Here is a 72,089-nt window from a genome sequence, read left to right on the forward strand (position 1 = left end):
ATAAGGAAACCATAATAGGTGAATAGCTTTTCTCCAGAGGTCAGACAAAAAAACATAAGGCAACCGTGTAGAGAAATAAGGAGTAGATGAATGGATTCCTGACTGTGTCACGGGTATCTTTTGCAACTTGATATATTCTAAACTTTGCAATATGGATCAGTGTTGTGTTAATGGGAGAATTACAATTCTCTTACTTTCCATAACAGGTCTCATTAAATCTAAGCAAACATTTGGTACTGACGAGCTCTGCATTACAAATCTAATTAAGACTCCATAAAATGAAATAATTCAAGTCTGCATTCAACCATTCCATTATCTCACACGGTATATGATTGCTGCTTTATTAAACAACAACAAAGAAAAACAAGTTCCAAATGGATCTGTCCGTTTGTTGGGGAGTTGGCAAAACAATAAAAAACTCAATCACTCACAACAATGCCTGTGTCTTCAGAAGAGGTTCAGCTGCAGCATGCACAACGCTAGCCAAACGGCTTCTAATTGTGGGTGAATGGGGCCTCAGAAACAGAAAAAGCAAAGAAGGGTCCTATCCAGTGACTCTTCGACTGTTCCCTCCTTTTGGTCTGGGGTTCTAGAGGTCGGAGCTGGGCTGGGTGGGGTTATGGGGTGAGGTCATTCCAGGGCTAAAACGTCTCAACAAGTGGTTGGAGTAGGGACCCCTCTGCTCAGGTGGAGGGACTGTGGAGGCTTGAGAACAGTTTGGGAGGATAATCCAAGTGTATCAGAAATGAAATGACTTCATCAAATCATGACCTTGAAAAATAAGCTTAGGGGAAGGAAGGCATGGAGTTCTGGGCCTCTGGGAAGAAAGAGAAAGATGCCCCACCTTAGGTCAAGGTACCAGTTCATTTCCCTTCGCAGAGATGCTGCAATTGCTCCCTGGTGAAGCCCCACCCTCTCGGGTGTCCAGGGGTGTGTCTTATTTATTCTCCTTTGTATTCCCAGCACCAGACAGGCAGACAGAGTTGCTAGAAATTAATGGATACTCACTATGTTTATAAAACAAAGTATTTGAAACCTCAAATTAAGTTTACAAAAAGTCTTCACCACATAAAATTTACCCACCCACTGGCTCCCTCCAAAACCTGGACAGAAGTGATCTCCCGTGCTCTCTGTGCAGCTTCATGGAGTAGTGTGATCTCAATACCACTTTTCAGAGTTGTGTTTCCTTGCATAGACAGAAGTATACCAGTAGTCTGAGCTCGTCAGAGTCATAAGCTCATCTCTGTGTCAAGCATCTGACCCTTCTTCTCTCAAGGCAATAAATGACTTGCAAACTAGATTTCTCCCCCTTGGTGAGGCTCTATTCTATCCAAGTGTAGATAGTTACAAAAGTCCTCTTCATGAAGAAATTTCATGGATTTTCTTTTAGTATAAATACATAAAAACGGAAATGCCAATTCCTTTCCAAGTTTAACTTGGAGCAAAGAGAAAACATAGTAAATGTTGGTGCCTTCAAAATGTGTGCCTCCAGAGCTGAAGCATCTATACCTGTCTTCATTGCCTCCCTAAGGAAGATGGAGGAACTATCAATTAGAACATTTTGTACAAATGAAATTTTGCATTCGGGAGTGTCATGGATCAAATTGTGTACCTCCCTCCCCCGTACCTGTGAATGTGACCTCGTTTGGAAATAGTTATTGCAGATGTTATCAGTGAACATGAGGTTATCCTGGAGCAGGGTGGGTCCTAATCCCATCCAAGGGGTGTCTTATGAAAGAGGAGGAGACACCGAGAGAGACAGAGGGAAGATGGCCATGTGACAATGGGGGCAGACACAGCTGCAAACCAAGAAATGTCAGGGATCACCGGAAGCAACCAGAAGCTAGGAAGAGGCTTGTAACAATTTCTTTCTGAGTCTTCAGAAGGAATTGACATGGCCAATACCCTGATTTAGACTTCTAGCCCCCAGAATTGTGAGACAATAAATTTTTGTTCTTTAAAGTCACCCGCTTTGCTCATGAGGAGCATTGGCTGGGAATCAAACCTGGGTCTCCTGCATGGAAGACAGGAATTCTACCACCAATGCCCTGTCTCCAGAAAAGAGGGCAAGCTAAACGGGGAAACTATGCAGAGCAAAGGAAAACTTTTTTTTTTTTTAATTTTTAAGTGAAGCAAGTGTTATATTAAAAAAAAATAATGTTACCTGGAGCAAAGGAGAATGAAGAACACCAAAGACACAAGGTAATTATGAGCCCAAGAGACAGAAAGGGCCACATAAACCAGAGACTACATCAGCCTGAGACCAGAAGAACTAGATGGTGCCCGGCTACAACCAATGACTGCCCTGACAGGGAACACAACAGAGAACCCCTTAGGGAGCAGGAGAGCAGTGGGGTGCAGACTCCAAATTCTTGTAAAAAGACCAGACTTAATTGTCTGACTGAGACTAGAAGGACCCAAGAGGTCATGGTCCCCAGACCTTCTGTTAGCCCAAGACAGGAACCATTCCCGAAGTTAACTCTTTAGACACGGATTGGACTGTACTATGGGATAGAAAATGATACTAGTGAGGAGTGAGCTTCTTGGATCAAGTAGACATATGAGACTATGTGGGCAGCTCCTGTCTGGAGGGGAGATGAGAGGGCAGAGGGGGACAGAAGCTGGCTGAATGGACACGAAAATAGAGAGTGGAGAGGAGGAGTGTCCTGTCTCATTAGGGGTGAGCAACTAGGAGTACATAGCAAGGTGTGTATAAATTTTTGTATGAGAGACTGACATGATTTGTAAACTTTCACTTAAAGCACAATAAAAATTTTTAAAAATGTTATGTCTGCTTTCAACTTTATTGTTGGAACTCAACTTGATTGCGAATAAATTTTCTCAGCAGTGTTTTTAGGTGTCAGCATTACTGGTTACTAGCTTACTAAATGCTGAGTGTCTTGAATTCACCGAGTCTAACTTCTTCTTGGTTCATGGGCCCGCCTGCTTCAGTTTTTCAGTTTTGCTTCCTAAGAGTGGCATCTCTTTTCTGGACTTTCTGGAGCATCTCCTTCTTGAGCCACCTGAAGTAAACTTCTTTTCCGTTTTTCTATCAGTATTTTATGGTGGCAGCATATGATGTCTCTCTCTCTCCTCTCTCTGTCTCTGTCTTTGCTTCACTCTCTGTCTCTCTCTCTCTCTCTCAGCTGTTTTCAATTAGCCTCCCCTCAGGCCACACCAAAGGAAAAGATGAAGCAGGATTCAATGTGAAGAAACTCTGTAAAACTGTGTGTGTGTGTTTTTTTTTTAAACTGTTCTGTTGTTTTTTAAATGTGTTAAAATGTTCATGAGAGAAAAGGGGTAGAGCCCTTTTAAGAAGCCAAGTTTGAAAAAAAAAATAGTGAAGCTGCAAAGATGTGTGATGAGTCATCCTCACTGTGATCCATGGAGCAGCGTTCACACACAGGCGATGTTCAGAGGAGTGGAGCATGGTCACCCACGGAAACTTGCCTAGTTGGAGGTTGGAGGAGACATGTGCACTGGGAAAAAGAAGCAGCAGAGTGTTTTTTCCCTGCATCTGCTCTGTTCCGACCTAAGAGTAGAAATGGCCTTGCTGCAAAGAAACTTGGCTAGGAGACAGAGCCGTGTGCACACTCAAGTAGAGCTACCCTGTGGCTTGCAGACTTACGGATGCCATGGTGACATGCTGGGGTCATCCAGGGAACTCACACACTGGAGGGCTCCTGACACTGGGGTCATCCAGGGAACTCACACACTGGAGGGCTCCTGACACTTCTAGCATAATTTTCTGGGTTAGTTGAAGACTGTTTCCTCATAATTTGGGAAGTAAATTGAAGAGGTAATGTAAGAGAAACAACTCAGTAATTTTAAAAATCACTTTTCTGTGTACCAAGCAATGTACATGAGTTATAAGTAACCCATATACATGTGTGTGTATATATATATATAGTTATTATTGTCATTGTTGGCTGTTTAGTTCTGTGGTACACAGAGTCACTATGAGTCAGAACTGACTCCACAGCACCTAACAACAACAACAGTAACGTTGTTAGTTGCCGTTGAGTAAGCTTCGAGTCTCGGCGAACTTGGGTATAACAGAATGAAGCACTGCCCCGTCCTGTACGATTCTCCTGATCGTTGTTATGTTTGAGTCCATTGCTACAGCCACTGTCAACCCATGTCATTGAGGGTTTCCCTCATTCTTGATGACCCTCTACTTTACCAAACATGATGCCCTTTTCTAGCCATTGGTCCTTCCTGATGACATGTCCAAAGTAAGTGAGCCAAAGCCTCGCCATCCTCATTACTAAGGAGCATTCCGGTTGTATATTATTTAGTCTTCAAAATAATTCTTGAATTCCAAATGAATCCCCATTTTGAAGATGAGAAAAATAAAATTGGTTTAACTACCTGGCAAAGCCATAGGGCCAGTGTGCGGTAGAGCCAGGACTCAAAGCCATACTGCCTCCTTGAAGGCACTTACAATGAGATAGAGGCCGGGTTGGTACCATGGTATTGTTTTCTTTAAAACTTGCTTCAGGTTTTGTTGCTGTTGTTGTTCTTAGTATATAAATAGATTACTTTGTGTTTGCTCTTTATTTAATAAAAGAATTTGCTGTTCAACCCCCAAATAAATATTAGCCACCTGTGTATCTTAGGCTGGGTTCTCTTCAGAAGAAAACCAGTGACTTGTGTATACATGTATATATAGAGAGAGGGAGAAAGATTCATCTCAAGAAAAGGGCTCAGGTGGTTATAGAGGCTGACAAGTCCCAAGTCTGTGGGTCAGGCATCAGACATCAAACCCATTGCCCTCGAGTCAATTCCAACTCATAGCAACCCTATAGAACAGAGTAGAACTGCCTCATAGGGCTTCCACAGAGTGGCTGGTGGAGCTAAACTTTTGCCCTTTTGGTTAGCAGCCAAGCTTTTAACCGAAGTGCCACCACGGCAGCTCTGGGAAATGAAGACAACGGGTTTTGAGGGGTACCAGGCTCTGAGCTAAGCACAGCACCCCTTTCCCTTATTTTGGACTCTTCTCACTCAATCTTTGAAGCCCCAGCTAAGTAGGGGACCTGTGGCCCCAATCCTCCCATCTCATCCATGCACAAAGGCAGCAGGACTTCTACCTGAGAAACCAACCCGTCCCACCAGCCCTAGAGCAGTTTCTACTCTGAAAATTTATTAAACACTTACATTACTCATTAGAAATCTCCACCCAGGTTCTATTGATTTGTGTTGTGTCTGGAAACCAGGACAGAGCTGTTATTACAAAGAACATGATTTATGCCAATACCTTGCTCTGAGAGCTTCCTGCCCACATCCATGAACTCCTGGTTTTAGACAAGATTGGAGTTAGAAGGCACAGTGTATACAGAGGCACCACGCTGTGCTTCGTTGAACACCAAGGAAGGAAGGCAAGCTGCCCTGCTGCCAGCAGCCTGAGGCCCCTGGAAAGGAATTAGGACACAGTGACAGGGAAGCCTGGGTCCTACTCTGTGCTCTGTTTTACACATTACAACTGTGTGCGGCACTGTTGTGGTCACAGTGAAAAGATACGGCTGTCCACAATAGGGACTCATGCCCAGGTGAATTGTGGGACTGTTTATCTAAGCAGAGGTGGAGGTGGGTGTTCTCTCTTTAAGCTGAAATACATCTTGACGCCTTTGAATTATGTTGTCAGCAAAGAATATTGAATATACCGTGGACTGCCAAAAGACCAAATAAATCTGTCTTGGAAGAAGTACAACCAGACTGCTCCTTAGAAGCAAGGATGGCGAGACTTCGTCTCACACACTTTGGACAGGTTGTCAGAAGGAACCAATCCCTGGAGAACGACATCATGCTTGGTAAAGTAGAGGGTCAGCGAAAAAGAGGAAGACCCTCAAGGGGATGGATTGACACAGTGGCTGCAACAATGGGCTCAAGCATGGCAACAATTGTGAGGATGGTGAAGGACCGGGCAGTGTTTCGTTCTGTTGTACGTAGGGTCACTGTAAGTCGGAACTGATTTGATGTCACCTAACAACAACAGAACAACGATAACAACAACAGAACAACAATAATCAGGTGAGCCAAAGCCAAAGTTCCTGCACTGAGACTGGCCACGCCCAGAGCTGCCATCTCCCTCAGGCCCCTCTTTAGTATCCCCTCTCAGCACCTTATCTTTCCCTCTGATCCAACCAGTCCGTCCTTCCTTCCTTCTTTCCATCAGGCTACTCATCACTCTCCCACTAAGCGCCAGTGCTCCGCTAACCAACCAGTTGCCATTGAATCCACTCCAACTCATGGCAACCTCAAGCGTGTCAGTGGGGAACTGTGCTCCCCGGGGTTTCCATTGGCTGGTCTTTCGGAAGTAGACTGCCAGGCCTTTCTTCTAGGATGCCGCTGGGTGGGCTCAGACTGCCAACCTGTCACTTAGCAGAGAGGAAGTTAACTGTTTGCACCACCCAGGGACTCCAGCACTCTGCTAGACCCTAGGAGTGAAGCCTGGGGCAGACGTTCCCTGCCCTCGAGAGATATAGCCATCTCTAAAGGTCAATTTCTTGTCCTTTTTCCCCTCTCATGTTCCCCATTTGACTCATTATCAGCCCTAACTCCTGGATGATAGCATAAATTATTAATAACCAGCTCTGTATTTTATGTCCCAGCAACATCTCAAGGGTTATTAATAAAATATGAGCAGGTTTGACTTAAGTGGCAGGTATTAGAAAGCAGTATAGACAATTCCGAGGCAGGGACCGAGCAAGCGCCCACTGGTGACACCCTTGCTGAGAGATACACAACTGTGCCCTTGGCGTGGACTCCTGGCCTTGCAAGAGAACCTCTCATGGAGACAGCCTCCCATGGAGGAGCCAGGCACACAGCTCCACCGTGCAGGCGCTTCCTCTGTCTCCCCACCCCAGGACCCTGACTCTGAGCACGACAGTTACTCTGATAATCTGTGCCCTGTTTCCCCATCTCAGATGCAGCCTGCTGACACAGCATCCCTCTGTGTGTCCGGTCCTGAGGAGTCTCACAGCTTGTGCAGTCCCAAACATGCTCTTCTTTCTCCTTGGCTTTTGTCTCAGGGTGGTAGGGCTTCATCTTCCTTTCCTGGTCGCTTTCTCATTGTCCCTCGTGTGTTATTGACATTTCTCAGGTGCTTTCTCAGAGCTCTCAGCCACAGCCCAGATGTTTCCACACTTCTAGACACTTTCAGAAGTTTTATTAAATATAAATAAGTAAACAGATGCTCAGAACGTATGAAAGTTTAGGCAGTGCGTATTTTATCGAATTCAAAATAAATGACGAGTGTAAATTTTGCTCATGAGAATTCTATGGACAATTTCAAAGAGATTAAGTAAATTCTCTAAAACATTTTTCATAAATAACCATTCTATCTTCATTATCCCTCGGTATTAATAGTTACAAATTAGCCTGTGTCGTTTTTATTAGCTGAATCGTTATTCATTTATTGCCAGGATTGATCATATAAAAAAAAAAACACCTTCTGTTGAACTTTGGAGAGAAGGAGAGGAGATGGAGAAACAGAAGGAGGAAAGAAGGAAGGAAGGGAAGGAGGGAGAGGGAGGGAGGAGGGAGAGAAGAAGGGAGTGAGGGAGAGGGGAAAGAAGAAAGGAAGAGGGAAGGAAGCAGTGAAAGAGGAAGGCGGAGGAAGGCAGGCCGGGGAATATTCACACCTACATAACTACACATAAACATTCACAGACTTGTGGGTTATAAGGCCTTTCTTTGGCCCTCATAGCACCCCCACAAGGCAGGGAAGGTTATCATCTCCTTGACCCTAGAATCTGTCGTCACCAGGAAACGCAGCACCACCCCCCCGCCCCACCCCCAGAACTGCACTGCAGATTCCCTCGCTCACTTCCAGCCTCTACTCACCTCTCCCAGTGCTCCAGTTCTGGCACATCCCTGGCCTCACTAGGTGACAAATTAACCCAGAAATTATTGGCTTACGACAACAAAGAGTTATTATCCTCCAACTTCTGTAGACCAGGAATCTGGGTGCAGTTGGGTGCCCCCACCCACAAGTCTCTCACAGGCTGCAAAGTGTTGGCCATGCTCAAGGTTCCATCTGAAGGCTCAGCTGTGGGCACACTCGCCTCCAAGCTCACTAGTGCGGCTGCTGGCAGGATTCAGCCCAATGGCCTCAGTTTCCCACTGGCTCTTGGCTGGAAGCCTCCCTCAGTTCCTGGCCAGATGAGACCCTCCAGAGGGCAGCTCACACCGTGCAGCTGGCTTCCATGACAGTGAGGAAGCAAGGGAGCCTGAAGGCAAGAGGGGCTGCGCAAGACGAGGGCCAGAGTCTTTTTGCAACCGAATCTCGGACTCTGCAGAGGTGGTGGCTCACAACGCTGTGGATGCACTAAAAGGCACCAAACTGAACATTTTAAAATGGTTAATTTTATGTTACGTGAATTTTACCTCAATTAAAAAAAAATTAATCCGCCAGCGTCACTGTAACGTTAACCTATTCTAAATGACCTAACCCAGCCCAGCCCGTTGCTGTTGAGTATATTCCAACCCATAGCGACCCTACAGGACAGACTAGAACTACCCCATAGGGTTCCCAAGGAGCATCTGGTGGGTTCAAACTGCCAATCTTTTGGTCAGTAGCTGAACCCTTAACCACTGCACCACCAGAGCGCCATTCAAAATAAAAGATAGAATTTTTTAAAAATTTCCCTGACATTCCTATAGGAGTAGACACTCAACAAATTTTAATAATTTTACTACCAAGGAAAAAAGTTAATATCCCTTTATTAGAAATAAGTGGTCTTACATGAAATGTGTGGAAGGCCAAGCTAGGACTAGGTAGCACCCTGTGCTGAGTCACCAAGCCCCCGAGAGGCCACGGAGTTCATTGCCAAGGGTGTCAGGTTCTCCTCTCCTGATTAGCACAAGACCCTCCATCTCTCTGTATTTCCGGAGCTGTTTATTGTCTACAGATCTCTTAAAAGCAGCTTTTACAGGGCTCTACAGGGCTAGAGTGTTTAATAGATTCTCTGTGATGTTCATGGTTTTGAGCATTGACATTTTAGTAAAAAGGTTTACATTTTTTGAGTTTTACTTTGGATAAACTAACTTTTATTTTAACTTTGATGCTTTTCTAAGAAATAAAGAAGAGTAACTAAAACTCCAGAAAGAAAAAAAAAGCTCATCACTGACTTGCACTGAGGTGCAGGTCAGCTGGCACAAGGACATCACCTGGAAGATGATGGATGTGGACAGACCCTCAGTGTTCAGTCAACAACAGCCACCCTTCAGCCACTGGTCTTGCTGGCTCCCAAGCCAAGGTGTGTGTGCGTGTGTGTGCAAGAGTGTATGCGTGTGTGTGCCTGAGTGCCTGTGTTTGTGTGCATGAGTGTGTGTGTGTGTAAAATATACCTTTATATATAAACTAAGAGGACTGGCCATCAAAAGCAAATGGCAGAATAAGCACAGCCATTCAGGAAGCAATTCGGGAAGGGTCCAGATACTGGGCTTTGGAGACTGATGGAGCCAGCAAGGAGGAAGTATGTGTTATCATTGAATTGGCACCGCATGCAGGCGCCGGGCAGGGAGCTGTCTGTCCATATTCTGGTCTTCACCTTTCATCACCCTGGTATGATGTCCTCATCACCACATTGTCACAGCTCAGGAAATTGAAGCCCAGGGCATCAGACATCCACCCCAAGTTCATAGGTATGAGACGAGCAGGATGAAGCTGGAACAGAAGGTGCGGGGGACAGAGAGTGGGCTCAGGGAAGGGGCAGAGAGGCGTAGAAGAGGGGTGGGGTCCACTCCAGCAGAACTTGCCTGTGACCATCCACTGGAGAGCACTGACAAGCCCCCAGGGATTAGGAAAAGCTGGCGTCTGTCTAGCACATTCCTGAGGAGAGCCACACCAGATGAAGAAGGAGAGTCAGGGGAAGTAGGGGAAGTGGAGCATATGTCCAATCCCTCCTTCAACAACTGCCTCCTTTGCTATGAACCCAGAAGAACGGGATGGTGCCTGGTTACCATTACTAAACGTTTAGATCAAGAATTCTAAAGAAGAATCCTGATCAAGAGGGAAAAAATGAGGAATGGAATTTCAAAATCTCCTGGAATCCAGATTTTCTGGAGCCATGGAAGCCAGATAAATACCCAAAACTATTACCTTGAGGGAATCTTTAAACCTCACGCTGAAACCAGCCCCTGAAGTCATCTGTGAACCAAGTAACACTCCAGCCTGATTAGAGAAGTATGACTGCCTTGAGCATCATGTGCTTTTAAAGAATGATTGATACGTGATCACATTGACAACAGCAGCTCGAAAGGAGAGCTGAGTAGCTTAGGGGGCAGTGAGTTTGTGTGAATGATGGGGACACAGTTTGGAAAACATTGAGAAAGGTGGCACTACTTGAAGAATGTAAGCGGTGTCACCACTGCACGAGAAGTTGTTGAAGTGGTGTGTTTTCATGAATTGTACATGAAGAAGTTGTTTTGTTCTGTATATGTTCATCAAAAAAAGTACCACACTGTTGTCTTCTTGTCTGAACACTTTGCCTGAATACCAGAGGCACAGTGATATTAGGAAGCCCGACGAGCCAGCTGTGTCGCTGAAGTCTCAGACCCGTATGTACCTGGACCTTCTCCTAAAGGAATACAGGCTCTGCGGAGCTACATCCTTGCTGGTCCCCACCACTGGGGAACTCAGGCCCAGGGATGTGCACAGCCGGAGGACCCATCCCCGTTGAGCTCCCTGCTGAGTGCACAGTAAGGCAGACCCATGAAAATACAAGGTCAACAGTAAGATAAGCAGGGTAATGACAGGCTGTAGAGGACAGCTCTGCACCTTACAAGAGGGGTTGTGGGAGGGAAGGCCGGCGCTGCAGTGGGTTCTTCAGGGTGGGCAGCCAGCTGGTTCCTCTGAGCCTAGGGAGAAAGGAAAGCTTGGGTCCCACAGGTGCAGGCACCACCAGGAACGGCGGACACCAAGGTGCGGGTGTCTGGACGGCAGAACACACACCTGAGCCCTGTGTCTTGGAAATGGGGTGCACGACAGGCTCTGCAAACACCAGACGGATGCTTGGACGCTCGGTCCTGCATGGCCTGAGTGTGCAGGTCGGAGGGAGGAGGGTAGGGCAGCGAGGTGGGGTTGGGCTTTGCGGGGGTCCTGGGAGTCAGCATGCAGGCCCCCCAGGAGTCAGCCTGCACCCAGAGCTTTGATAAAGCTTCCCTACCTGAATCTCTGAATTGATGAATTCTTGTGATCCTGTCCTCAGCACCTCCATGTTGCAGGTGAGGAAACCGAGGCTGGAATGGGGAGAGGTCCACCTGCCAGTGCTCTGGAGCCACCTGAGACCTGTCAGTGTGGGCAGCCCAGAAGCCAGAGGACAAAGGCCAAGGTACCTGGGGCTTGGATGCCCTGGAGTGTCAACTTTACTTGGAAGTTGAAATTTTAAAATATGTATTTAGTATTAGAACAAATAGATAAATTACAGTGAATATGTGTGCACCTTTCAAAGGAGGCACCTCTGAGGCTCAGAGTTGTGCTCTGCAGGTCCCACCCTGAGGTACTCACTCCACAGCAGTCCTCAGGCACGGCTGCAGCCTGGCTGGACCCCAGCCCCTGCTCCTCCTCACAGAGGACACCAGGTGGTGGGAGGCTTGGGCTCTAACGGGGTCTCACAGCCTCTGTACAGCAGAGAAGACCGCCCCCTCCAATTGCCTGGTGTCCTCACTGGGCCTAGGGCAGTCAGGGGGCTTCACATGGATGGCAGAGTGGGGAAACGGACTCTCAGTCCACGTTCCCTCACTCCTTCAGGCCCATGGTGGGAGTCTGGTGTCACTGCTCCCAGGGCAAACCTTGTCACTCCTGAGCCTCCAGACACCTGGATTTCAGATTTCTAGCTTCCATAACTGTGAGAACACACTTCTGTTCTAAGTCCCCCCCACATTGTGTGGTTGCCTGTCACAGCAGCCTCAGACCCTCCTGGTGGGGGGAGAAGAGACAGCTCTGCTCGGTGCAGTGTGGGGGCCCCTGTGGACTTCATGTCACTGTCTCATTTAGACAAGTGACACCACACACCAGGACCCCACCGGGCATGGAAGTGTCCTCAGGCCTTACACTTGTAGAACATTCTACCTAGTCACAGGTCCCTGTGTGTGTTACTGGTTCACATAGTGTTTGTCACAGGTTCCTGTGTGTGTCATAGATTCCCATGTGTGCCACAGGTCCCTGTGTGTGTCATAGATTCCTGTGTGTGTCACAGGTCCCTGTGTGTGCCATAGATTCCTGTGTGTGTCACAGGTCCCTGTGTGTTTCACAGATTCCTGTGTGTGTCACAGGTCCCTGTGTGTCTCACAGATTCCTGTGTGTGTCACAGGTCCTGGGGTGTGTCACAGGTCTCTGTGTGCATCACAGGTCCCCGTGTGTCTCACAGATTCCTGTGTGTGTCACAGGTCCCTCTGTGTGCCACAGATTCCTGTGTTTGCCACAGGTACCTGTGTGTCACAGGTCCCTGTAGTTGTCATAGATTCCTGTGTGTGTCACAAGTCCCTGTGTGTCACAGATTCCCTGTGTGTATCACAGGTTCCTGTCTGTGTCATAGGTTCCCTGTGTGTGTCACAGGTCCCTGAGTGAGTCACAGGTCCATATTGTGTGTGTCACAGGTTACTTGTGTGTGTCACAGGTTCCCTATGTGGTAGGTACATTTTCAAATGCCACAGAATGGCCGCATGAGATGAAGAAAGTGGACAGTCCTTGGGGCTTGGCAGACGAGGTCTATGGAGACCTGCGAGGGAGCCGCTGCTGAGCAGGGAGTAGGGTGGCAGCCAGCCTATCTGGGCAGGTGTGAAGGTGAGGTGAGGATGAGGACAGCTCCCACGTGTCCTTGCGATGAGCTCATCCCCAGTGGAGGGCAGTGTCTGGGTGGCAGCCACGGGAATGAGCAGGAGGCTTGAATTTTGTAATCTTCTATTTTGAATCTGTGACAGACTGGAGCATGTTTACAAGCTGAGGAGGAGGAGCTGGGAGGGAAAGAGAAGTTGAAATCCAGGCGAGGGAGGAAGAATCTAGAAGTGAGATCCTGGAGAAGGCTGGGAACCCCAAAGAGAGGACGGGCCTCAAACGGAAGGAACAACACAGCCCTGGACTGTTGAGGAACTGTGAGGTGACAGATGGCAGTGACTAGACTTTCTCAAAAGCTATAGCTGTAAGACCCTTTGAGTTCAACCCTCTCATTTCCCATGGGATGACCCTGAGCACCAGAGAGGATGTGGGCCATCCAAGTGTACTCTGCAGGGCCAAGTCCTAGCCCAAGTGCCTGCCCACCTTGCCTCTCCCCACAACCCATGACTGCTCCCTGGAAGAGTGTAGCATCAGCAGCGGAGGAGACACCTAGTGCCTGCAGAGCCAACATGCTCCTTGTTCGAGCATGACCTGGACTCCTGGAGGGGTTCCGTTGATCCTGAGCAGCTCCCGTGTGGCTCCTGGGCTCCTGCAGACCAGGTTGTCTAGGCCTGAGGATGGACACTCACAGAGCAGAAGGGTGGGATTAATGAGAACAGGGCTGGAGACCCTGGCCTCATCCTCAGGCACATCCACCTTCCCCCCCACCGTACAATAAAGAGTATGGGGTGTTGGAAATACCCCGAACATGGAGTCAGACCAACTGAATCCAAATTCCAGCCGTTCTCCTGTGTTTTGGGGCCAATTGCCTAATCTCCCTTAGTCTCAGTCTCCTTACCTTCATCACAAGGCCACTGTGATATCCATGTGAAACAACGTATGTGCAAGTGCTTTGAATGAATCAAGGTATGGGGCAGACACCTTCATTCCACCTTCATCCTTGTCAATAGAACCTGAATGTGTTTCGGGCAGCAAAGTGTTCAGCTAAATATTCATTTCCAAGCCACCGCTGCCCCAGAGCTAGGGCTGGCATTGTGACAAAGTTCTGGCCAATGAGACGAAAGTGGGAGTTTGCTGCGGGATTCCAGATCTGCTTTTGCTCTCTTAATAAAAGGGACACATCCTGTGAGTGCTGCCCCTTCCTTCTCCTTCTTGTTTAAAACATTCAGCCACACCAGCAGCCGCCCCCTCAGGATAAGTCTCCACTTGTTACAGCCCCTGAAGCCGGGTTTTCTGTTACTCATAGCTGAATGCACTCCTAACTGATTTGGGGGAGGATCAGAGTGGGATTTCTGCAGGTTCTCCTCTGCTCCCAGCCTCTCCTGGAGAAAGTATAAGGAGAGGCTGATCTTCCAAAACTATGAGATCCCTGTTAATGATCCCAGAACTGGCCTTGTGTGGCTTGAACGAACCTGAAGTGTCAAACTGCCTTACCCCAGAGCCGAACAGAGCCTCCAGCACAGACTTTCAGGTGCTCAGGGCCAAACCAGAAAAAGCAAGGCATGTCCAGTCTCCCTTTAAGGCAGGTAGAAGGAGTGATGTCCCATTTGTCCCCACTCAGCACCACAACTTCACCAACCAGAGGCTGAAGGGTCCAGGGCCAGGGGCTGCCCCCCAGGAGACTGGCTTTGAAGACACCAAAGCACCAGAAAGGCACCATTTTGGAAAGACACCAGCTGCATGGAGACCCATGAGCTGCTGGGAAATGGCTCAGCCCCCAGAAGAGAGGGTTTTGTAGTTGGCAAGGAGGCCAAAACCAGGGTCTCCAGGGCCGTAGGCAGGAGAGGGGCCAAGTCCTGCCCCAGCCCGTGAATGCCCTGGCTCAAGGCCAGGGCAGGAAGGCAGTGACGATTGTTAGGAGCACTGTATGCGTTCTGATGACTTGGGGTACCCAGTGCTAAGGGCTCCAGGGGCTCACAGAGAGGCAATCATTCAGATCCTGCAGGTGGAGGCTTGGCCAGGTGGGCGTGGAGGTCTGACCAGGGCCCCGTGGCCTTCCCAGCACCCAGCACAGGGCCTGTAGTCACAGCCACATGAACCTTGACCAAAAAGCAGTGAGTGGATGGAAAAAAAAGCAGACGAAGTGAGGTGGGGGTGAACGCAGGGGCACCGGGTGGGCAGACAGCTGCCGGGGGCCTCTACTGGGAGAGGCCGCTGTACCTGTGAATGAGACCCTGTTTGGAAATAAGGATTTTCTCTGAAGATGTTATCAGTTAAGCTAAGGAGGTCACACCAAGCAGAACCCAAAAAACTAAACCTGTTGCCGTCTAGCAGATTCGGATTTAGAGGGACCCTATAGTAAGGTGGGCCTTAATCTCTTCTGAGTGGTGTCCTTATAAAAGGGGAGAACAGAGAGGGGACGTGGTCACAGGAGGGGAGGACACCATGTGAAGAGGCAAGTACAAGCCAGGAACTCCAAGAATCACCAGGAGCCACCAGAGGCTGGGAGGGAATCCTAGAACGGTTTCCCTCTGGGATCCTCAGAAAGAATCAACATGGCCAAGACCCTGATTTGGACTTTTAGCCTCCAGAACTGTGATTAAAAAAAAAAAATGTCTGTTCTTTAAAGCTCCCCGCCACCCCCACCCCGCCCTTTGTGGTATTGTATTATGGCAATTCTAGGGAGCTCACGCCTATGGGCATCAGAAACTCACATGGACCAGGGGGCGGAGACGTAACCTTTCCTCTTCCTGGACTCTGATTGCCAGGTGTACCCACTACATTTATGATAATATGTAATTAAAAACATAAATAAGAGCACGCTTCTTTCCTACTCAGAATTCCCCCAAGATTCCCTTGGGCAGCAGGGAAAAGTGAAGCTACTGAACATGCCACACAGGATCCCTCGCTCTGAGCACCTGCCCCCCGGGGGCTCGTCTGCCGGCGCCCTGTAGGACTACGCTTTGTCGGCACCCACACTACGCTCTGTCGGCACCCACAGGGTTGGCCTTGGCCAGGTTTCCGAAGTAGACCATCAGGACTTAGTCCTAATCTGCCTTAGTCTGGAAGTGCCGCTGAAACCTGCCCACCTGCTCGTATGTGAAATACCGACGGCATAGACGCCAGCATCACGGCAGCATGCAAGCCCGCTCAGTGTGACACCCTGACACATGGGCAGTGGACCTGTTCGACGGGACTCTCTTTTCATGCAGTATACCCATCCTTAGGGATTGTCCCTGACACTCTTGGAAAGTTACTTCACCCTCTAATTTACCTTGAAGGTGGAAGGACTTTTTTCAGCCTGACATCTGTCTCCCCAGCCACCACGACGATTCATGCAGAAAGGCACACGGTGTCCGCTGAAGAGTAACAGGGACCAGGACGTGGGGAAAGCCCCTCTATCAAATGCAGGCCAGGGGCCTGAGTGGCTGGTGCCCAAGGAAGGCACTGAATAACTCGGCTCAGGGTTTCTCTTTGACAGGCAGAGAAGGGTCCGAGTTGAAGACCTTTGTGGGGCAATTCAGCAGGCCAGCAGCAGGGCCAGAAGATAGTCCAGGGTAGGAATCAGAGCACACTGCTACTCACATCACGTGGGGGACCACAGAATGTGGTGGGGATTCCACAGTGGGTTGGAGTGCTACCGGGCTTCGGAAGCAGACTGACAAAGTCTGGGCAAAGGGCCAGTTCTTCTGTTCCAGAGCAATTGGAAAAGAGAGCGTCCTAGTAGCGCTCCCCAGGAAGCCTCACCCCCCGAAACGCAGAAACAGCAAACAAGAATGAGGCTGCAGCTGTATGTTCTGAACAAAAGAGCAGAGCCTGCTGGCTGGCAATCACATGTATTTGGAGGCAATGCTGCCTGTTGTGGATCGAATTATGCCCCCCAAAATATGTGCCAATTTGGCTAGGCCACGATTCCCAGTATTGTGTGATTGTTCACCGTTTTGTCATCTGATGTGATTTTCCTGTGTGTTGGAAATCCTGCCTCTAAGATGTTAACCAGGCTGGATTAGAAGCAGTTATGTTAATGAGGCAGGACTCAATCTACAAATTAGGTTGTATCTTAAGTCAATATCTCTTAAGATATAAAAAGTGAGAAGCAAGCAGAGAGACAGGGAAACCTCATACCACCAAGAAAGCAGTGCTGGGAGCACAGGGCATCCTCTGGAGCTGGGGTCCCTGTGCTAAGAAGCTCCTAGACCAGGCAAAGATTGATGAGAAGGACCTTTCTCCAGAGCTGAGAGAGAGAGTCTTCCCCTAGACCTGGCACCCTGAATTTGGACTTCTAGCCTCCTAAACCATGAGAGAACAAATTTCTTTTTGTGAAAGCCATCTACTTATTTTGTTGCTGTTGTTAGGTGCCATCAAGTCAGTTCCAACTCATAGCAACCCTATGTACCACAGAACGAAACACTGCCAAGTCCTGCACCATCCTTACAATCAATGCTATGCTGGAGCCCATTGTTGCAGCCACTGTGTCAATCCATCTCATTGAGGGTCTTCCTCTTTTCCCCTGACCCTGTACTTTGCCAAACATGATGTTCTTCTCCAGGGATTGATCCTTCCTGACAACATGTCCAAAGTACTTAAGAAGCAGTCTCACCATCCTTGCTTCTAAGGAGCATTCTGGTTGTACTTCTTTCAAGACAGATTTGTTCGTTCTTTTGGCAGTCCATGGTATATTCAATATCCTTCACCAACACCACAATTCAAAGGCGTCAATTCTTAGGCCATCCTTATTCATTGCCCACCTTTCACACACATATGATGCAATTGAAAATACCATGGCTTGGGTCAGGCTCACCTTAGTCTTAAAGGTGAGATCTTTGCAGCAGATTTGCCCAGTGCAATGCATGTTTTGATTTCCTGGCTGCTGCTTCCATGGCTGTTGATTGTGGATCAAAGTAAAATGAAATCCTAGACAACTTCGATCTTTTCTCCATTTATCATGATGTTGCTCATTGGTCCAGTTGTAAGCATTTTTGTTTTCTTTATGTTGAGGTGCAATCCATACTGAAGGCTGTGGTCTTTGATCTTCATTAGTAAGTGCTTCAAGTCCTCTTCACTTTCAGCAAGCAAGGTTGTGTCATCTGCATAATTCAGGTTGTTAATAAATCTTCCTCCAGTCCTGATGCCCTGTTCTTCTTCATATAGTCCAGCTTCTCGGATTATTTGCTCAGCATACAGATTGAATAGGTATGGTGAAAGGATACAACCTTGACACACACTTTCCTGACTTTAAACCACTCAGTATCCTCTTGATCTCCAAACAACTGCCTCTTGATCTAATTATAGATTCTTCACAAGCACAACTAAGTGTTCTGGAATTCCCATTCTTTGCAATGTTATACATAATTTGTTATGATCCACACAGTCGAATGAATTTGTATGATCAATAAAACACAGGTCAACATCCTTCTGGTATTCTCTGCTTTCAATCAGGATCCATCTGACATCACCAATAATATCCCTGGTTCATTTTTCTGACAGTTCCCTTTTGATATACTGCTGCAGCCACTTTTGAATGATCTTCAGCAAAATTTTGCATGCATGTGATATTAATGATATTGTTCTATAATTTCCACATTCGCTTGGATTACCTTTCTTAGAAATAGGCATAAATATGGATCTCTTACAGTCGGTTGACCAGGAAGCTGTCTTCCATATTTGTTGGCATAGACAAGTGAGCACTTCCAGTGCTGCATCTGTTTGTTGAAACATCTCAATTGGTATTCCGTCAGTTCCTGGAGCCTTGTTTTTCGCCGATGCCTTCAGTGCAGCTTGGACTTTTTCCTTCAATACCATCAGTTCCTGATCATATGCCACGTCTTGAATTGGTTGAACATCGACTAATTCTTTTTGGTATGACTCTGTGTATTCCTTCCAACTTCTTTTGATGCTTCCTGCATCATTTAATATTTTACCCACGGAATCCTTCACTATTGCAACTTGAGGCTTGAATTTTTTCTTTAGTTCTTTCAGATTGAAAAACACCAAGCACGTTCTTCCCTTTTGGTTTTCCATCTCCAGCTCTTTGCACATGGCATTAAAATACTTTACTTTGTCTTCCTGAGCTGCCCTCTGAAATCTTCTGTTCAGTTCTTTCACTTCATAATTTCTTCCTTTCGCTTTACCTGCTCAGTGTTCGAGAATAACTTTCAGGGTCTTCTCTGACATCCATCTTGGTATTTTCTTTCTTTCCTGTCTTTTCAATGACCTCTTGCTGTCTTCATGTATGATGTCCTTGATGTCATTCCACAACTTGTCTGGTCTTCAGTCATTAGTGTTCAACACGTCAAATCTATACTTTAGATGGTCTCTAAATTCAAGTGGGATATACTCCAACGTCATATTTTGACTCTCTTGGACTTGCTCTGATTTTCTACAGTTTCAGCTTGAAATTGCATTTGGGCAATTGATGGTCTATTCCACAGTCGACCCCTGGCCTTGTTCTGACTGATGATATCAAGCGTTTTCATCATCTCTTTCCATAGATGTAGTCGATTTGATTCCTGTGTGTTCCATCTGGTGAGGTCCATGTGTATAGTCGCTGTTTATTTTGGTGAAAAAATGTATTTGCAATGAAAAAGTTCTTGGTCTTGCAAAATTCTATCATTCGATCTCTGGCATTGTTTCTATCACCAAGGTCATATTTTCCAACCACCAATCCTTCCTCTTTGTCTCCAACTTTTGCATTTTAATTACCAGTAATACTCAATGCATCCTGATGCATGTTAGATCAATTTCAGACTGCAGAAGCTGGTAAAAATTTTCAATTTCTTCATCTTTGGCCTTAGTGTTTGGTGCATAAATTTGAATAATAGTCATATTAACTGGTCTTCCTTATAGGCTTATAGATGCTATACTATTACTATAGAGTCGTACTTCAGGATAGATCTCGAAATGTTCTTTTCGATAATGAATGTAAAACCATTCCTCTCCAAGTTGTCATTCCCGGCATAGGAGACTATATGATTTTCCAATTAAAAATGCCAACGCCAGTCCATTTCAGCTCAGTAATGCCTAGGATATCGATGCTTATGCATTCTATTTCATTTTTGACGATTCCCAGTTTTCCTAGATTCATACTTCATGCATTCCAGGTTCTGATTATTAATGGATGTTTACAGCTGTTTCTTCTCCTTTTGAGTCGTGCCGCATCAGCAAATGAAGGTCCCAAAAGCTTTACTCCATCCCACATCATTAAGGTCAACTGTACTTTGAGGAGGCAGATCTTCACCAGTCATCTTTTGAGGGTTCGTCTTCCAATGCTATATCAGGCAACGTTCTGCTGCTATTCATAAGGTTTTCACTGCTTCATTCTTTTTAGAAGTAGGCTGTCTGGTCCTTTTTCTTAGTCTGCCTTAGTCTGGAAGCCCACATATCTCTGTTTGTCATACTATGGGGGCTTGCATGTTTCTGCGATGCTGGGAGCTATGCTGTCGGTATTGAGATACAAGAAGATTATCTACTTATAGAGAACAGAAAAACAATTCAGAGTTAACAAGATCAAAAGCTGGTTCTGTGAAAAGATCAACAAAATCAACAACCATTGGCAAAACTGACCAAAAACAAACACACAAACAAACAAAAACAGGACAGAAAGCAAATAACCCAAATAAGAAATGAGATGGGTGATAGCAAAACAGACCAAACTGAAATTAAAAGAATCATAACAGAACACTATGGAAAACTGTGCTCTAACAAATTTGAAAACCTAAAGGAAATGGACAAATTTCTAGAAATACACTATCTACCTAAACTAACACAAACAGAGGTATTATTGTTGTTGTTAGGTGCCGTCGAGTCGGTTCCGACTCATAGCGACCCTATGCACAACAGAATGAAACACTGCCTGGTCCTGCACCATCCTTACAATCTTTGTTATGCTTGAGCTCATTGTGGCAGCCACTGTGTCAATCTACCTCTTTGAGGGTCTTCCTCATTTCTGCTGTCCCTGTACTCTGCCAAGCATGATGTCCTTCTACAGGGACTCATCCCTCCTGACAACATGTCCAAAGTATGTAAGACGCAGTCTCACCATCCTTGCCTCTAAGGAGCATTCTGGCTGCACTTCTTCCAAGACAGACTTGTTCGTTCTTTTGGCAGTCCATGGTATATTCAATATTCTTCGCCAACACCACAATTCAAAGGTGTCAACTCCTCTTTGGTCTTCTTTATTCATTGTCCAGCTTTCACATGCATATGATGTGATTGAAAATACCATGGCCTGGGTCAGGCGCACCTTAGTCTTCAGGGTGACATCTTTGCTCTTCAACACTTTGAAGAGGTCCTTTGCAGCAGATTTGCCCAATGCAATGCGTCTTTTGATTTCTTGGCTGCTGCTTCCATGGCTGTTGATTGTGGATCAAAGTAAAATGAAATCTTTGAGAACTTCAATCTTTTCTCCATTTATCATGATGTTGCTCATTAGTCCAGTTGTAAGGATTTTTGTTTTCTTTGTGTTGAGGTGTAATCCATACTGAAGGCTGTGGTCTTTGATCTTCATTAGTAAGTGCTTCAAGTCCTCTTCACTTTCAGCAAGCAAGGTTGTGTCATCTGCATAACGCAGGTTGTTAATGAGTCTTCCTCCAATCCTGATGCCCCATTCTTCTTCATATAGTCCAGGTTCTCGGATTATTTGTTTAGCATACAGATTAAATAGGTATTGTGAAAGAATACAACCCTGACACACACTTTTCCTGACTTTAAACCAATCAGTATCCCCTTGTTCTGTCCAAACAACTGCCTCTTGATCTATGTAGAGGTTCTTTGTGAGCACAATTAAGTGTTCTGGAATTCCCATTCTTCACAGTGTCATTCATAGTTTGTTATGATCCACACAGTTGAATGCCTTTGCATAACCAATAAAACACAGGTAAACATCTTCTGGTATCCTCTGCTTTTAGCCAGGATCCATCTGACATGAGCAATGATATCCCTGGTTCCACGTCGTGTTCTGAAACCAGCCTGAATTTCTGGCAGTTCCCTGTCAATATACTGCTGCAGCCATTTTTGAATGATCTTCTGCAAAATTTTGCTCGGGTGTGATATTAACAAACAAAGGTAGAACAACTATATAAACCTATAACAAAAGAAGAGGTTGAAAAGGTAATTTAAAAACTCCCAACAACAAAAAAGCCCTGGCCCAGATGGCTTCACTGGAGAATTCTACCAAACTTTCAGAGAAGAGTTAACACTAGTACTACTAAAGGTAATTCACAGCATAGAAAAGGATGGAATACTCCCAAACTCATTCTATGAAGCCAGCTTAACCCTCATACCAAAACCAGGTAAAGACACCACAAGAAAAGGAAATTTCAGGCCAATATCCCTCATGAACTTAGACACAAAAATCCTCAACAATTAAAGCACAATAAAAACTATCACACAAAAAAAATCCTGAACAAAATTCTAGCCAATAGAATTCAACCACATATCAAAAAAATAAGTCCCCATGACCAAGTGGGCTTCATACAAGGTATGCAGGGATGGTTCAACATTTGAAAAACAATTAATGTAATCTATCACATAACTAAAACAAAAGACAAGAACCACATGATCTTATCAATTGATGCAGAAAAGGCACTTGACAATGTCCAACACCCATTCATGATAAAAAAAAAACTCTCAGCAAAATAGGAATAGAAGGAAAACTCCTCTACATAATAAAGGGCATTTATACAAAGCTAATAGCCAGCATCATCCTAAATGGAGAGAGCCTGAAAACTTTCCCCTTGAGATCGGGAATGAGACTCTGATTCAACATTGTGCTGGAGGTCCTAGCCAGAGCAATTAGGCTATAAAAAGAAATAAAGGGCATCCAAATTGGTATGGAAGAAGTAAAAGCATCTCTATTTGCAGACGATATCATCTCATACACAGAAAACCCTAAAGAATCCTCAAGAAAACTGCTGGAACTAATAGTTCAGCAGAGTATCAGGATACAAGATAAACACACAAAAAATCAGTTGATTCCCTACACCAACAAAAGAGAACATTGAAGAAGAAATCACCAATCAGTACCATCTACAATAGCCCCCAAGAAGATAAAATACTTAGGAATAAATCTAACCACACGTATACAAAGAAAACTATAAGACACTACTGCAAGAAACCAAAAAAAGACCTACATAAGTAGAGAAACATACCTTGCTCACAGACAAGAAGACTCAACATTGTGAAAATATCTATTCTACCCAAAGCAATCTATAGATACACAATGCAATCCCAATCCAAATTCCAATGGCATTTTTTAAGGAAATGGAGGAACAAATCTCCAAAATCATACGGAAAGGGAAGAGGACCCAGATAAGTAAAGCATTACTGAAAAAGAAGAACAAAGTAGGAGGCCTTACTTTACCTGATTTTAGAACTTATTATACTGCCACAGTAGTCAAAACAGCCTGGTACTGGTACAACAACAGATACATAGACCAATGGAACAGAATTGAGAACCCAGACATAAATGCATCCACCTATGAGCAGCTGATATTTGACAAAGGCCCAAAGTCAATTAAATGGGGGAAAGACAGTCTCTTTAACAAATGGTGCTGGCATTACTGGATATCCATATGCAAAAAAAAAAAAAATGAAACAAGACCCACACCTCACACCATGTACAAAAACTAACTCGAAATGGATCAAAGACCTAAATATAAAATCTAAAACAATAAAGATCATGGAAGAAAAAATAGGGACAATGTTAGGAGCCCTAATACATGGCATAAACAGTGTACAAAACATTACTAACAATGCACAAATGCCAGAAGAGAAACTAGATAAATTGGGAGCTCCTAAAAATCAAACACTTATGCTCATCCAAAGACTTCACCAAAAGAGTAAAACGACAACCTACAGACTGGGAAAAAAAATTTGGCTACGACAAATTCAATCAGCATCTAATCTCTAAAATCTACCAGCTACTGCAAAGCCTCAAAAACAAAAAAGATAAATAGCCCAATTAAAAATGGGCAAAGGATATGAACAGGTACTTCATCAAAGAAGACATTCAGGTGGCTAACAGATACATAAGAAAATGCTTACAATCATTAGCCATTAGAGAAACACAAATCAAAACTACAATGAGATACCATCTCACCCCAGCAAGGCTAGCGTTACTCCAAAAAACACAAAATAATAAATGTTGGAGAGGTTGTAGAGAGACTGGAACACTTATACACTGCTGGTGGGAATGTAAAATGGTACAACCACTTTGGAAATCGATTGGCATTTCCTCAAAAAATTAGAAATACAACTACCACATAATCCAGCAATCCCACTCCTTGGAATATATCCTAGAGAAATAAGAGCCCTCACACAAATAGATATATGCACACCCATGTTCACTGCAGCACTGTTTACAATAGCAAAAAGATAGAAACAACCAAGGTGCCCATCAATGGACGAATGGATAAACAAATTATGGTATATTCACACAATGAAATACTATGCAACGATAAAGAACAAAGATGAATCTGTGAAACACCTCTTAACATGGATGAATCTGGAAGGCATTATGCTGAGTGAAATTAGTCGGTTGCAGAAGGACAAATATTGTACGAGACCACTATTATAAGAACCTAAGAAAAGATTTAAACACAGAAGAAAACATTCTTTGATGGTTATGAGGGTAGGTAGGGAGAGGGAGGGCATATTCACTAATTAGATAGTAAAAAAAAGATAGTACGCAAGAATTATTTTAAGCGAAGGGAAGAACAGCACACAATACAGGGGAAGTCAGCACAACTGGACTAAATTAAAAGCTAAGAAGCTTCCTGAATACAACCAAACATTTCAAGGGACAGAGTAGCAGGGGCAGGGTTCTGGGGGCCATGATTTCAGGGGACATCTAGGTCAGCTGGCATAACAAAGTGTATTAAGAAAACATTCTGTGTACCACTTTGGTGAGTGGTGTCTGGGGTCTTAAATGCTAACAAACGGCCATCTAAGATGCATCAATTAGTCTCAACACACCTGGAGCAAAAGAAAATGAAGAACACCAAAGACACAAGGAAAATATGAATCCAAGAGACAAAAAGGGCCTTGTAAACCAGAAACTCCATCAGCCTGAGACCAGAAAAACTAAATGGTGCCTGACTACCACCAATGACTGCCCTGACAGGGAACGTAACAGAGAATCCCTGATGGAGCAGGAGAAAAGTGGGATGCAGAGCTCAAATTCTAGTGAAAAGACCAGACTTAATGGTCTGACTGAGACTGAAGGGATCGCAATGGATACGGCCCCCAGACTGTCTGTTAGCCCAGAACTAAAACCATCCCCAAAGCCAACTCTTTGAACAAAGATTAGAATGGACTATGAGACATAAAATGATACTGGCAAGGAGTGATCTTCTTAGCTCAAGTAGACGCATGAGCCTATGTGGGCAGCTTCTGTCTGGAGGCAAGATGAGAAGGCAGAGGGGGACAGGAACTCAACGAATGGACGCTGGAAATACAGGGTGGTCAAGAAGAGTGTGCTGTCACATTGCAGGGAGAGCAACTAGGGTCACATAAAAATGTATGTAAGTTTTTGTATGAGAAACTGACATGAATTGTAAACTTTCACTTAAAACATAATAAAAAAAGAAAAAAAAAACATCCTCTTGTGGCATTTCTGTTATAGCAGCACTAGATAACTAAGACACTGCCCAATGCAGGGGCCATAAGGGCCTTAAAACCTGGAATGGGGTCTCTGAAAAAATGCCCCAGAGGAAGGGGAGAATGTTCACAAAGACAAGTGTGAATCAAAGAACAGCCAGTTGTTCCATCTCCGTGAGCCTGAGCTCTTGTGGCTCTGTCAGCTGCGGGTTTGCGATCGTCAGTTTCAATCTGAACCATCAGTATTAGCACAGAGACCATAAAGCTCTTCTTCGGGAGATTTGCAGGGCCTTAATCAAGTTAACTTGATTACTCCTCCACCTGGCAGGGATAGCCACAGAGAGGCCCAGTTCTAGTCAGCATCTGTAGAAATAAGGCCCCTCAGGAGAGGGTTTCACCCAGATACGCAGGGTTCTGGTTTCCCCAAACGTTCATGTCAAAGCTTCATTCCCAGATGTTCACACATGCATGTAGCACACACACACCACATTCATACCATACCATTATACTCCCCTTACACACCCCACAACACAATAACACCCCTTCACACACACACACACGCATATTCCCTCAAACACACACCACATTCATAATCTCCTCACACACACATGCATACCATATCACCTTACTCCCCTCACACATACCCCACAACACAATTATAGCCCTCTCTCTCTCTCACATGCATGCACACACACACACTCAGACTCCCCTCACATACCCACATACATACCACACCACACACAATCATACCCCCACACAATCATACCCCCTTACACACACGGTCAAGTCTCCCTCAAGCACATACACTGCACAGTCATAACCCTACTCTTTCACACACACACACACACACACACACTGATACCCCTATACTCACACATCATACACACACACACACACACACTTATAAACCTTCTCTCTCTCACATGTACACAATCATACTCCCTCACACACACACACACAATCATAATCTCCGTCAAACACACACACATACAATCACACACACACACCCAGGCTCTGTGATGATTACAAGTGGGCCAGGACCGAGCCCTGACCAGCGCCAGCAGGCCCTCTGAGGAACCTGCCTCGGCTTCAGGTTGATTCTGCTGTAACTCCCCAGACAGTCTCATCAAAGAGAGTGTCACAGAGCGGTAGATGTACACAAGGCTCCTCAGTCATTGCTGTGTTTCCTCAGGCTAGCTGTTTGACACTTTGATAATTTCGTGGGGTCTGCTGCTCTCTGAAATGTGCTTATCGAATCTGCCCAGGGTACCAGCAGCCCTACAGGAGTCGCCCCACCCATCACTACGCAGCTAACTCTGCAAGACTTAGCACGTGCCACTGGGTGCCGGCACCTCCAGACATCTGCTGATGTCAGACTTGTCTCCACCACATGCCCTGTCTTGCCTGCAGACTACGCTTCCCGGATGCTCCCAGTCTGGCTGCCTCTTTCCCAATGCGCCATCGCACAACTCCATGAGCCCAAGAAACTGGAAGGGCCGTGAGGGTCCCCATCCCATGAGCTTGGTACATTTCACATGCTCTGGGAAAGGGCTCGCAATAAGACATTGTGGCAGCCAAGATGAAGTTCGGTTGATATGTCAGGATGGAATCTTTGGGATGCCCAAGTCAATTCTAGGAGTTATGCTGGTTTTATTGGAAAGATCTAGAATGAACCCAACTGTCAACTTACAATAACCAAAATTGCCGCTAAAAATCCTAAACCCTCAATGCCCAAGAGGGAGACTGAGAGGGCACCTCGTGGCACGTACAGCTGGTGAGAGATAAGTTAGCACGGCACTTCTAGAAGTCAGTTTGATAATGAGAATTAAGAGCCTTCAGCACGTCCAAAGTATATTCACATATTTATATTGTTGAAATGCTGAAAAGAACTTTGCGATGTACTTCGCAATGGAAATCACAAGCCCATTTTAAACAAGATTAAAAGAGAGTTTTTACTGATATGTGGGTGGAGGAGAACTTATACTGTGAAAACAAAAAAGCCTTATGTTATTGGTACTTCCTGCTAGGTCAGGGGACTGTGATATATTTTGGCTTCTTTTAAATTATCCATACTTTACAAATTTTCTACAAAAAGGATGCATTATTTTTACAATCATCAAAAATAGAATTAGGACTTCACTAAAGAAGATATTCAGCCAGCTAACAGATACATGAGAAAATGCTCTCGATCATTAGCCATTAGAGAAATGCAAATTAAAACTACTATGAGACCCCATTTCACTTCAACAAGGCTGCCGTTAATCCAAAAAACACAAAATAATAAATGTTGGAGAGGCTGCGGAGAGATTGGAACTCTTATACACTGCTGGTGGGAATGTCAAATGGTACAACCACTTTGGAAATCTATCTGGCGTTATCTTAAAAAGTGAGAAATAGAACTACCATACAACCCAGAAATCCCACTCCTCGGAATATACCCTAGAGAAATAAGAGCCTTCACACAAACAGATATATGCACACCCATGTTTATTGCAGCTCTGTTTACAATAGCAAAAAGCTGGAAGCAACCAAGGTGTCCATCAACGGATGAATGGGTCAACAAATTGTGGTATATTCACACAATGGAATACTACGCATCGATAAAGAACAGTGACGAAACTGTGAAAAATTTCATAACATGGAGGAACCTGGAAGGCATTATGCTGAACAAAATTAGTCAGAGACAAAAGGACAAATATTGTATAAGACCACTATTATAAGATCTTGAGACATGGTATAAATTGAGAAGAACACATACTTTTGTGGTTACGAGGGGGGAAGGAGGGAGGGTGGGAGAGGGTTTTTCACTGATTAGTTAGTAAATAAGAACTGCTTTCGGTGAAGGCAAGGACAATACTCAATACATGGAAGGTCAGCTCAACTGGACTGGACCAAAAGCAAAGAAGTTTCTGGGATAAACTGAATGCTTCAAAGGTCAGCGGAGCAAGGGCGGGGGTTTGGGGACCATGGTTTAAGGGGACTTCTAAGTCAATTAAAAAAAAAAATTTTTTTTTTTAAGTCAATTGCCAAAATAATTCTATTCTGAAAACATTCTGCATCCAGCTTTGAAATGTGGCGTCTGGGGTCTTAAATGCTAACAAGCGGCCATCTAAGATGCATCAATTGGTCTCAACCCACCTGGAGCAAAGGAGAAAGAACACCAAGGTCACACGATAACTATGAGCCCAAGAGACAGAAAGGGCCACATGAACCAGTGACTTACATCATCCTGAGACCAGAAGAACTAGTTGGTGCCTGGCCACAACCGATGACTGCCCTGACAGGGAGCACAACAGAGAACCCCTGAGGGAGCAGGAGATCAGTGGGATGTAGACCCCAAATTCTCACAAAAAGACCGTACTTAATGGTCTGACTGAGACTAGAGGAATCCTGGCAGTCATGGTCCCCAAACCTTCTGTTGGCCCAGGACAGGAACCATTCCCGAAGATAATTCATCAGACATGGAAGGGACTGGACAGTGGGTAGGAGAGAGACGCTGATGAAGAGTGAGCTAATTATATCAGGTGGACACTTGAGACTGTGTTGGTATCTCCTGTTTGGAGAGGGGATGGGAGGATAGAGAGAGTTGGAAGCTGGCAAAATTGTCACGAAAGGAGAGACTGGAAGGGCTGACTCATTAGGGGGAGAGCAAGTGGGAGTATGGAGTAAGGTGTATATAAACTTACATGTGACAGTCTGACTTGATTTGTAAATGTTCACTTGAAGCTCAATAAAAGTTAAAAAAAATGCAGCTAAACTGTGGGAAAGAGCTAACAAATTTATTTTCATTTGAGGAAATAGCAGGGGAGAGCAAACTTCTAAAACCTCAGAGTGTTTTATGCTAAATTTTCTGATTTTCATGTTTAAAAAAGAAATAAGATAAAAATGTGCTTGTTTTTGAAAAAATAAATAAAATAAAATTAGGGGGGTAGGGCCAAGATGGCAAACTTCGGCTGAACCTTCTTGCAACAAAGACCCAAAAAAACAAGTGAATTGATTACATATGTGACTATCTACGAACTCTGAGCATCAAACGCAGAATTAATGAATCAGTCTAACTGACGGGGGAGGACGAAACAGTGCAGAAGCAGCGATGAGTTGCTGAGCCCGCACAGCACCTCAGCTCCAATTCCTTGGTACCATTCTTTGGCGCAACGGTGGTGGGGCAGATTGTAGTTTCCTGAGATATGGCAGCATCAGTGAAAGAAGGCAAGCAAAGTGGCACACCCCTGACCCTGTGGCATGTCTACAGCAGGGCTGGCCGTGGCATTTAGGAAGTGGCTGCTTCAGTGAAAGAAGGCAAACAAGGTGTCAGCACCCTGATCCACTGGTGTGACAGCTGCAGGATGTGCTGTGGGGTTTAGGACAAAGCTGCTTCAGTGAAAGAAGGCAAGCATGGGACACAGCCCTAACCCCCGGGGCAATCTCAGCGGGGACCCAACCAGCTTACACAGGCTACACATGCCTCTGGAATTTGAGGTAAAACAGCGTTCTCGACACAAAATAAATGATTTTGTCTAATTTACTGCTGCAAGGATCAAATAGTTCCTTCTTCTGAAAGTACTCTCTATCTATCTGATCCCTCTCCCCTCTGCCCCAGGCAGCTTCATTAACAGTTCGTTTCCCTTGGCCTGAGATAGAACCTGCTGCACTATCTCTGAGCCATTCTCCTGGCCTGGGGGGAGGAACAAATTAACAAAAGGGAAAAATACATTCCCAACTCCCCTAATCTGGAAGCTCAGAGCAGAAGTGACTCCAGTGCAGGCATAAACGATCCACAGACTTTGGCTTTCACCCCTACATGGATACTGGTGACCATTATTTTGCAAGAGCAAATCTGTTAGAGGGTCTGACTGTAATTGTTTCAGCTGTGCAGTGGAGAGGTTGGTTTTGGAGGTCTGATACCACTTTGCCTATTAAACAGGGCCTTCACCTACCAACAGTAGGGCACTGAGGGCTGAGGCTCCATCCATGCCACCTAGCCACCAGCTAAAGAGGTCTGAGGATAGTTGTGCCTACCAGTCTTTACACATATAAGCATTGGCTGCCCGAGGTACAGCTGCGGAGCCCATCCATCAGAGCGCTCTAGAGAACAGAGGCACTCCCTCCTCACTGACACCTAGGGGAAGGCTGTCAGCACCCTGCCCTCCTCAGAGTGTGATCCCCTGCTGCTACCAGAAACCAGTGCATACAACCATCACCACTACTCCTCTAAGGTAGTAGGTGAGAGCCTACACCACACACTAGGTGACCAACCATCAGAACACCTGAGCTGATTCTATTCAAGAATACTGAATGGACTCATAGGCTTATGTATCTGGTAACAGCTCTAACCATCTGATAACAGGACATAGGTGCTTCAAAGACTCCAAGAATCAAGTTAGCACACTGTAGTAGCCCATCTGGGTATACTGAAACAAAACAAATTGAGAAGATAAGACTCAGTGAGCAAATAAAAAATAAATTATTACAATAACTTATAGAAGGCTCAGAGACAGCAGTCAATGTCAAACCACATAAAGAAGCAGACCATGATTGCTTCTACAAACTCCCAAAACAGAGAGTCAAGGACTCTCCCAGATGAAGATGTATTCCTGGAATTGCCAGATGTAGAATACAAAAGATTAATATACAGAACGCTTCAAGACATCAGAAAAGACATTGGGAACGAGATCAGGCAATATACAGAAAAAGCCAAGGAACACACAGTTAAAGCAGTTGAAGAAATTAAAAAGATTATTCAAGAACATAATGAAAAATTTAATAAGCTGCAAGAATGCATAAAGTCAGAGCATTCAGAAATTCAGAAGATTAACAAGAAAATTACAGAATTAGACAACTCAATAGGAAGTCAGAGGAGCAGAATTGAGGAACTGGAATGCAGAATTTGGGAGATGGAGAATAAAGCACTTGGCACCAATACACTTAAAGAAAAATCAGATAAAAGAATTAAAATAAATGAAGAAACCCTAAGAATCATGTGGGACTCTATCAAGAAGAACTTGTGAGTGATTGGACTCCCAGAACAGGGAGGGATAACAGAAAATACAGAGAGAATTGTTGAAGATTTGTTGGCAGAAAATTTCCCTGACATCATGAAAGATGAAAGGATATCTATCCAAGATGCTCAATGAACCCCATACAAGGTAGATCACAAAAGAGAGTCACCAAGACATATTATCATCAAAGTTGCCAAACCCAAATATACAGAGAAAATTTTAGGAGCAGCCAGGCATAAGCAAAAAGTCACCTACAAAGGAGAATCAATAAGTTCGGAGTACTTGGCAGAAACCATGCAGGCAAGAAGGCAACGGAATGACATATATAGAGCACTGAAGGAGAAAAATTGCCAACCAAGAATCATATATCCAGGAAAACTGTCTCTCAAATATGAAAGCAAAATTAAGATTTTACAGATAAACACAATCTTAGGGAATTTGCAAAAACCAAACCAAAACTACAAGAAATACTACAGGGAATTCCCTGGTTATAAAACCAATAATACCATATATCAACACAATACCAGAACACAGAACAAAGAAACCAGATAACAACTCAGATAGGGAAATCAAAATAAATAAATAAATAAAATGCTCAAAACAGGGAAGCAGTGATATCATTATGTAAAAGATGACAATAATCAATAAAGAGGGACTAAATACAGGAGGCATAGATCTTCCATACAGAGAGGAAATCAAGGCCATACAGGGAGATACGAGTTGGGTTTAAACTTATAAAAATAGGGGCGAATATTAAGGTAACTGTAAAGAAGACTAACAATCCCACACTTCAAAATGAAAAACATAAAGACTCAGCAAAAACAAATTCAGCTACAGTGAAAAAGAGGAGCACACAATTTACAAAGAAAAACTTCTCAGCGCAAAAAAGTAAGTGGAAAAATAAAACTGTCAACAACACACAAAAAAGGCATCAAAATAACAGCACTAAACTCATACCTATCTATAATCATGCTGAATGTAAATGGATTAAATGCACCAATAAAGAGATGGAGAGTTGCAGAATGCATTAAAAAAACATGATCTGTCTATATATATGCTGCCCACAAGAGACAAACCTTAGACTTAGAGACACAAACAAACTAAAACTCAAAGAATGGAAAAAAATATATCAAGCAAACAATAATCAAAAAAGAGCAGGAGTGGCAATATTAATTTCTGACAAGATAGACTCGTTTTTTTTTAGACTTTAAAGGTAAACCCACCAAAAAGGATAAGGAAGGACACTATATAATGGTTAAAGGGACAATATACCAGGAGTATATAGCCATATTAAATATTTATGCACCCAATGACAGAGCTGCAAGATACATAAAACAAACTCTAACAGCATTGAAAAGTTAGATACACAGCTCCACAATTTTCGTAGGCAACTTCAACACAACACTTTCAGTGAAGGACAGGACATCCAGAAAGAAGCTCAATAAAAACACAGAAGATCTAAAAGCCACAATCAACCAGCTTGACCTCATAGACATATACAGAACACTCCACCCAAAAGCAGCCAAGTGTACTTTCCTTTCTAGTGCACATGGAACATTCTCTAGAATAGACCACATCTTAGGTCATAAAGCAAGCCTTAGCAGAATCCAAAGCATTGAAATATTACAAAGCATCTTCTCTGACCATAAGCCATAAAAGTAGAAATCAATAACAGAAAAACCAGGCAAAAGAAATCAAATACTTGGAAACTGAACAATACCCTGCTCAAAAAAGACTGGGTTATAGAAGACATTAAGGAAGGAATAAAGAAATTCATAGAATCCAATGAGCATGAAAACACTTCCTATCAGAACTTTTGGGACACAGCAAAGGCAATGCTCAGAAGTCAATTTATATCAATAAATGCACGCATACAAAAAGAAGAAAGGGCCAAAACCAAAGAACTATCCCTACAACTTGAACAAATAGAAAGAGAGTAACAAAAGAAACCCTCAGGCAAGAGAAGAAAGCAAATAATAAAAATTAGAGCAGAAGTAAATGAAATAGAGAACAGAAAAACAATTGAAAGAGTTAACAAGACCAAAAGCTGGTTCTTTGAAAAACTTAATAAAATTGATAAACCATTAGCCAGAATGACAAAAGAAAAACAGAAGAGGAAGCAAATTACCCAAATGAGAAATGAGATGAGCGATATCACTACAGACCCAACTGATATTAAAAGAATAATATCAGATTACTACAAAAAATTCTACTCTAACAAATTTGAAAACCTAGAAGAAAAGGGTGAATTCCTAGAAACACACTACCTACCTAAACTAACACAAAGAAAGGTAGAAAAACTAAATAGACCCATAACAAAAGAAGAGATTGAAAAGGTAATCAATAAATTCCCAACAACGAAACAGCCTTGGCCCTGACTGCTTCACTGCAGAGCTCTACCAAACTTTCCGAGAAGAGTTAACACCACTACTACTAAAGGTATTTCAGAGCATAGAAAAGTATGGAATACTCCCACACTCATTCTATGAAGCCAGCGTATCCCTGGTACCAGAACCAGGTAAAGACACAACAAAAAAAGAAAATTACAGACCTATATCCCTCAGGAACTTAGAAGCAAAAATCCTCAACAAAATTCTAGCCAGTAGAGTTCAACAACATAACAAAAAAATAATTCACCATGACCAAGTGGAATTCATACCAGGTATGCAGGGATGGTTTAACATTAGAAAAACAATTAATGTAATCCATCATACAAATAAAACAAAAGACAAGAACCACATGATTTTATCAATTGATGCAGAAAAGGCATTTGACAAAAATCAACACCAATTCATGATAAAAACTCTCAGCAAAATAGGAATAGAAGGAAAATTCCTCAACATAATAAAGGACATATATACAAAGCCAACAGACAACATCATTCTAAATGGAGAGACCCTGAAAGTATTCCCCTTGAGAACAGACACAAGACAAGGATGCCCTTTATCACCACTCTTATTCGACATTGTGCTGGAGGTCCTAGCCAGAGCAATTAGGCTAGATAAAGAAATAAAGGGCATCCAGATTGGTAACGAAGAACTAAAAGTATCTCTATTTGCAGATTACATGATCTTATATATAGAAAAACCCTAAAGAATCCTTAAGGAAGCTACTGAAACTAATAGAAGAGTTCGGCAGAGTATCGGGATACAAAAATCAGTTGGATTCATCTGCACCAACAAAAAAGAACATTGAGGAGGAAATCACCAAATCAATACCATTTACAGTAGTCCCCAAGAAGATAAAATATTTAGGAATAAATCTTAGCAGTGATTTAAAAGACCTATACAAAGAAAACTACAAGACAATGCTGCAAGAAACCAAAAGAGACCTATATACGTGGAAAAACATACCTTACTCGTGGACAGGAAGATTTAACATTGTAAAAATGTCCATTCCATCAAAAGCCATCTATAGATACAATGGAATTCCAATCCAAATTCCAATGACATTTTTTAATGAGATGGAGAAACAAATCACCAACTTCATATGGAAAGGAAAGAGGCCCTGGATAAGTAAAACATTACTGAAAAAGAAGAACAAAATGGGAGGCTTCACTCTACTTGACTTTAGAACCTATTATACTGCCACAGTAGTCAAAACAGCCTGGTACTTGTACAACAACAAATACATAGACCAATGGAACAGAATTGAGAATCCAGAGATAAATCCATCCACATATGAGCAGCTGATATTTGACAAAGGCCCAAAGTCTGTTAAATGGGGAAAAGACAGTCTTTTTAACAAATGGTCCTGGCATAACTGGATACCTAGCTGCAAATAAATCAGACAAGGCCCATACCTCACACCATGCACAAAGACCAACTCGAAATGGATCAAAGACCTAAATATAAAATCTAAAACAATAAAGATCATGGAAGAAAAAATTGGGACAATGTTAGAAGCCCTAATACATGGCATAAATGTATACAACATATTACTAACATTGCAGAAGAGAAACCAGATAACTGGGAGCTCCTAAAAATCAAACACCTATGCTCATCCAAAGACTTAACCAAAAGAGTAAAAAGATTACCTACAGACTGGGAAAAAGTTTTTAGCTACAACATTTCTGATCAGTGTCTGATCTCTAAAACCTACATGATACTGCAAAAACTCAACTACAAAAAGACAAATAACCCAATTAAAAAATGGGCAAAAGATATGAACAGGCACTTCACTAAAGAAGATATTCAGGTAGCTAACAGATACATGAGGAAATGCCCATGATCATTAGCCACTAAAAAAAAAAAAAGAGAGAAATACAAATGAAAACTACAGTGAGATTCCATCTCACTCCAACAAGGATGGCATTAGTCCAAAAAACACAAAATAATAAATGTTGGAGAGGTTGTGGAGAGACTGGAACACTTATACACTGCTGGTGGAAATGTAAAATGGTACAACCATTTTGGAAATCGATTTGGTGCTTCCTTAAAAAGCTAGAAATAGAACTACCATAACTGATCCAGCAATCCCACTCCTTGGAATATATCCTAAAGAAATAAGAGCCTTTACACAAACAGATATATGCACATCCATGTTCATTTCAGCACTGTTTACAATAGCAAAAAGATGGAAGCAACCAAGGTGTCCATCAACAGATTAATGGATAAAGAAATTACGGTACATTCACACAATGGAATACTATGCATCAATAAACAACAATGATGAACCCATGAAACATTTCATAACACAGAGGAATCTGGAAGGCATTGTGCTGAGTGAAATTAGTCAGTTGCAAAAGAACAAATATTGCATAAGACCACCATTATAAGAATTGGAAAAATAGTTTAGACAGAGAAGAAAATATTCCTTGATGGTTACAAAAGGAGGGGGGGGGGCAGGGAAGGAGGGAAAGGAGTTTTCACTAATTAGTAGATAAGTTTTATTTTAGGTGAAGGGAAAGACAACACACAATACAGGAGAGGTCATCACAACTAGACTAAACCAAAAGCAAAGAAGTTTCCTGAATAAACTGAACGCTTCGAAGGTCAGCGTAACAGGGGCAGGAGTTTGGGGAAAATGGTCTCAGGGGACATTTAAGTCAATTGGCATAATAAAATATATTAAGAAAACATTCTGCATCCCACTTTGGAGAGTGGTGTCTGGGGTCTTAAGTGCTAACTAGTGGCCATCTAAGATGCACCAACTGGTCTCAACCCACCTGGATCAAAGGAGAATGAAAAACACCAAAGACACAAGGTAATTATGAGCCCAAGAGACAGAAAGGGCCACATAACCCAGAGACTACACCAGCCTGAGACCAGAAGAACTAGATGGTGCTCAGCTACAACCTATGACTGCCCTGACAGTCAACATGACAGAGAACCGCTGAGGGAGCAGGAGAGCAGTGGTATACAGACCCCAAATTCTTGTAAAAAGACCAGGCTTAATGATGTGACTGAGACTAGAAGGACCCCGGAGGTCATGGTCCCCAGACCTTCTGTTGGCCCAATACAGGAACCTTTCCCAAAGCCAACTCTTCAGACAGGGATTGGACTGGACTATGGGATAGAAGATGATACTGGTGAAGAATGAGCTTCATGGATCAAGTAGACACATAAGATTATGTTGGCTTCTCCTGTCTGGAGGGGAGATGAGAGGGCAGGGGGGCCAGAAGCTGAACAAATGGACTTGCAAATGGAGAGTGGAGGGAAGGAGTGTGCTGTCTCATGGCGGGGGTGGGGGAGCGATTAGGAGTATATAGCAAGGGGTATATAACGGATTGAACACTAGTGACGAAAGACCAAATGAGTTGTGCAACGACATCAAGGACATCATACATGAAGAAAGCAAGAGGCCATTGAAAAGACAGGAAGGAAAGAAAAGACCAAGATAGATGTCAGAGGAGTCTCTGAAACTTGCTCTTGAATGTCCAGCAGCTAAAGCAAAAGGAAGAATTGATGAAGTAAAAGAACTGAATGGAAGATTTCAAAGGGCAGCTCGAGAAGACAAAGTATTATAATGACATGTGCAAAGAGCTAGAAATGGAAAACCAAAAGTGAAGAATACACTCAGCGTTTCTCAAGCTGAAAGAACTGAAGAAAAAATCCAAGCCTCAAGTTGCAATAGTGAAGGATTCTATGGGGATAATATTAAACAACACAGGAAGTATCAAAAGAAGATGGATGGAATACACAGAGTCATTAAACCAAAAAGAATTAGTCGATGTTCAACCATTTCAAGAGGTAGCTTATAATCAGAAACCAATGGTACTGAAGGAAGAAGTCCAAGCCGCTCTGAAGGCATTGGCGAAAAACAAGGCTCCAGGAATTGATGGAATATCAACCGAGATGTTTCAACAAACAGATGCAGCACTGGAGGTGCTCACTCGTCTATGCCAAGAAATATGGAAGACAGCTTCCTGGCCAACTGACTGGAAGAGATCCATATTTATACCTATTCCCAAGGAAGATCATCCAACCAAATGTGGAAATTAAAGAACAATATCATTAATATTATACGCAAGCAAAATTTTGCTGAAGATCGTTCAAAAATGGCCGTAGCAGTACATCAACAGGGAACTGCCAGAAATTCAGGCCGGTTTCAGAAGAGAACGTGGAACCAGGGATATCATTGCTGATGTCAGATGGATCCTGGCTGAAAGCAGAGAATACCAGAAGGATGATTACCTGTGTTTTATTGACTATGCAAAGGCATTCGACTGTGTGGATCGTAACAAATTATGGATAACATTGCAAAGAATGGGAATTCCAGAACACTTAATTGTGCTCACGAGGAACATTTACATAGGTCAAGAGGCAGTTGTTTGGACAGAACAAGGGGATACTGATTGGTTTAAAGTCAGGAAAGGTGTGTGTCAGGGTTGTATTCTTTCACCATACCTATTCAATCTGTATGCTGAGCAAATAATACGAGTAGATGGACTATATGAAGAAGAACGGGGCATCAAGATTGGAGGAAGACTCATTAACAACCTGCATTATGCAGATGACACAATCTTGCTTGCTGAAAGTGAAAAGGACTTGAAACACTTACTAATGAAGATCGAAGACTAAAGCCTTCAGTATGGATTGCACCTCAATATAAAGAAAACAAAAACCTTCACAACTGGACTAATAAGCAACATCATGATAAATGGAGAAAAGACTGAACTTGTCAAGGATTTCATTTTACTTGGATCCACAATCAACAACCATGGAAGCAGCAGTCAAGAAATCAAAAAACTGATTGCATTGGGCAAATCTGCTGCAAAGGACCTCTTTAAAATGTTGAAGAGCAAAGATGTCTCCTTGAAGGCTAAGGTGTACCTGACCCAAGCCATGGTATTTTCAATCGCATCATATGCATGTGAAAGCTGGACAACGTGTAAGGAAGACCGAAGAAGAATTGATGCCTTTGAATTGTGGTGTTGGCGAAGAATGTTGAGCATACCATGGACTGCCAAAAGAATGAACAAATCTGTCTTAGAAGAAGTCCAACCTGAATGCTCCTTAAAAGCAAGGACGGTGAGACTGCATCTTACATACTTTGGACATGTCAGGAGGGATCAGTCTCTGGAGAAGGACATCATCCTTGGCAAAGTACAGGGTCCGTGGTAAAGGGGAAGACCCTCAACGAGATGGATTGATACAGTGGCTGCAACAATGAGCTCAAGCATAACAACGATTGTAAGGATGGCACAGGACCGGGCAGTATCTCGTTCTGTTGCGCATAGGGTCACTATGAGTCAGTACCAACTCAGTGGCACCTAACAACAACAACAATATAAATTTTTGTATGAAAGACTGACTTGATTTGCAAACTTTCACTGAATGCACAAAAATTAGTAAAAAAAATTTTTTTAAATAAATAAATAAAATTAGGGACAATATACAATAACATTACATACAATTTAAAATAGCCAACGTTGTTGTTAGGTGCTGTCGAATCTATTCTGACTCATAGTGACCCTATGTACAACAGCTTTTAATAAGCATTCTTGCCATCCTTCTCCAAGACAGATTTGTTTGTTCTTCTGGAAATCCATGGTATATTCAGTATTCTTCCCCAGCACCATAATTCAAAGGCATCAGTTCTTTTTTGATCTTCCTTAATCATTATCCAGTTTTGCATGCGTATGACGCAATTGAAAGCACCTTGGCTTAGGTCAGGCATACAGTAGCCTTCAAAGTGACATTTTTGCTTTTTAAAAATTTAAAGAGGTCTTTTGCAGCAGATTTGATCAATGCAATGTCATACGATTTCTTCACTTCTGCTTCCACCGGTGTTGATTCTGGATCCAAGCAAAATTAAATTCTTGACAACTTCAATCTTTCTCTGTTTATCAGTTGTAAGGATAATTGTTTTCTTTATGTTGAGGTACAATTCATACTGAAGGCTGTAGTCTTTGCTCTTCATCAGTAAGTGCTTTGAACCCTCTTCACTCTCAGCAAGCAAGGTTGTGTCATCTGCATGTCTCAGGTTGTTAACGAGTCTTCCTCCAATCCTGATACCTTGTTCTTCTTCATATAGTCCAATTTCTTAGATTAACTGCTCAGCATACAAACTGAATAACCAAAAACCCAAACCTGTTGCCAATTCCAACTCATAGCAACCCTATAGGACAGAGCAGAGCTGCCCCCATAGAGTTTCCAAGGAGTGGCTGGTGGATTCGAACTGCCAACCTTTTTGTTAGCACGCTGTAGCTCGCCATAACTCTTAACCACTGCACCACCAGCACTCCACACACTGAATAAGTATGGTGAAAGGATACAACCCTGATGCACACCTTTCCTGATTCTGAGCCACATAGTATCCCTTTGTTCTGTTCAAATGACTGCCTCTTTATGTACAGTTTCCACATGAGCACAATAGCACAATTAAGTGTTCTGGATTTTCCATTCTTCGCAATGTTATCCATAATTTGTCAATGACTCATACAGTTGAATGCCTTCGCATAGTCAATAAAATTTAGGTAAACATCTTTCTGGTATTCTGCACTTTCAGTTAAGATTCATTTGACATCAGCAATGATATCCCTCGTTCCATGTCCTCTTCTGTATCCGGCTTGAATTTCTGGCAGTTCTCTGTCAATGTAAACCTTTTCTGCACTATCTTCTGCATAATTTTACTTGCATGTGATATTAATTATGTTGTTAGATGATTTTTACATTCATTGGATCACGTTTCTTTGGAATACACACATATATGGATCTCTTCCAGTTGGTTGGTCAGTTAGCTGTCTTCTAAATTTCTTGCTATAGATGAGCAAGCATCTCAATAAGTATTCCATCAATTTCTGGATCCTTGTTTTTCACCAGTGCAACTTGTTCTTCCTTCAATATCATCATTTCTTCATCATATGCTGCCCCCTGAAATGGTTAAATGGCAATCGATTCTTTTTGGTACCGTGACTCTGTGTATTCCTTCCATCTTCCGTTGATGCTTCCTACATCACTCAATTTTTTGCCCATGAATCCTTCAATATTGCAACTTGAGTTTGGATTTTTTCTTCTGTTCTTTCAGCTTCAGAAATGCTAAGCATGTTCTTCCTTTTGGTTTTTAACTCCAAGTCTTTGCACATGTCATTATAATACTTTGTCTTCTCAAGCCACCCTTTGAAATCTTCGGTTCAGCTGTTTTACTTCATCGTTTCTTCCATTCACTTTAGCTACTATTCATTCAAGAGCTGGATACAGTTTCTTCTGACATCCATTTGATATTAGTGATACTTTTCTTGGCAATGCTGGCTGTGTCATTCATGTTCATTAAATGTGCTCATTACATTAGATTCCATACTTATCTAAGAAAGGCATTGTTTAGAACCAACCATGTCATCAAGTAGTTCATTAAATGTTTCATTTCCAATTAAATATTTATTTAATTGTTACAGAACTATTTAAGCTTTTTATTTTTCTCATCAATTTCAGTAAGTTGTCTTTTTCTTGGACTTTGTGCATTTTATTACTTTTCATGTTCATTGGAATAAAGATGTTTGTCATATTAGCATTTTGGCTTAATTTCTGTTGTATATTTACTATGTGTCCTTTCTCATTCCTGGTATTATTACTTACGTCTTCTTATTTTTTTCTTATTGACAGATTTACCAGATGATTTTCTGTTTTATTTTTCATTTCACAGGACCAAATTTTACTTTATTAGTAATCCTCTGTTTTGTATCTTTTTCCTATTTTCTGAAATTCTATGTTCTTAATCTCATTTATTTTATTTTATTTAGATTTGCTACATTATTCTTTTTCTAACTTCTTAAGTAGAATATTTTATTCATTTTTAGCCTTTTTAATAAAAGCTTTATATCTGTATATTTTTGATAATTATTGCTGTTTTACTTTCCACGAATTCTTTAACTGGAGTGTTTTCATTGAGTTTTACCTGTTTTAAAACGTACACTCTAATTTCTCTTTGACCCCATGAGATATCTAGGTGTCCTTTTTTATTTCATGTACAAACACAAGGGTTGTGTGATTTATTATTTTTTATTCATTTTTAATTTAGATATTGTCAGGTAGCACAGCCTGTTCGATACTTGTTCTTGCAATGTTTTGTTGTTGTTAGGTACCATTGAGTCTGTTCTGACTCATAGTGATCCTACGTGCCACAGATGGAAACACCACCCAGTCCTGCGCCATCCTCACAGCTGTTTCTGTGTTTGAGCCAGTTTTTGCAGCCACTGTGTCAATCCAGCTCATTGAGGCTCTTCCTCTTTTTCGCTGATCCTCCACTCTACCTAGCTTTATGTCCATCTCCAGTTACTGGTCCATCCTGATAATATGTCCAAAGTATGTGAGACAAAATCTCACCACCCTCATTTCTAAGGAGAATTCTGGCTGTACTTCTTCCAAGGCAGATTTGTTTGTTCTTCTGAAAGTTCGTGGTATATTCAATATTCTTTGCCAACACTATGATTCAAAGGCATCAGTTCAACTTTGGTGTTCCTTATTAATTAGTGTGTCCAGGTTTTGCATGCGTATGAAGTAACTGAAAACACCATGACTGGGGTCAGGCACACCTTAGTCTTCAAGGTGACTACTTTGTTTTTTAACACTTTCCAGAGGTCTTTTGCACCAGATTCGCCCAGTGCAATGCATTGTTTGATTTCTTGACTGCTGCTTCCATGGGTGCTGATTGTGGATCCAAGTAAAATGAAATCCTTCACAACTTCAATCTTTTCTCCATTTATTATGATGTTGCTTAATCGGTCCAGTTATGATGATTTTTGTTTTTCTTTATGTTAAGGTGCAATCTATACTGAAGGCTGTAGTTTTTTATCTTAATCAGTAAGTGCTTGATGTCATTACACAGCTTGTCTGGTTTCCTATCATCAGTGTTCAATGTTTCTAATCTGTTCTTGAGAAGGTTTTTAAATTGAAGTGGAATTTTTGCCCTCATGAACTTGCTCTAATTTTCTTCAGCTTCAGCTTGGACTTGCTTGTGAGCAATTGATGGTCTGTTCTGCAGTCAATACCTGGCCATGTTCTGATTGATAATATTGAGCTTCTCCATAATCTCTTTCCACAGATATAGACAATTTGATTCCTGCATTTTCCATCCAGTGAGGTTCACATGTACGGTCGCCATTCATGTTGTTGAAAAAAGGCATTTGTAATGAAGAAGTCGTTGGTCTTGCAAAATTCTATCATGCGATCTCCGGCATAATTTCTATCACCAAGGCCATATTTTCCAACTACCAATCCTTCTTCTTTGTTTCCAACTTTCGAATTCCAATCACCAGTAATTATCAATGCATCTTGATTTTTGTTATACCATTTTCAGACTTCATAAGTTCATAAAAATCTTTCCTCATCTTTGGCATTAGTGGTTGGTGCGCAAATTTGAATAATTGTATTAACTGGTCTTCCTTGTAGGCTTATGGATAATTGGGGATAGATCTTGAAATGTTCTTTTTGACAATGAATGTGATGCCATCCTTCTTCAATTTGTCATCCCATCATAGTAGATCATATGATCGTCTGATTCAAAATGGTCAATACCGGTTCATTTCAGCTCACTAATGCCTAAGATATTGATCTTTATATGGTCCATTTCATTTTTAATGTCTTCCAGTTTTCCTAGTTTCATACTTGTTACATCCCATGTTGCGATTGTTAATGGATATTTGCAGCTGTTTCTTCTCATTTTCAATCGTGCCACCTCAGCAAATGAAGGTCCCGAAAACTTTACTCCTTTCAAGTTATTCAGGTCGACTCTACTTTGAGTCGGCATCACAGCAATGCAAATGCTACCACACTATGACAAACTGATAGACGCATGGGGTCTTGGAATGTACTCGGGCTTATTACATGGGCTAGTATATATTTCTTTTTAAATGTTAAGTGTCTGCTGAGAAGGACGTACTCTCTGATTTGTGTTTTTCACACCTAAACATATCTTTTCTAATTTTCCTGTGCTTGACTCATCGATAATTGAGAAAAATGAGGGCTCTTCCTTCTGTTTCTAGTTTGCCAAAAGTTTCTGTTATGAACCAACGTTGAATTTTGTCAAATGCCTTTCCTGCATCTGTGGAGATGACCATTCGGTGGCTGTTTTTAGTCTGTTGCTATGCTGTATTGCACTGATTGATTTCCTAATGGTATTCTGGATAAGCCCCTCTTTGTCATGATGTATTATTCTTTCTGCACACTATTTGCTTTGCTAATATTTTGTTGAGAATTTTTGTGTCCTTATTTGTGAGGGATATCAGTCCGTTGCTTTTTTTAATGTCTTTTTCTTTTTTGCTATCAGTGTCAAACATTCAGTTTTTAATTCTAATGCTTACAATTTTCATTTCTAAATCTTTCATTTGGTTCCTTTTCTTACCCACCTGGTGGTTTTTTGATAGCCCGTATTACTTTTTTTTAATCTTGTTTTATTTCTTCAGAGAATTCATCATAGTTATTTTATATTCTGTATCTGATAATGTCAATATCTGAAGTCCTTGGGGGTATAACTCTATTAGGGTTTTTGTTTGCTTTCTTTTCTTTCCTTTTATGCTGTCTCCAACTCATTTTAGGTTGTTTCCTTACGTGCTTTCTTGATTTGGAATCATGAGTGCAAGTTTTTGTTGAATTAAATCTGCAAGAACTCTGAGGCCTTAAATTGAAGGCCTGCCTTCCAAAGAGGAAACAGAGAATACCAGGACAATGTTCATCTGTGTTTTATTGACTAAGAAAAGGCACTTGATTCCTCTGGGAATATGGGCACTGCCAACACTTTAGTCCCCTTCAGGGTCTGGTTTAATACAGGAACTTCAGGCCTAAGGGTTTGCTTCTACCCATTACTCACTTGTGTGAACATTCCCACAGGGCAATCCCAGTTTTCCTATTCACCTCTTGTTCACCTTTCCTTTCTCAGCTAATGTTTTTGCTTTTTCTTTTCTTCAGGTATTCATTTACTTTATTTAAATCCTAGCAATGTTTAAAACATATTTTTAATTCTTTGCTTGGGACCTGATTGTGTTATAGCAGATTATCTCAGGTGTCATACTGCCAGAAGCCCACACATTCCTTTATAACCAGGGCCCCAATTCCTTTTCATTTGTGTATTTTTTTAGAATCTAACACCCTCCTGAAAACTTAATTGTGTTCATGCAGAACCTGTACATAGACCAAGAAATAGTTAATCGAACAGAATGAAGGGATGCTGTGTGGCTTAAAATCAAGAAAGGTGTGCATCAGTGCTGTATCCTTTCACCATACTTATATGGACAATGAGTAAGGAAGAACAAAGAAGAATTGATGCCTTCGAATTATGGTGTTGACGAAGAATATTGAATATACCATGGACTTCCAGAAGAATGAAGAAGTCTGTCTTGGAAGAAGTACATCCAGAATGTTCCTTAGAAGCAAGAATGGAGAGACTTTGTCTTACATACTTTGGACATGTTGTCAGAAGGGACAAGTCCATGGAGAAGGACATCATGCTTGGTGTCTTAGTCATCTAGTGCTGCTATAACAGAAATACCACTAGTGGATGGCTTTAACAAAGGGAAATTTATTTCTTCATAGTAAAGTAGGCTAACAGTCCAAATTCAGGATGTTAGCTCCAGGGGAAGGCTTTCTCTCTCTGTCGACCTTCTCAATAATCTTCCTGCAGACTAGGAGCTTCTCCACACAGGGGCTCCAAGTCCAAAGGAGACGCTCTGATCCTGGCACTGCTTTCTTCATGGTATGAGGTCCCCATCTCTCTGCTTGCTTCCTTTTCTTTTAACTGTAGTAAGATAAAAGGTGGTGCAGGCCACACCCAGGGAAACTCCCTTTATATTGGATCAGGGATGTGATCTGAGCAAGGGTGTTACATCCCATCCTAATCCTCTTTAACCACAGGCAGAGATTATGATTTCTAACACATAGGAAAATCACAAAATGGAGGACAACCACACAATACTGGGAATCATGGCCTAACCAAGTAGATACATATTTTTGGGGACACAATTCAACCTGTGACACTTTGTAAAGCAGAGGGTCAGCAAAAAAGAGGAAGACCTTCAATGAGATGGGTTGGCATAGTGCCTGCAACAATGGGCTCAAACCGGGGACGGATTGAGGTCCTCTGTAATGAAGAATATCACGTTTTTTCACCACATCAGAGATTCTGCTTCTAGGGATGGCTGGCATCGGTCTCTCTCCCAACCCTACAGCAGCTTCCTACAGAATCAGAGCCTCTTTTCAAATTTACAGTTCCTGACGGGGTAGATGATCCAGCAAGCAAGATAAGCACAGGCTTACTTGTGCTTACTTACTAATCTGTAATGAACAAAATATGGTGAAACTCATGTGAAATTATTCACTACAGATGATCTGGTAAGCAAAGTAAGCACTGTGCTTGCCTTGCCTATTGGATAATCTGCCCCTGGCTCAAACATAGCAACGATTGTGAGGATGGTGCAGGACAAGGCAACATCTCATTCTTTTGCACATGAGATTGTTATGAGTCGGAACTGACTCCATAGCACCTAACAACAAAACAACAACCACCCTTCTTTGGATGAAGCTGCTGTTTGGATCTCTGAAATATCTAGATTCAAACCTTGTTCAGAGCTTAACACAGTTAACAAATTTGGAGGTAACTGTAGACCTTCTGTTTCAGGGCCTGAGGATAAGCCACAGGAGCAAGGACGTCTAACCAACGAGCAATCAAGATGTCCAGCCACTTCCACTGGGACGCCTACATCCCCGTTCATATCTGGATTAAACTGGGCCTCTCTGACCTGGGAGTATTCTAGGGTCATTGTATCAACTCCCCAAAAATGAGACACGGGCTCACCCTGAAAAAGTCAGACTCGACAAAAAAGACTAGAGTTTGTTAATTGAACAGAGCATCTCATACGCTTAGAATCACTGGGTAAATAATTCAGAAAGTTCAGTATTTCCAAAATGTTTGCCATGACTTGCTGAAGCTGTAACTCGCTACTGTAAACCCAACTCCACTTCCCGCACTGCGACCACCCTGTAGACTCAAGCTGGCTCATCTCTGACCACGTTGGAGGAAAGACATCATCGCAGGTGGATGAGGTTCTCAGAACAAAACAGGCATTTCAAAGGGATAAACTTCCATGGGGATGAAATCTCGCTTTTTTCAGACAGAGAAATATGCCCCCACTTCAAATATTTAGCTCTGGGCGCTGGTTCCATTTCCCATACGGATGCCGCTTCAGAGTGTATTCAGTCTGCAAAAATTCAGCTGCACGCTGAGGATATGTGCACTTTCCTGTATTAAATTATATTTCAATAAAATGTTTTTTTTGAAAAACTACATGTCAAGGCAAATTCCCGTAGAAAAACCTTCGGAGCAGCTGCTTTCGAGCTATTCAGCCCCTTCCCGGAGGCGCCAGGCAGCAGAGCCTCAGTCCTCGTTTAAATCGGAAACACACTATTTAAAGAATAATTTTCCTCTCGATCGACTCATAAATCATGGAGTGCTGCACAACCGTTGACAAGAACGCAGCAGCTCTTTACGAACTGACATGGACAAGTCATCAAGGTGTGATGTTGAGGGAAAAAGCAAGGGGCAGAGTCAGGTAGATGCTAGGGAATTGTTTGTGTTACTGAAAAAAGAAAGGAGGAAAGAATGTGTATTGTTTCGATTGTATATGCATGGATATACCTGGAACAGGGCCCAGGAAACAGACACCTTTGCATATCTCTGGGAAGGGAAGTTTTGGGGAGATGAGCCAGGGCTGAGAAAAAGAGGTTTCTTTCCATGGTATCCCCTTTCATAGCTTTTGAATTTCGTTCCAGGTGATTTGTTACCCATTAAAAATGAATTTAATCTTAAAACGGTTCAGGCTTATAAAAAGAAGGTCATGTTTTCAATAATCCCATAGTAAACTGTGCTTCCTTTTCACGGGTTATCTAAACAGAAGAGCTAAGAAGGACTCCCTCTACTCCATTTATCATATCAAGTGGCAGACAGCATAACCTTGAAAATCAAGGCTTGCTCTTCAATTGCGGAAAGGAAAAAATATACAGAATTGTTTCCCAGATTGAAAATTCGCAGGAATGCACTCACGGTGTACATGTGGATCAAAACCCCCCCAGGTTACTCACCCTCAGGGCTCCTTGTCCAATTATAAAAAGGCATGTTCGATAAAGAGAGGCTTCTTCAAACTAAGAAGACACTTGAAAGGCACTTGGGAGTGGATGGGTCCAGGACACGAGCAGCGTCAGCTGGGCTGACGGCCACTGCACCACCTAGCAGGTGGCTCTCCAACTTGTGGAGAGAAGCTGGCTGTTGTCAGTTGTTATCTGCCGTGGAGTCAATTCCTACTCATGGCGACCCCAAGGTGTCCGAGTAGAACTGTGTTCCACAGGGCTTGCAGAAGCAGATAACAGGCCTGTCTTCCGAGGTGCCTCTGGGTGGGTTAGAACTCCAACCTTTTGGCTGATAATTGCGTGCTGATCACAAATGGGAGCAGGTGTCTGACCCACTTGCCCAGGCAGTCTCACCTCCAGGCCACTGTTTTGGACTCCCCGGGGACCCCAGCCTCTTTTTCTTCTTCCATCAACAGGGCTCACCTGAGCTTGTCCCCTCCCCGCCACAGCTCATCTTGGGAATGTTCCGGAAACCGCACCGCCCTCCTCCTCCCTTTAATTCCGTCAGTCCCGGAGTGAGTCAAGTTTGAAAAACAAAAAACAATTTCCCCTCTTACATTTTTCCAGAAGGTTAGAGGGTCTGGGCTGGGGGAAGGAGGGAGAGAAGACATTTTTCGCCTCTGACAGCTTCGCTCTTGCTCACAGCCACCTGAGGGAGATTTGCGGGCTCTGACGTGGGAGTAACAGCTCACTTTGAGGGAGAGCAGGAACGTGGCAGACTCCCTACCGGGTGGCTCTTGGGGGTGGAACACCTTCATCTATGCGCGGCGACCTCGTCATTAAAGCCGGCCCCCAGGGTCTTTGAGCAAAGACAGGACCGGGTGGCCATCCGGGTGGTTGGATGCTAGGACGGGCTCAGCCGAACTTCTCTCCAGGGGCCATGCTCAGAGGCTGGCAAGATCTATCTGCCCAGCACAGGCCTGCACTCCTTTGACCAGGATGGGAGGGTCAGCTCCATGCCAGACGCCATGCTGGTGGCCAGAGAGCACGGGGACAGAGCAGACCCGGCCCCAGGGCCCTAGAGCCCACAGTCAGCACGGCAATGGCAGTCTGGAGAGCTGGATGTGGGTATTGCTCTCGGCACCTGGTAGACTGTGTGTCAGCCAGGGGCATGTCCCCTCCTTAGCAAAAACTAAAAGTTGCTGTCAAGTCAATCCCGACTCATGGTGACCCCCCGTGAATCATAGTAGAATTGTGTTTCGTAGCGTTTTTCAAGGCCGTGACCTTTTAGAAGTTGATCACCAGGCATTTCTTCTGAGGTCTCTCTGGATGGACTTGAACCATCAACCTTTCAGTTAGCAGCTGAGCACAATAACTCTCCTCAGTGATGTGGAAAGGGAGGCTCAGGGAAATCAAAGGCCTGCTGGAAGTGGCCCAGGGTCATTGAAGCCCCTTCTGTTTCGCCCCAAGGTGTGTGCCCTTCCTGCCCTGCCACCTGCCTCCCTCAGCCCTGGAACATCTGTACCTATTACCAACACATATTCATTGTACAGCCACCTCGTCTGGGTCCCACAAAAGGTGGAGTCTGGGACAAGGGCTTGAGACCAGTGGTTTATCCTGGGAACCAGTGCCAGGGAACAGGAGTGGGCCCTGGAAAGTTGAAACAGGAGGAAGAAAATGAATCCAAGGGTGTACTATAGAGTTGTCACCACGGGGGGCCTCCTTGGGGACAAAAGGAGGGAATGTTTGTCCTTCAGCTCCTGTCTCCCATTGGACCAGAGTGACCAACGGGGGTTGGGTCCCTTAGGCTGGGTGTGCAGAGAATGGCTGAATGGTTTCCCTGGAGGCCATACTGGAAGCTATGCCACCAGTACTCCAAGCACCAGCAGGGCCACCCATGGTGGAGAGGATTCAGTGGTGCTTCCAGACTAAGACTAGGAAGAAAGGCCTCGTGATCGACTTTCTAAAGTTAGCCAATGAAAACTTCATGAGTCACAGCAGACTATGTCCCCCATATAGTGCTGGAAGATGAGCCCCCTAGATTGGAAGGCACTACACAATAGCCATAACAATGGACTCAAACATACCAACGACCGTGAAGATGGCACAGGACCAGGCCACATTTCATTCTGTTATACATAAGTCCCCATGGGTCGACAGCAACCAACAACAACAATAACGGTAAGTAGAAAGGCCATGGAAGAGAATTTTAAAATACTAAAATCCTTGTTTTAACATATATTGATCCAATTTGGGGCTTGGGTGTGAAAATAAAAACAGAACAAAAATTAGAAAGAAGAAAAACCTAGAAACTTTTCTAATAAAGCACTCACAGCTTGATACACAGACATTGTTAACTTCTGTAGGGGCCTCTGCCAACTTTTCCCAGGCCATTGGTGCATAAAAACAATGTAATATAGAGATTCAATTTTCTGAAGAATCATTTAGCAATTAAACCGAGAATGTTTGGGAACAGATATTAAATTCTAAAGAGAATTGCCATTTAAACTTTAACTTTTCTGAGCAACAAAGGAATAATAGGGAACAGCTAGGAGCTTTCTCTTAAGTTTCAGGGAGGAAATTAAAAAAATTGAGGTCAAATGCCCTTTGGGGTTCTTTAAATGAGTCAATGACCTTGATGTGGTACTAGAAAGCAGCAAGGGTATTCAGGAGTGTCTTTTAGGGGGTTCTTTTCCTTTTGTCCCAATTATCAGATCTGAGGATGTCCAAGGATTTCTTGGCATATCGGTTATGGGTCATTAGAAGCACCAATTGTTCTAAGAGAATGGTTCTAGAAATGTCGTCCATTAGCTGTAGGGAAAATATTCATGAACAAGAACCATCCCAGCCCAATTTTATTTCTTCACTCGTCTAACGATATTCAGTAAGTACTTAGTATGTGTTATATACTGGACAAGGGAAGCCCTGGTGGCTTAGTGGTTAAGAGTTTGGCCTTTAACCAAAAAGTCAGCAGTTGGAATCCACCAGGCACTCCTTGGAACCTCTCTGGGGCAGTTCTATTCTATCCTATAGGGTGGCTATGGGTTGGAATCGACTTGACAGCAATGGGTTTTTTTTTTTTTTTTTAATACACTGGGCACATGCTGTTGTTGTTGTTGTTGTTGTCATTTGCCAGACTGTTCAGATTCTTAGGTTTCATTCACACCAAGTAAATATTGACCTCCCTATAACTTCTAGCCACTGGTCCTAGCTCTCCACCATGAAATGACATAGACCAAACTCTCAATGGATTCACTGCTGAAGGTGGATATCGTAGTCCTCCAGGATGTAGACCCAAGGTTCTCTCAACCATTCTCTAAAATCCTCATGATCGCTGGTATGCTCAAGTCCATTGTTGCAGCCACTGTGTATGATGAGTGCCTTCCAATCTAGGGGGCTCATCTTCTTGTTGTTGTTGGTTGCCATTGAGCTGGCTCTGACTCATGGTGACTTACGTATAACAGAACGAAACGTTGGCTGGTCCTGCACCATCTTCATGATCATTGGTATGTCTGAATCCCTTGTTGCAGCTATTATGTAGTACCTTCCAAACTATGAGGCTTAACTTCTTCCAGCACTGTTTTGGACAATGTTCTGGTTGTGATCTACTTTTTTGGAAGTAGATTGCCAGGTCTTTCTTCCTAGTCTGTCTTAGTCTAGAAGCTCCACTGAAACCTGTCCACCATGGGTCACCCTATTTGTGTTTGAAATACTAGTGGCATAGCTTCCAGCATCACAGCAGCATGTAAGCTACCCCAGTACGACAAACTGACAGATGAGTGATAGGACACATGGGAGGCATCCAGAATTCAGCAGTGAGGTCTATGATCAGGGCCCCTGCATTCCCAGAGTTCACTTTCCAGATTCAGAGCCCAAGGACGCCTCAGGAAACTGAAGGTGAGATCTAGAGGAATGTGGTTCTCAGGCACTTATGCTGGTTAGGGAAGATTCTGGCTCCGTTTCCTGCTCATGTGTGGACAACACAACCCTGTGCATGGCCCTCTGCCCACTCGTTAAGTGGGTGCTAACCTAGATCATCTCCAATCTCACTAGTGTTCTGTGATTTGTTGGTGGAAAATGTGTTGGTTGAGATTCCACCACGCTGCCTTCCAGCCTTTACTAAGCCCTTTGGCGTCCTCTTTCCTGGCCAGTCAGGAATGCCAAACAAGTTTGACCAGTTTATCCAGCGTTTCCTGGGCTTGGCTTTTGCACACACAAACATTATGCAAATTTTATCAGGAAAGTGCTTTAGAAAGGTAATTAATGTCAATTAATTGCTGTGGAAATTTGGTATTTGTGCTGACTAGAAATGCCTTAAGCCCAAGCATTCCAAAGGTCAACAATTTATCAGAACCAGGAAAACTGAGACCAAGAAATCAAATATTGTGTCTACTTAGACCTCATATGGAGAGTTGTGCCCATAGCTGGGCATTCTGCTTGTACAAGGCACATTGACAACCTACGCCTCCAGCAGAACAATGACAACAAGAAAGGCCTGAAAATTGAAATGCTAACAACAACAAAAAAATCACGTCCTATATAGAGAACAGTAGAGAGACCCTCGGGTCTATACCCTGCAGGGCTAAGACATCCATCTTCAGATGATGGACAAAGTGCCATGTGATCCCATGAGGGACTGGTCTATGTCATTTCGTGGCAGAGAGCCAGGATCAGAGGCTAGAAGTTACAGAGAGGTCGATATTGACTTAGTGTGAAGGAAAACTAAGAATCCAAACTGTCTGGAAATAGAATGAGTCACCTCAGAAAGGGGTGAGCCCGCGTCTATTCTTCTGAATTATTCCTCTCACTTTGTAAATTCAACAGCTTCTGCTCAACTCACTCTTGTTGGCCTTTGTACATGCTTATGCCTTTCCCATTAAAAAGAAAACTCTCCTTTGACACCCACACTCCCCACTGGGTACCACCCAAGCTCTCTACTTTCCTTCACAGCTGAACTTCTGGGAAGAGTAATCTCCCCTGACTCCTTCCTGGACCCACCCCAACCTAGCTTCTTTCTCTCTCGTGGCTGCAGAGGCATATCCCTCAGACATCTACCGGCATCAAGTCGCTGGGTCTAAAGATGTTTTCAGTCCTCACCTTCAACAACAATACCCACTCCTTCATTCTCAACACCCTCTCCTCCCGTCTTTTCCAAGGTCACACCCAAACAGGATGCCCTGTTCCCATCTCTGGCTGCTCCATCCTCTCCTTGGCAAGCCCATTCTCCTCCATCTGGCCCCAATGTAGTCGTCTCTTATGGGTCAGCCCTGCCTTCTCTTCTCCTCAGTCTACACTCTCTCCCCAAGGGAGCCTATCAGTCTTCCTGACTTCAGCCACCACCTGTGTGTGTGTGTGGCTTGCAGATCTGTGTCTTCAGTTCAAACTTCTCCCAAGAGCTCTGGATCCAATTGCCTAGTGACCCGCTTGATACCTGCACGTGGATGTTGCAAAGCACCTCAAACTTGACATGTCCCAAACTGAACTCACCATCTCCCGACCCTCTCCTGCACTCCCACTACCACTCCCTGTCTCTCCAATGTGGTTTTCTTCTAGGGTCCCCATCTCAGTGTAAGGCATTTCTCCAAGCCAGAGTCTTAGGAGTCACTTTGACACACACACCCCCACCCCACATATCTAACCCAACACCAAGTCCTGTTAATGGGAGCTCCTGAGTTGTCCTCACATTTACCTGCCTCTCATCCCCACTGCCAGCCTCTTGATACAGACTCCATTGACTCTCATCTTGACATCTACAGCTGCCTCCAACTGGCCCACCGTCTCCCATCACCTCCCAGCTGTTCTCCGCTCAACACCCGCAGAATCTCCTCCCTGAAAGCCCCTTTACTGCTCTCCAGGTAAAGGACAAGACCCCACTTGGCATGTCTGGCAGTCCTTGCGTGGTCCCAGCCTCCTTCCACACCCCCTCCCCACTCCAACCATGCAGCCCTCCTTGTACATGCCTTGTACACACCTTGTTCCCTTTTCATCTGCTGATCCTACTGCCAGGAACTCTTGATCCTCCCACCTTCACCTGATTCACTCCTATTCACCCACCTGTTCCTTATGAAGCCTTTCCAGGCCTTCTTGGCCAGGTCAAACCCACCATTTATTATAAGCTTCTATAACACCATGTACCTAGTGTTGGTACACCTCCAACCCATTGTCCACCCAGCAGCCATTGAAAAATGTATACCAGGTCAGGTTACCTTCCAGCTTAAAACTGCTCAATGGATTCTCACTTGCAATTGAAACAATGTCCACACTCCTAAGCGTGGCCTTCGAGGCCCCAGTAATCTGACCCCTGCTCCCTCTGCTATGTTGTCTTAATGCTCTGGACCCTTCACCCTACCCACCCTTGAGTACACCCTACTCTGGGTGGCCTCAAATCCTTCTCATCCTGTCCCTCGGCTGGGAAGGAAGAAGCTGGCCCCTGCTCATCCTCAGTGTGTCGGCTCAATGTCACAGGGTCTTTTCCTCCGGCAGGCCATCCTTGGCCATCCTGGCTCATTGTTTCATTGCACCAGTCAAAACTGATGACATCACATTTGTTTTTTGTTTACCTGTGTGTTGTCTGTCTCTCTCTTTATAGTGTCTTAGTTTTTTAGAGCTGCTGTTACAGAAATACCACAAGTGGGTGGCTTTAAAGAATAAAAAAATTTTTCTCACAGTTCTGAAGGCTAAAAGTCCAAATCAGGGTCTCAATTGTGTTGTTTTCTTTCTTGTCCATAGCCGGGGTGTTCCTGAGGCCCGTGGTTTGTAGAGGATCCTCACGTGGCACCTGTTCTTTCTATAACTCAGAAGTGATTTAGAGCCCACCCTACACTGGCATGACCTTATTAGCATAACATTAGATTGCATTATGGAAAGTGATTCCATTACCTCCACAGGTATAGGGGTTAGTTAGGATTCCAACACATATTTTCTGGGAACACAATTCAATCCATAACAAAGGGTAAACTTTCTGAGGCCATGATGGTTTTGTTTACCATTGCTTACACAGAATCCAGCAGACTGCTTCGAATATAACAGGTTCTCGGTGAATATTTGCCAAAAGAACAAATGAATGAAGAATTCAAAGAATGAATCACTAAGATTAAAAAAAAATACGTGTATATTCAAGTCCACGTAGGAATGGCATAAAACATGACTGCTCCAAGTAAAGAAGGGAATCAATCATATCTTTAAACACATTTTCATGTTAGTGGGGCCATTCCCATTATCGACCCCCACCCCCCGCTCCTCCCCGCCCCCACACACCGGGCCTTCCTGAGTGATCTGGAGAGCTCGTTATCACCCTTCAAAATGTTTGGTCTCAGGCGATTATGAGCTTCCTGCTTCCCCAAAATTGGAGTCTGCCTTATTACAGTGCTTTTGTTAGGATGCAAATTGAGCTTCATTCTATAACCAGCTCCCTGAACAGCTGTAAACCTAGAGGGAGCCTCTCACCCCAGGAACAGGAAGACTTCCGGTGAAACAAGCTTTGTATTCCCTGTGTTTTATCTCTGGTTTCTTCATGTGGGGAGAAAATTGTGTGGTGTTTCAGGCGGTGGTCACAGAATGAAAGACCACGTGACTAAGCAAAGAGTGCGGGCTTGAGGGCTACATCCCCACAGGAGAGACACCAGGGGCCGGGGTCTCCTCCTGCGCCTCTCTGTCTCCTATCTCTATGTCTCTCTCCCCATCTCTGTCTTTCTGCTCTCTCTCTGTCTCTCTCCCTCTTTCTCTGTTGCTCTGTTTCTCTTTGTCTTTTTTAACTCTCTCTCTCTCTCTGTCTCCGTATCTCTCTGTGTGTGTCTCTCTCCCTCTCTTTCTCTGTCTGTCTCTTTTTGCATCTCTCTCTGTCTCCATCTTTCTCTCAGCTCTCCCGCCCCACAGCCTAGAAACAAGCCCCAGGGTCCTTGGGGGTCAAAACACCCCCTCTGCCCTGCTCTAGCCCATTGCCAGGTCCCTGGGTAGGCAGGAAGCTCTTGGCAAATGGGTGAGGGATGGGGTACTAAAAAAACACATACACACAAACAAAACCCACTGCCATCAAGTTGATTATGACTCATAGTGACCCTATAGGACAGAGTAGAACTGCCCCCCTAGGGTTTCCTAGGCTGTGATCTTTACGGAAGCAGGCTACCACATCTTTCTCCTGCAGAGCTGCTGGTGGGTTCAAGTTGCTGATCTTTCAATTAGCAGCCCAGTGCTTTAACAACTCTGCCACCAGGGCTGGGACCAAAGGTGAAAGAGCCAAGGGCAGAGATTTATCTAGAGGTCATCCAGAAAGGAGAGATGTTTAAACCTAAATCAGGGATACTTAAATTGGATACAGGGATAAACAAATATGTCAGCAGATAATTGTTCTGCCATGAGAAGCAGGAAAGAAAACATGGGGGTGTTTCCAAGGAAATCTGACCCAAGGGGAGGGACATCTGAGAGTCTGCGTGGCTGATGGCTGGTGTTCTAGCGGGGATGCAGAACCTCAGCCCTGATAGGAGGCTGGTCACTCAGCCACCTACTTCTGGAGACAGCTGTTCAAGGGGAGTGACCCAGAAAAGTGCCAACCAGCAGCTCCCACCCCTCTGTGGCGGTGACCCCTCTGAGGCCTCAAGGGAGCTCCCCAAGCCTCTGCCCCCTGGATGACCCACAGTCCCCCAGGCCTCTGCCCCCCAGAGGAACCACAGCCCACAGAGATCCCTGACTGTTGACAACAGAGGCCTGGGACTCCGCCCTGGGAGTCTGGAACCCGTATCACCTGGCCATGTCCTGGTGAAGGGCAGGGCAGGAAGACAGCCCTTCAAAACTCTTGTTCTTCTGATGATGAGCCCACAACAGGAAGGGAAACAAAACAAAACAAGATGACTACCTAAGAACTCAGGGACCAGCAGCCAAGTTGTTTTACACTTAACCACTAGAGGCTTTTCTGTCCTTCAGGGACGCCTTTCACCCCCTGCTTTCTGCCTTTGTGTTTTAGACCAGTCCTGGTCAACACAGAGAAGGGGAAGAGAGCAGAGAGACAGGCGGAGGGAGGGAAGGGAGGGAGGCAAAGAAAGAGATAGGGGTGGAGAAGAAGGAAAGGCGGAGGAGAGAGAGTGGGAAGGGGATGGAGGGAGAAGGGGAGGGAGGGAAAGGAAGGGGGAGAGAGTAAAGGGGGAAGAAGAGGGAGGGGGAAGGAGGGGGAGGAAGAGAGGGGAAAGAAGGGGAAGGGAGATGGAAGGGAAGGGGGAAGGAAGAAGGAGAGGGAGAGGGAAGAGGAGAAGAGGGGGTGAGGAAGAGGGAGGAACACAGAGAAGGAGGGAGACGAGAAGAGAGGAGGTGAGAGGGAGGAGAGGACAGAGAATGATAACCAATTGGCATTGGGGGAGGCTGGGGAGAGCTGGGGAGGCCACGTTTGGCAAACAGGAGCCATAGCAGAGTCAGAGCCATCAAGGTCTTGGCCGTCTTCTGACGGCCCCAACCACATTGCAGCTGATCTCTGATGTCTTCCCTCCTGGGGTCCTGCTGCCTTGGTGACTGAGTGGTGCAGAAGAAGCGGCTGGCCAGTGGTGACCATGGTGCCCTCTGCCAACAGCCCCAGGCTCCTGCTTGCCCAGTACCCTGCTCGGGGTCCTCTGGCCCTTTCCTGCTGAAGAGTCTCTTGGAATCTGCACAGAACGTCTGGCTCTCCGCTGTTTCTCTGCTTTGCTCTCACATTATCACCTGCCCACCTGTGGTCAGTCACCAAGGGTCAAAAACATTTGACGGGATAAAAAATAAGTGGAAGAAAGAGGGCCTCCAGCCATGGAATAAACAAAGCTCAGTGTGGAATTCACCAAGCCCAGGGCAGAACGGCCACAGCTCCTTGGTGACAGGGGTTCCCGTCCCCGTTCCTATACGGAGCAGGCTCAGTGGGCAGGAGCGAAGGTGTGGGGAGAATAGGTACACAGTCCTGGATTGCTTTGAGGACTAAGATGTGCCTGACCCAAGTCATGGTCTATTCAGTCGCCTCATATGGACAAGAAAGAGGAACAATGAGAAAAGGAGACAGAAGAATTGATGCATTCAAACTGTGGTGTTGGCGAAGAGCATTGACTACCCCATGAACTACCAGAACAGCTAGCAAATCAGCCCTAAAGAAATACAGCCAGAAGGCTCCACAGAAGCAAGGATGGCAAGACTTTGTCTGGCTTACTTTGGATACGTCATCGAGAGGTACCAGCTAATGTAGAAGGATATCATGCTGGGTAAAGTGGAGGGTCAACGGAAAAGAGAGATACTCTTAATGAGATTTATTAACAGAGTGGCTGCAACAATGCGCTCAAACGTGGCAAAGATTGTGTGGATGGAGTAGGACTGGGTAATGTTTCATCCTGTCATACATAAGGCCACCATGAGTCGAAGCCAACTTGAGGGTACCTAACAACAACAACAAATTCTGCCTCCTGATTATAAACAGATATCTTGCTGGAACTCCTCCACTCCTCTCTTTCCATCCATCACCCAACGTCCTGATTTGGGGACACAAGACTGCAGGAATCTCCAGCCTGTCATTTGACCTACGGATTTTGGACTTGCCAGCTCTCACAATCTCTCGAGCCAATCCCAATTAATCAATCAATAAGTAGATAATATCTTACTGGCTCTGTTAGAACCCTAACACATGTGGTATTGGTACAAGTATAGACAGATTGACCAATAGTACCGGGAAGAGTTCAAGATGAGCCTCACCGTACAGACATTTAGTCGGTACCTCTCTGTGTCTGAAAACAGTCAAGCATGGGCCAGATCTGGAGGTTTCTGAGAAGGCAGATGGCGGTGGCCCACGGGTGCTGAGGACAGCACTAGCCACCATCGAGAGAAGGCTGGTGCCCCTCTTCACGCCTCATCCAAGATGATGGGCCACACCTTCAGAGTCCCCTGGGGCTTCAGTCCATTTGAGTGCAGCATTCTCCACAAGACATGTGGAAATGAATTTCCATGTTTGTAAAGCTATGAATTATTGAAAAGCACTCAAGAACTTTCATGTTCCATTTACACAAATCAATGGAGAAAGGGCGATACTCAACCTTTGCTTTGTTGCTTCATGATTATAAAGACAGTGGAAACTAACAATGTCAAATATATACTGAGAACAATCCTGTTCACAGTTCCAATATACAAAAACGAAAAATTTATAAAGAAAGAGGCAGAATCTAGATGAAGCAAACATCAGACCAGTAGGTAGGTAAGTAGGTAGGTAGAGAGAGTAAAAATCCCAAAGGGGGTTATTTTACCTTGTTTTACATTCTAATTCTAGAATTTAGACAGAGAAAAAGAAACACGTTAAGACTGCCAATAAGAGTTTGAAAAAGAGTGAGGGCAGATTTGATGTACTATACGTTAAACTATAAAGTCATAAAAAGTGCTCTAGAAAAGAGAGACTTCTATAATTGTAGAGCAGGGATGGACTTTCTTAGCATAAGTCCAAAGCCAAAAACTATGAAGAAAAATATTAACTAATTCAGTCTTATAAAAACGAAAAACTTTTTCATCTACTTGTAAATCTAAAAGAATTTGTAGACTAGCAAGTGAATTTGGTAAGCTTGCTGGCTATAAAGTCAGTATGCAAAAATCAACTGTATTTCTATGTGAGTAACACACAAATAGAAAAAGAAATCTACAAAAGAGACCATTTTTAATGGTATCAAATATCGGAGAATAAATCTAACAAAAGATGTACAGAAACTTTACACAAAAATCTATAAGACACTGAAAGAAAAATTTTTTTAAAGTTCTAAATAAGTGGGAAGCTTTACCTTGTTGAGAACAGTTCTAAACAAATTATCATATAAATTCAGTGTCGTCCCAATCAAAATTTCAGCAGATTATTTTTGCAGAAATTGACAAGCTGATTCAAAACCTCATATGTTGCCAAGGCAATCTTGAAAAACAAGAACAAAGCTGCGAAATATCAAGATTATTATAATGGTATAGTTATTGCCAAGTGTGGTATTGTACGAGGATAGAGCAATGGTACAGAGAAAAGTCCAGAAATAGATACACAAATATACAACCGATAGCCTTGGGGAAAGGGTTTTTTTTTTCAATAAATGACATTGAGTCCATGCTGTTGTGAGTTACCATCATGACAGCTGCAATTTGTGACGACCTCATCTACAGCACAATAAAATGTTGCCTGGTCCTGCACCATCTTCATGACTGCTGGCACGTTTGAGTCCGTCATTGTGGCTGTTGCATCGATCCATCTCATGAGGCTTTCCCTCGTTTTCACTGACCCTCTACCAAACATGATGTTGTAACCCGATGAGGGTGGGCCCTGCCTAGCATGACCCCTCAAGTCAATTAAGAGACACCAGACCTTTGAGAAAGAGAAAGTAGACTCTATTGCAAGCCAGTCAAGCAAGGAGCTTGGGGACAAAGTCTGAAATTAAGCTCCCTGTGGTTGAGGAGTCGCCTGAAGTCAATCACCCTGTATGCATGCAAAAGTTGGACAATCAATAAGGAAAACCGAAGAAGAATCGTGGTGTTGGTGAAGAATATTGAATATACCATGGACTACCAGAAGGACAAATAAATCTGTCCTCAAAGAAGTACAACCAGAATGCTCCTCAGAAGCAAGAATGGCCAGACTGCGCCTTACACACTTTGGACATACTGTCAGGAGGGATCAGTCCCTGGAGAAGTACATCATGCTTAGTAAAGCAGAGGGTCGGTGGAAAAGAAGAAGACCCTCAATGATATGGATTGACTTAGTAGCAGCAACAATGGGCTCAAGCATAATCATTGTGAGCGTGGCACAGGATCGGGCGGTGTTTCGTTCTGTGGTACGTAGGGTCACTATGAGTCGGAGCTGACTTGATGGCACTTAACAACAACAACTGGTAATCCAAAATATATTCAATATTCTTCACCAACATCACAGTTCGAATGCATCAAGTCTACTTCTGTCTTCTTTGTTCATTGCCTGGCTTTTTCATGCACGTGAAGCAACTAAAAAGACCATGGCTTGGGTCAAACACACTTTAGTCGTAAAAGTGACATATTTGTTTTTTAATCTCTTTTACTGCAGATTTGCCCAATGCAATACTTCATTTGATTTCTTGACTGCTGCTTCCACGGACATTGATTGTTGATCCAAGTAGAGTGAAATCCGTGACAACTTCAGTATTTTCTCATTTATCATGATGTTTATCCATCCCATTGTGAAGATTTTCATTTTCTTTATGTTCAGGTGTAATCCATATTGAAGACTATGGTCTTTGATCTTCATAAGTAAGTGTTTCAAGTGGTCATTTTCAGAGAGCACGGCTGTGTCATCTGTGTATCTCAGGTTATTAATGAGTCTTCCTTCAACCCTGATGTCCTGTCCTTATTCATATAGTCCAGCTTCTTGGATTATTTACTCAGCACACACATTAAGTATAGTGAAAGGATACAACCCTGCCACGCATCTTTTCCAATTTGGAACCACACAGTATTCCCTTGTTCTGTCTGAATGACTACCTCTGGATCCATGTACAGTTTCTACATGAGCACAATTAAGTGCTCTGGAATTCCCATTCCTCACAATGTTAGCCATAATTTGTTCTGATCCACACAGTTAAATGTCCATATCTCTGCAGCTATATAAAGGTACTTTGTGCATGTGAGCAAATTGCCTTCTAGAAAAGCTTCTTCCCTTCCTTATCATCAGTGTATGTCATTTTTAAAAATCTTTGCTAATTTGACAAATGATAAATGACCAACTTTTCGTTGCCTGTGAGGTAGACCATCTTTTTCATCTCTGTATTATACATTTATATCACTTCTTTGAGGAATTGCCTATTCACATATGCTGCCCATCTTTCTAGCAGGATGTTCACAGTTTCTCTTAACAATTTGTCATGTGTTTTGTGATAACTTTATATATGAGTTTATTTCTTTATTTGGTACATTGTGAAGATGTCGTTCCAGCATTTTCATTGTCTTCTAATGTTGATTGCAGTGTTGGTAGTGGGTGCTGGGATGCCCAGACCCTTCCCAGTCAAGAGCCCTGTGCTGTCAGGAATTGCCACATCTGAAGGGAGCAGCCTCCACAAGGCCAACCCTTTCTGGACTCCTGGGTGATGAGTAGGTGCAGGAACAAGAACCCCCTCTCTCTGCCCCAGTTTAGGCCAATTCTGAAGGACCCCTGGCTTCAGCACTCCATGGGCTTGGCTGGGCCTTCTTGGAGGCTACATCATGGTCCATGTTCTCCCTCCGCCCAGCCCTGCTTCTTTCCTTCCCTTTCTCAGGTGTTGATCCCAAGAGCTCTACCAAATAATCCTTCTGCAGCTCATCTTTATCGCAGAGGTCGCTTCCTGAGAGCCCAGCCTACAATAGTGTTTGCGGGTGAAGATGCTGATGTTGTCAAGTCTATTACCATGTTTTTATGCAAGTAATGGGTGACTTCCGTGTTTGTTTCCCAACCGTGCCCGCCCCCCTCCCCGTGAGGCATTTTCATAGGTGCTACTATGCCAATTTTTTTGACATGTTCCTGTAAAAAAAAAATAGTATAGCACACTTACAAAAATTCTTCATGGGGGGAGGGTACAGTGGATAAACAAACATAGAAAGCAACTGTTAGTTGCATGAAAATACGGTAACCCATTGCTGTCAAGTCGATTCTGACTCATAGCGACCCTATAAGATGGAGTAGAACTGCCCCGTAGGGTTCCAAGGAGTGCCTGGTGGATTTGAACTGCTGACCTTTTGATTAGCAGTCGAACTCTTAACCACTAAGCCACCAGGTCTTCTGCTTTATTTGTTTTGCATTTGTTGAAACTTCAGCAAGGTTTTCTGCACTCCCCTGAGTATTATTAAATATCTAGACTTAGAGCATTAACTCACCTGAAATGTATGGAGTATGAGGTGTAGAGGATCTAGCTTTATTTTCTTTCCCAGAGTCTTAGGTAGAAATGGCAACACCACTTATTGAACAATCAATCCTTGTGCCGCTGATTTGAAATATCGCCTTCATAATATAGTAAATTATTAAGGTACTTGGATTTGTTTCTGGGCTTCTGAACCTATTAATCTTACCTGTCAGTCTATCCCTGGGCCAGTCTACATTATTTTAATTATTGTAATGTTATATTTCAACCTCTGACAAGTCAAGACACTTCATTACTCTTCCTTTTTAATAAGAGTGTTCATTCTCCTATGCACAGTCACTGATGTGCACGTTACTCCTGCTGTTTTGTTTTTATTAGTGTACCCATTCCGTTTTCATCTACCCTGAGCGTCATCAGCTGAGTAAATCTCCCAATGACACCTGGGCATCTCGGCTCCAGCACAATGCCTGGTACAGAGTAGCAGTCTACACTTGTTTCTTAAATAGGTGGGATGAATTTACTGGTACTTCCCTCCTAGGCTCTTCCCACTACCCCACACTTCCCTCCAAGCAGGCAGATTTGGGTGTCAGGATTAATTGCAGAGACAGTTTCTTTCTCTTTCCACAGTTGCTCAAAATCCACATAGTTAGTACAGTGTCTTCATCAACTAACTATATTTTTTTAACTTGAGCTATACCTGTTGAAGAATTCTATGGGCAAAATATCGAACGACACAGGAAGCATCAAAAGAAGATGGAAGGAATACACAGAGTCACTGTACCAAAAGAATTGGTTGACATTCAGCCATTTCAGGAGGTAGCATATGACGAACAACCAAGGACATTGAAGGAAGAAGTCCAAGCTGCACTGAAGACACTGGCAAAAAACAAGGCCCCAGATGTTAACAAAATACTGATTGAGATGTTTAAACAAGCAGATTCAGCACTGGAAGTGCTCACTTGCCTATGCCAAGAAATTTAGAAGACAGCTACCTGGCCAACCAACTGGAAGATATCCGTATTTGTGCCCATTCCAAAGAAAGGTGATTCAGTGGAACTTGTAAATTACTGAACAATATCATTAATATCACACGTGAGTAAAATTTTGCTGAAGATCATTCAAAAACAGTTGCAGTAGTACTGCCAGAAATTTAAGCTGGATTCAGAAGAAGATGTAGAATGAGGGACATCATTACTGTCAGATGGATCTTGGCTGAAAGCAGAGACTACCAGGAAGATGTTTACCTGTGTTTATTGACTATGCAAAGGCATTTGGCTGTGTGGATCATAACAAATTATGAATAACTTTGTGAAGAATGAGAATTCCAGAACACTTAATTGTGCTCATGAGGAAACTGCATGGATCAAAAGGCAGTCATTCAAACCAAAAAAGGGGCTACTGTCTGGTTCCAAATTGTGGCAAGGTTGTATCCTTTCACCATACTTATTCAATCTGTATGTTGAGAAAATAATCTCAGAAGCTGGACTGTACGAAGAATGACACATCAGGATTGAAGGAAGACTCACAAACAACCTACGATATGCAGATAACCCAGTCTAGCTTGTGGAATGGGGAGAAGGCTAGAAGCACTTACTGATGAAGACCAAAGACTACAGCCTTCAGTATGGATTACACTTCGACAAAAATTCTCACAACTGGACCAACAAGCAACATCATGATAAACAGAGAAAAGATTGAAGTTGTCAAGGGTTTCATTTTACTTGGATCCACAATCAATGCCCACAGAAGCAGCAGTCAAGAAATCAAATGACATGTTGCATTAGACAAGCCTGCTGCCCAAGACCTTTATAAACTGTTAAAAAGCAAAGATGTCCGTTTAAGGACTAAGGTGCACCTGACCCAAGCCATGGTGTTTTGAATCGCCTTATATGCATATGAAAGCTGGGCAATCAATAAAGAAGACTGAAAAAGAATTGATGTTGGTGAAGAATATTGAATATGCACTGCCAGAAGAAGGAACAATTCTGTCTTAGAAGAAGTACAGCCAGAATGCTCCTTGGAGGTGAAGATGGTGAGACTTGTCTCACACACCCTGGACATGTTATCAGGAAAGACCAGTCTCTGGAGAAGGACATGATGCCTGGTAAAGTACAGGGTCTGTGTAAGAGAGGAGGTCTCTCTACAAGATGGATAGGCACAGTGGCTGCAACAAAGAACTCAAACATAGCAAGGTTTGTGAGGATGATGCAGGACCAGGCAATGCCTCATTCTGTTGTACATAGGGCCGCTATGAGCTGGAACAGGCTCTTCAGCACCTAACAACAACAAGGGAGAGGATGACCAAGGTTCATTTTCCCCACAGATGAAAGTGAGCTCCTGGACCGGTGGCCTTGGGCCCTCAGCCCTGAGGCCCATCACAGCTATGCCTCAAGATCTCCCCTGGGCATCAGCCACCAGCTCGTGCCTGCCTTGACTCAGGAAGCTCTACAACAGACCTGAATGCGCCTCTTCACCAGACCTCATTTCCTCTGTGATAAAAATGGGCAAAGGGCAGCCTCGGGGCAGAGTGAGGGCTACCTGAGAATGTTTTTATGTATTATCAGTGTTGCCAACATAGCTTCCTTTTTTAATCTTTTTGTTTTGCCAAGATTCCAAACTTATAAAAATAATTGCAGAAATAGCGCATTGAGTTCCGGTATACCCTTTGCCCATCTCCCCCTAATGCTAACATCTTGCAGAAGCATGGTCCAATGCTCAGAGCTGAGAAGCCAACAGTAGCACAGTACTATTAGCTGAATTACAGACTTCATTTTAGATTTCATCAGTTTTCCTGCAAATGTCCTTTTTGTTCCAGGATCCCACGCTGCGGTACTTTGCCATCATGTGTGACTTCTTTTATATGCTCTCCAGAATTTTTTTTTTCATGGTATCTTTCAAAGGACCTCATCCTACCTCTATGACAAAGAAGGCAGCAATGTGTGCATCCCTTGGGGACCACCAGTTACATAGTATGGCAAACGTTCCCATTGGCATATGCAAATGAATGTTCAAGTCGGCTTCTATGAGTTAGCTAATGGATACATGGAGCCAGGCCATCAGAAGGCAGCCTCAGGTGACTGCAGTCTGCAGAGACACCAAGTGCTCACACAGACAGCTGTCTGCTCAGCCACACATTGCACCACACAGTCATTTGGAAAGGGTCCTGAGCCTGTCCCTCACTCAGGAAGCATGACAAAGGCAATACGCAGCCCATTAGGGTACAAGGAAGTGTTGAAGGCCAAGTTTGACTTTCCCCAGTCCATCGCTGAAACGATAAACCATCTGCTGAAGAGGCAGAGAGCTCCCAGTGTTGCCAAAGACATGGGGCTGCTTCCAAGTGCTCTGAGACACCACAGAAAGTCTTTCCATAATTGACGTCTGCATGCAAAACTTAAAAACAGAATGCTGCCAGTCCAACTGCTTCCAGCTTCCGGAGTGGTCAGAAATAAAAGGTACAGCCCTGGCCTTCGAGCCTCTGCCCTAACAGGGTCATGGGGTAAGGATAGTAATTATATGGCCTGGAAAAGCCTTCGCACACACTGTCAAAGACTTGGCCAGTCTAGGCTTAGAAAGTCAGCAAGAAACACAAAGGAGATGGAGGAAACCAGGTTTGGATTGGTACCTTCTTTTACTGCGCTGCAAGCGGATAGGCATGTCCACATAGACCAGCACTCCACACACTGCACTTCCGTCACCCCTCACCCACTGGTTCTGGTTTCCTGGTTCAACGGTATCACCTCACCCACCCTGCTGCTCCTCTCCAGCTGCTATCCACTACCCCAAATGCTCTCTGCTACCTAAAGAACTGTTGCTTGTCCATCAAGTCCAGCACCATTGTCAAATTCCATCACCCTACTTGAGGGTGATGTGTACTGCCTGTCCTTGTAGGTAAATTGTTCAGGCCTCCACGGTGCTGTATTTCACTGAAAGCCTGTTTCTGCGTATGAGTCTCCACTGTATTCCAGATGGGCAGAGTCCGTGTCCTGTTCACATTTGTGTTCCTAGTCCTGATTGCCTTGCCTGGGACTGAGCAGTGTTCTATGGAAGATCATTGGATGAAGGGAAAGAAGGAGAGAAAAGGGAAGCAAAGGGAACCATGTTATTTTTCTAGGAAATAAAAGAGGTCAGTAGTGGATAGAGAAGCTCATTGCAAAATGTGAGAAGCTCAGACCAAAAGCCTCAATAAAATTTGGCTTTTGCAGTGAGAAATTGCAACCATTTATTACTCAAAAGTCCCTTACTATCACTGAAGGATCTCAGAAAATATCTAGCTCAATCGCCATGTTGTCAGATAAGGAAGCTAAAAACCTCAAAGGAAAATGGTTCAAAGAAACTAAAAGCTGTATCTACAGATGTCTCTCTTAACAATTAAAGGAACATGACCCTAAAAATTAAAGGTGCCCCGAGCACCCATTTTGGTCAGAAAATGAATGGCCAAATCTTAAATTGATGCTGAGCCAAAGCCAAGACCAAAGCCCCATCATAGAACGAAATGTCCCATCATACCTCTGGACCAAACACTCCAACATTACTCCATCATCAAAGCCCCATCACAGAACAAAACACTCCGTCATAGCTCTGGACCAAATGCTCTGTCTTATTTCCATCATCAGAGCCCCATCACAAAACAAAACACCCCATCATTGCTCTGGACCAAAGGCTCCATCATAGCTCCATTATAAAACAAAACTCTCCTTCATAGCTCCATCACTAAAGCTCCACCACACAACAAAACAACCTCTGGGTTAAATTGGAAGCTTTCTCAAAAATGATTTTATAATTATTAATATTATTAAATATTAGAGTGATTAATTTTCAAAACTTGACATTGCAGTGCAGAGATTGGTTCCATTCACATAACGAGTATTTGTTGCAAACTCAGTACGTATCTGGCACTGTTTGGGTGTTTTGTGTACATCAGTAAACAAAATAGCCAAGATCGCTGCCCATGGGGCTGACTTTTGGGCAGAAGTAGTGTTTCCTGTGTGCTGTTGATGACAGGGTTATACCCATGGTCACACAGCACACACTGGGATGCCCAAAGAGTACTCACCTCTGACTGAGATATGTAGGGTCCACAGCTTATTGGGTACCTCATTATTCTCAAACATTCTCTTCTATTCAAAATCTTTATAATATTTGTTAAATCTGGACTAAAGACAACTTACTATACATGTTGGACATGATTTTGGATTTTCTTCCTCATAAAATGTTGAGATGGCAAAGTTGACATTTAGTTTTTAATTCCATCTCACAAAATGCAAAGGATGCCAAACAGGGCTTTGCTTAAAAGACTAAACAGTTAAATATAGCTTGTAAAGGTCATTCTGATTAATTTTTTAAAGCTAGTACACTTAAAAAAAAACTACTAACTGCAAAGACTAGAATTATGATGGAATCTGATGTCTATTATCCTGCCTTGTTGTTGTTAGGTGCCGTGGTTCTGACTCATAGCAACCATGTGTACAACAGAATGAAACACTGCCTGGTCCTGCACCATCCTCACAGTTGTTGCTACTTTGAGCCCAAAGAGTCTTCCTCTTTCTCACTGACCCTCTGCTTTGCCAAGTACAATGTCCTTCTTCAGGGACTGGTACCTCCTAACACCATGTCCAAAGCAAGTAAGACAAAGTCTCGCCATCCTCCCTTCTAAAACACATTCTGGCTATACTTCTGCCAAGACAGATTTGTTCATTTTCCTGGCAGTCCATGATATGTTCAATATTCTTCGCCAACACCATAATTTGAAGACATCAATTCTTCTCGGTCTTCCTTATTCATTGTCCAGCTTTCACAAGTATATGAGGCGATTGAAAATACCATGGCTTGGGTCAGGCATACCTTAGTTCTCAAGGTGACATCTTTGCTTTTGAACACTTAAAGAGGTCTTCTGCAGCAGATTTACCCAATGCAACATGTCATTTGATTTCTTGACTGCTGCTTCCATGGGCATTGATTGTAGATTCAAGTAAAATGAAATCCTTGATAACGTGAATATTTTCTCAGTATCATGATGTTGCTTATTAGTCCAGTTGTGAGGGTTTTTGTTTTTTTTATATCAAGGTGCAATCCATACTGAAGGCTGTGGTCTTTGATCTTCTAATGAAGTGGTTCAAGTCCTCTTCACTTTCAGCAAGCAAGGTTGTGTCATCTGCATAATGCAGGTTGTTAATGAGTCTTCTTCCCATTCTGATGCCACTTTCTTCTACATGTAGTCCAGCATCTTGGATTACTTGCTCAGCATACTGATTGAATTAGTGAAAGAATACAACCCCGAGGCACACCTTTCCTGATTTTAAACCACACAATAACCCTTTATTCTGCCTTGTATTGTTATTAAAATCTTTATTTGGAAAGAATGTGATGTTCTTCCCAAAGCTATCCAGACAAAGCACTCTCTAAATAAATGTTCATAATAACTGTCAATCTCATTTGCTATTTAACTATTTGAAAGTTCTTAATAATGTTCATACAATTAACAGTTTTCCTAATCATCATTATTTACTGTGGTATTTTACTCACAATAATAAACATACATCTAGGCTTCAACTGACATAAAACTTGAATCTATAAAACACACAAGGAGGTTTTCACCCCAAGATGCACCCAGAGCATTCCCTATATCAGAGAGTAAATACCTGCTCTGTTCATATCACCAGTGCTGCCCTGTGACTTGACGGGCTCACAAGTTCAGGGAGGTAATGGCGACATGGGCATTCAGCTGTATGAGCCAACCCAAAGCAAACACAACGTTTTGGTGAAGACCAAGGCCAAGGCTTGTCTTGTGAGGCTCTGTATGAATGGAAATAAATGAATGGGGAGAAACTTCATTGCAGGGGGCTTTGTGAAAGCCCTTGTATTTTTAATCTTCTCCGAAAAAAGACCAATAAAGGTAGCCCATTAAATGACGAGACTCCCCTGGACGGTCTATATGTCATCAATCAAAAATCCTGGGCAATTTTGTTTTCTCTTTGAATGTGCAGTGACTTCCTGAGACACCATGGAGATGGCATAGTGTCCCCAGGTGGACAGGTATGGCCCCATGGGGGTGCACAGTGAGGAGGTGGCTCCTCCACCCAAGAGAAGTCCCATGGACACTCTCTGTCCTCTACATAAGGGTCGCTACACTTTTGGGAGCCTTCCAGTTTGACTCAGAAGGTTGGATCTTGACCTTGAGGCTTAATCAGTGTCACTAGCTACCAGAGCATTTGGCAAGCAGCCTCAAGGTGTGTATGTTTTTAGTTGACATAGATACCAGTGAACCCATTGCCACTGACTCTGACTCATGGCGAACCCACGTGTCACAGAGTAGAACTGCTCCATAGCGTTTTCTTGGCTGTAATCTTTATAGGAGCCTTTCTTCTGTGGCACCGCTGGGTGGGTTTGAACTGCCAAACTTTATGTTAGTAGCTAAGCACAAACCATTTGTGCCACCCAGGGACTTACTTAAGGAACATACAAGCTACAGCATTTAGTGAATTAAGTAGCCCTATTTGCGCAGAATTCTTCTGGGTCTCTGATCTTCCCACAGGGGTCTTCTCCTCCAGCCCTTTGAAGCAAGCACAAAGAGCAGGCTGACACATCCTGAAGATTTTTTTTTTTTAACTCCTTTTTAGGTTGTATCAAACTGTCAACCTTTGGATGAGGGTTTGTTCTTAAACCTTTGCCCGCACACCTGCCGAAAGCCTTCATTAACTGACTTTTTTCACCACCATCTTCTGCAGAATGCTGGCTGCCTGGCTCTGCTGCCCGCAGATAGGAGCCCTCTGAGCCCAGCACGCTGTGTCTGCGCCTCTCTGGCAGTGGCACTCTCTCTGGTGCAATCCGCCTTCTGCTCTGTGGCAGCGGAAGGAGCCTTTCATCCCTCTGGGTAGGAGAGTCACTTCCCACTTGGAGCCCAGCTCCCACCGCATTACACCATCCTGCCCAGCTGGCATCCGTCCTCGAGCCCTGGTGGCAGGTACTCAAGGGCGGTCGATACGTTGTGTCAAAAACTGTTCGGGTCAGACAAGCTCAGCAGGACAACGTGCGCACCCGGAAATGGAACAGAGCTGACACTGACGTGGAAGTGTCTCTTTAACGAGAAAACAGCAGGTAGACAGGCAGGCGCCAGCGCAGGTGACCCAGGGTATCCAGACCATCTCTGGAGACAGACAGCCACCATGGTGACAACTCGAAGGACGTGTGCATTCTAATCCATTGTGCAAAGACCCACAGAAGCATGTCAGTAAACACCCCGGTTTCCGAGGCAGTGAAGGCATGCTCAGATGCCTGGAATTACTACAGTCGGCTCCATCCTACGGAAAGCAGAGTGTGGGGATGGAAGGATGGGGGCTTCTGTGCAGTTGGGGAAGGGGTTCATGGCCCCAGCTGCTTCTCCTGACTCCAGAGCACAGAGGAAAGAGTGCAGACAGGGGAAGGAGGAAGGGTTCAGTGTTCAGATCCAGTAAGGCAAAGGCTGGACGGTCTCCCTCTTCCTGAGGCCTAGTGACCCTGGTGACACAGTCCCCCAGCTGGAAGCCTGGCCTGGAGCAAAGGAGGATGGTCAGCGCAGGGAACGGCTGGCATGACCAAGCCCCAGAGGTCATGACTGCCGTGCTGGCCCCTCATGCTTCACACAGGGTGAGGGAGAGCCCAGGAGCTATCGACCCACCAGAAACCCCAACCACAGGGCCTGGCTTCCTTAAGGACAGGCCTCATCCCTCAAGAGTGCAAGCCCAGGCCTGGGTGCCACTGTCCCTTGGAGTGGCTGATGGAAGCCTGTCCGCATGCCCTTACAGCACCTGCTGTGATGTTGTTGTTGTTAGTGTCCCTCCAGTGGATTCCAACCCATATTGACCCCACATATGCAGAATAGAACTGCTACAAAGCATTTTCATGACTGTGACCTTTTGAAAGCAGATCACCAAGCCTGTTTTCCCGGGTGCCTCTGGGCAGGTATGAACCGTCAAATTTTTGTCTAGCTGTCAAGCTATTAGCTGTTTGCACCACCTAAAGTGGATGCTGACAGGACGCCATCAGCATCCACCACACCTGTGGTCTATGGCAAGCCTGAAGACATCAAGAAGCCTCTGAGATCATGTACAAATGGGATCTCCTGAGAGATGGCCCATTGCCTTCATCAACCTCCAACAGATTGGGAGCTAAAACCCAGATTTAAGCCCCTGGCTCCAACCTCAGAGAAGCTGGTCCACCCAACCTCCCCACCGACCTCCCCACCAACCTCCCCACCAGCCTTCCCACCAGCCTCCCACCAGCCTCCCACCAGCCTCCCCACCAACCTCCCAATCAACTTTCTCAACAACCTCCCCACCAGCCTCCCTACTGTCAGTGTCAAGTTTTGAGAAAAGAATGGTGTTAACGTGTGAGGTTGTGAACATGTAGCATGGCCTTCCCTGGC

This window comes from Loxodonta africana, chromosome 6, assembly GCF_030014295.1.
Source record: "Loxodonta africana isolate mLoxAfr1 chromosome 6, mLoxAfr1.hap2, whole genome shotgun sequence".
In the NCBI taxonomy this organism is placed as follows: domain Eukaryota; kingdom Metazoa; phylum Chordata; class Mammalia; order Proboscidea; family Elephantidae; genus Loxodonta; species Loxodonta africana.